This window comes from Podarcis raffonei, chromosome 5 (assembly GCF_027172205.1).
Source record: "Podarcis raffonei isolate rPodRaf1 chromosome 5, rPodRaf1.pri, whole genome shotgun sequence".
Taxonomy (NCBI): domain Eukaryota; kingdom Metazoa; phylum Chordata; class Lepidosauria; order Squamata; family Lacertidae; genus Podarcis; species Podarcis raffonei.
In genome coordinates this window covers 14,678,905-14,749,743 of record NC_070606.1, presented here as the reverse complement: position 1 = coordinate 14,749,743, position 70,839 = coordinate 14,678,905, and the positions used below count along the sequence as shown (strand labels likewise).

Below are 70,839 nucleotides of genomic sequence, written 5' to 3'. Positions count from 1 at the left end.
TTGTCCTCCCAGCTTGGCTGATTCCAGCCCAATCTCCCCATTGGCCATATTCAACCGCCACGCTAACCAGCAAAAAAAACCCCAAAATATAAACACTTTTGCGAAGAGTAAGGACATCCCTGCCAGTCAATGCCTCTTGATGTGAACCCAAACAGAAACAAGTTGAACCCATGCTGATGTGAGCAGCTGGGGAGAGAGAGAGAACACTTGGAGGGAGCAACTTCTCTGCACTCTGAAGTAGTCATGTTAGCACACCTTTCAATGGGAGCACATGGACGTGGCAATTGTGCTGGTCATCTTTCACCACTAAACTTTTTGTTGCTGCTGCTGCTGCTTTTTTATGTTCTGCCATCTCGGACTCAGGTACATTAATAAAAAACAAAAACAAAAAACAGCTATTTGAATGCACTATAAACATACGACAAGGGTGGTGCTGTGGGTTAAACCACAGAGCCTAGGGCTTGCCGATCAGAAGGTCGGCGGTTCAAATCCCCACAATGGGGTAAGCTCCCGTTGCTCGGTCCCTGCTCCTGCCAACCTAGCAGTTCAAAAGCACATCCAAGTGCAAGTAGATAAATAGGTACCACTCTGGCAGGAAGGTAAACGGCATTTCCGTGCACTGCTCTTATTCGCCAGAAGTGGCTTGGTCATGCTGGTCTGCGGACAAACGCCAGCTCCCTCGGCCAGTAAAGCGAGATGAACGCGCAACCCCAGAGTCGTCCACGACTGGACCTAATGGTCAGGGGTACCTTTACCTTTACCTTTTACTGAGTTCAATAGGATTTAGTCTCTGGTATTTTCCTGATCATTCTCACAGTTTACATGAATATGATTATTATACCCCACCTTTTTCCCTAACAGGCGTTAACGGAGAAATCCGAGGGCTCCCTTGGACAAAAAGCAAAGACACCAACCAGGAATATTAGAGCAAAACAGCAGCCAGCAGGCTTGGTCTTTATTGAGATTGTCGCGACAGGACTCCAACTCACAACAAGACGAAGCAAGATGGCAGCCTTGAACAAAAGAGCCCCCAAATTTTTATTAGCTGCTAATCCCCATGTTACACCCCCCCGAACTACATCACTAATACATTATGGTTACATCATGAAAGGGGAGGTCTGGTGGCAGTAATCTGAGCATCCTGGACCCTGCCCCATGGTTCTCCTTGCCCTCCACCAAACACCCATCAAGTGTAACAAAAGAGATATTTACATTTCCCTGTTTCCCAGCCAAGTTAATCACACCCTTTTGTCTTCATCTGGGTTTGTTATTTCTGGAATGGCTACCTGTCTGGCACTCAGGTATCAGGATGCCAGGAATTATCACTCAGGCAGAGGGGCTGCTGAGTAGCTGAACTCACATGTCTATGTGAATTTCTGAAGTTTTCCCAGTGAGCCAGTACAGAGATACATTTATCAGTGAATTGTTACATTTGGTAAGGTAAAGGTAAAGGTACCCCTGCCCGTACGGGCCAGTCTTGACAGACTCTGGGGTTGTGCGCCCATCTCACTCAAGAGGCCGGGGGCCAGCGCTGTCCGGAGACACTTCTGGGTCACGTGGCCAGCGTGACGAAGCTGCTCTGGCGAGCCAGAGCCGCACACGGAAACGCCGTTTACCTTCCCGCTAGTAAGCGGTCCCTATTTATCTACTTGCACCCGGGAGTGCTTTCGAACTGCTAGGTTGGCAGGCGCTGGGACCGAGCAACGGGAGCGCACCCCGCCGCAGGGATTCGAACCGCCGACCTTTCGATCGGCAAGCCCTAGGCGCTGAGGCTTTTACCCACAGCACCACCCACGTCCCGTTACATTTGGTATCATGCAGCAAAGGCCGTTTGAATAGATAGGAAGAAACTGTGATTAAGTGTTTTGTGGGGACAAATCACAAAAGTCACAACAACGATTGTGCTGATTTTGGTAGTGGGCTGCATATGCATGATATCTGCTGGAGGGGAACCCCCCCCAAACCTATACATAAATTCCTGCAACACAGGGACTTAAGGCAGCTCACAGTTCACATTTTATTTCATTCCATTTATCTGTTGGAACATTATCCCTTCCCTCACACATTTTTTTCTTTATAACCACCTTGAGAGGTAGGCTAGGCAGAGAGGTTGTAATTGGCTCCATATGACATGTATGTGCACAGGACATCTATGTTTGCAGCGAGATCAAACGGGGAAGAAGCTTCCTGACGTAGAATAGAATATCTGAAAAATGTTGGAGGGTATGCTCCTTTATAGGACCGGCGCTGTGGGTTAAACCACAGAGCCTAGGACTTGCCGATCAGAAAGTCGGCGGTTCGAATCCCCACAACGGGGTGAGCTCCCGTTGCTCTGTCCCTGCTCCTGCCAACCTAGCAGTTTGAAAGCACGTCAAAGTGCAAGTAGATAAATAGGTACCGCTCCGGCGGGAAGGTAAATGGCGTTTCCGTGCGCTGCTCTGGTTTGCCAGAAGCAGCTTAGTCATTCTGGCCACATGACCCAGAAGCTGTACGCCGGCTCCCTCGGCCAAAAAAGCGAGATGAGCGCCACAACCCCAGAGTCGGTCACAACTGGACCTAATGGCCAGGGGTCCCTTTACCTTTACCTATACTGTACACAGTTCATTATTGTTATATATATTTTCCATTTCTTATCACGAACATTCTATTATATATTTTCTTTGTATTTCAAGATTCATTCTAAGTCTGCCAGGAGTTTACCATTGTCACAATAGTTTTTAAGATATTCTTGAAACATTATCAAATCTTTATTAACTTTCTGTACTGAATTTCCTCTTAATCTCCCTGTCATCCTTGCGAGTTGTAAATATTCTATCATTTTTGCTTGCCAGCCGGTTTTTGTGGGGATGTTATCACTTTTCCAATTCTTTCCTGTTGAAATCCTAGCCGCTGTGGTTGCGTACATGAAAAGAGGTCCAAGATTTTTCTTGATTTCCATGGACCTAATTCCTAATAGGAAGGCTTCAGGTTTTGGGGGCAAAGGAGAATTTAAATATCTTTTTAATTTCATTATATATGCTGTCCCAAAATGTAAAACAGTACAATGAGAAGAATCGGAAGTTAGTGTCCAAGGTGTGTTGGTGCTGTAATAATAATAATAATAATAATAATAATAATAATAATAATAATAATAATTTATTATTTATACCCCGCCCATCTGGCTGAGTTTCCCCAGCCACTCTGGGCGGCTCCCAATCAGTGTTAAAAACAGTACAGCGTTACATATTAAAAACTTCCCTGAACAGGGCTGCCTTAAGATGTCTTCTGAATGACAGGTAATTATTTATCTCTTTGACATCTGATGGGAGGGCGTTCCACAGGGCGGGCGCCACTACCGAGAAGGCCCTCTGTCTGGTTCCCTGTAGCCTCACTTCTCGCAATGAGGGAACCGCCAGAAGGCCCTCAGCGCTGGATCTCAGTGTCCAGGCTGAACGATGGGGGTGGAGACGCTCCTTCAGGTATACAGGACCGAGGCCGTTTAGGGCTTTAAAGGTCAGCACCAACACTTTGAATTGTGCTCGGAAACGTACTGGGAGCCAATGCAGATCTCTCAGAACCGGTGTTATGTGGTCCCGGCGGCCACTCCCAGTCACCAGTCTAGCTGCCGCATTCTGGATTAATTGCAGTTTCCAGGTCACCTTCAAAGGTAGCCCCACGTAGAGAGCATTGCAGTAGTCCAAGCGTGAGATAACTAGAGCATGCACCACTCTGGCGAGACAGTTCGCGGGCAGGTAGGGTCTTAGCCTGCGTACCAGGTGGAGCTGGTAGACAGCTGCCCTGGACACAGAGTTAACCTGCGCCTCCATGGACAGCTGTGAGTCCAAAATGATGTGGGTAATGTGGGTAGTGCGTATTGTCTGTATTATAAGCATATTGCCAAGTTAAAATTATGAGTTATGTGTAAACTGTTGTTGATTGATGTTTAATAAAGATTAAAAAATTTAAACAAAACAAAAAAATATAGGGCCAAACTATACAAAATGCTAAATGTGCTCTGAAAATACATTTTTCTCAGTAGCATTGCTGTGTGCGCCCCCAAATTCATCAGGCACTACATTGTGTGTGGAGGCTTAACCCTTTTCTTCCCAGCTGCAATCACTGTGACCCCCACTACTGCTCTTGGCTATGAACCTAAGTTGGGCTTACCTTACATTGGCACAATAGTTGCCAATAGTTGCAAGCTATTTAAGGAAGCTATAAGGTAGTGAAGCCTAACGTTTGCTGTTGTGATAGGAATTTTGAGGTCTTAGATATATGGCAATGTTCATAACCGCATGTACATAGATCAGCACAGGAAGACCGACCTGAAGCCATTTTGATTCCTAAACTGAGCAAATGTTTTCTCTGCATGGTCAAAGTGGAAAAGCCTCCCCATTGTCTTTTCCTTCACAAATCCTGTCTTAAGGGTATGTCTGTGTTTGAATAGGATGTGAGCCTGTGACCTGGCCCAGGAACTAAGTATTTATCACTACAGAAGACTGGCCAGGCTCCCCAGTTAGGGATTTTCAGTTAGGTTTTGGTGAGCACTTACTGGGTCCCTACTCAGGCTGTTTACAGGGCACTTGTGCTGCTCCCAGTGGCGTAGCCTGGTGGGGGCACAGTGGTGGTTGCCCTGGGGCACAAAATTGTTAAGGGCACAAAATTTCAGCACCCGGTACTGCCTCAATACTGCCTCCATCACTGGGCTCTATTGAAAACAGCTTCTCTGTGCAAACCAGGAAATGACCACTCCAGACACTCTTATCTCTGTGCCTGCGATTTCCTAGGTGACACATATGCTGTTAGGTAGTTGAATGTGCATGTGTACTGCATCTGTTTCCCTCCCTCCCATCTGCTCCTTGTTGCCCCGGGTGCTAGCAACCCACGCTATGTCACTGGTGCTGCAGATGCAATTTAGCGCAGTGCAAGAGCAGGCAGCTCGGTTCAGGGGTGGCTCGCGGGCCGGAAAAAAAGAAAAAGAATATGTAAGGAAATCAGTGGGACGCTTCTGGCCCATGGGCCTGAGGTTGCTGACCCCTGTCCTAGAGGCTGCATTGGCACACATTTCCCTTACTACCCCAATTCAAGGAAACTTCAGGATGATCCAGGCTCCAGGGACCTACAAACTCAGGGCGCTTCAGCTCTCCACTCCCAGGGACCCTCAACAGTCTGGTGCTAAGGGCTCAGACCTCTTTTCATCAGGCCCAGGAGAAATAAAGTTGGTGCTGCTGTCTTCTAATTCATCTCTTCTCTCCCCCCCCCCCAGACTTTCTGAATTTAGCCACTCTACTGCTAGCTCCTTTCCTTTTACCAGTCATAGCTGTCAACTTACAGATTTGAAAATAAGGGACCAGCAGCCTTGAAAATAAGGGATCAGCAGCCAAAATAAGAGATTTTCCAAGCACAGGTATGTTCAACTTCTGAGCCCCTCCGAGCCAAAGGCAGAAAGCCCAGCCAACAGCCAAACAAAGCCTCAAGCGGTGGTTCCCACAGCACAGCAACCCGCCAAAGGGGATGCAGCAAGGAAAACCACCGTCACCTCTCCGCTGGGAAGCGCTGAGCAAAGGCGAGTCCCCAGGCAAGGCGGCCGATTTGATTGGCACAAGGCATGCAAGCTCCAGCCCCCAGTCGTTCTTAGACTCCTTATTGGGTGAGCAACGCAGCCAAGCAACACAGTTGGAGCCTCCCTCCTCCCTGGCTAGCAGGGAGGGAGGGAGAGGAGCTGCTTCCTTTGAAACCCGGGAAATTTAAGGGACATCATCAATAAGGGACAGCAGCGGGACACGGTGCTGGGATAAGGGAGTTTCCCGCCAAATAAGGGACGGTTGACAGCTATGCTACCAGTGGGGCTCTGTTTGTATGGCCTGGCACCTTTGGCCATCCCATTTTCTCCAGGTTTGGCAGGTGGTTCTTGTACCCAAACTGTCCCAGCCGTAGCCTAGTTGGTGGCCTGATCTGAATGTTGTTTGCTTAACCAATAATCTTTTCTTCTTCTGTAAACAAGCTGTCCTACTCATCAGATGTACTGTGTCCTAATAAAAGAGCACATTCTCTGCAATAAAGCCCTACGTTATTTGATTCTTAGTGCTGAGGAAGCGGATCAGGGCTAATTCCCTCATGCTAGTGTCAACAGTAATCTGGCGTATTGTGACACTAAACGAAAGATCTTGTTCCAAGTACGGGTGCAATGCAAGAAGGACACGTGAAGCCAAGAAGGCAGGTTCAAATGCCACCCTGGGAACTATGTCTGTGCGAGAAGAATATGTTTTTGTTAGGCAAAGGGAAAGATAGGGCTGGAAGCTACAACTGGATTCCTTCCATCCTCATGTGTGCCTGGAAGTTGTCCCTGGCAAAAGGCCTGCTACTATGAAGCCCTTCTTAGGCTTCAAGGTTTTGAGAAACTATTATCTGCGGGTGTGGATGAATTTTCCCTTAACCTGTTGAGCTGTACCATTTTTTGTCCGGGCATATATTTTGGCACCTGAGGCAAACCACAAAACAGAGCTCTCCCTGCCAGGGAAGAAGTGAGGGGAGTGAAGATGTGCATTGGAAACTGGAGTTGGTGGGTAAAGATCTACATGCAACACATTCCTTATGAGGCTGGATCTTCTGCCCCTATAGATCCTGCCACCTGAGGAGGTCACCTCACTTTGCCTCACGGATGGCCAGGCCCTGGGTGAACTATTTTTGGACAACAGAGTTAATGTGAAATGGGTTGAGCGATGGTTATCAGGGTAGTGATAAAGCGGGATATCAAATCCAAACTCCTCCTCCTCCTCCTCCTCCTCCTCCTCCTCTTCTTCTTCTTCTTCTTCAATCTGCCATCAGCACCTGCCAACAGTGGGTGCTTTTCCATGCATGACCTTTGCATGTCCTCCAATATTTCCCCGATGAAAACAGGGACAAGTTATTTTCTTGGAACACAGTGGGTCCAAGTGGTTGTCAAAGAAGCTCTCCTCCCAATGGCAAACGCAAAATGTGACAACTTTGCTTTGATTGGTGGAATTGGCACTGCTACAGGTGCCAGAATGCAGGTGGTGCTGTGGTCTAAACCACTGAGCCTCTTGGGCTTACCAATCGGAAGGTCGGCGGTTCGAATCCCCGCATCGGAGTGAGCTCCCATTGATTTGTCCCAGCTCCTGCCAAACTAGCAGTTCGAAAGCACACCAGTGCAAGTAGATAAATAGGTACCGCTGTGGTGGGAAGGTAAATGGCATTTCCGTGTGCTCTGGTTTCCGTCACAGTGTCCTGTTGCACCAGAAGTGGTCTAGTCATGCTGGCCACATGACCTGGAAAAGCTATCTGTGGACAAACGAGGGCTCCCTTAGCGTGAAAGCGAGATGAGCGCCGCAACCTCATAGTCACCTTTGACTGGACTTAACTGTCCAGGGGTCCTTTACCTTTACCTACTACAGGTGCCACACAATTTCCGTTCTGCATTTATTTATTCAATTGTTTAGTGTGGCAGCACCTGCACTTGGGAACTCCTAGCCTATTGAGGTGTCTTCACTGCACTCTTTTTGGTAAACATTATTGTTTAGGCAAGTCTAGCCAGATGCTTAGAAAGTTGATGAGATTTTAATGTTTTCGTATTTTACCTTTTGCACGTTTTAAAGTACGATTGTGAATTTTCCTTGACTTTTATCTTTCATAAGCTGCTTTGAGGGTTGTTGGTTTTTTTTTAACAATCAAGCGATATATAGATTTTATGAAATAAATGACAAAATAAGAAAGGAAGGGGACAAACTCCGGCTGCTTGGATATCTGAACCAGCCATTCATGTAGCAAGGTTTGAGTACAATTCTTTGTGTTTTCCATAACTGAGGTTTCAGATACCAAGTGTTCCGACAGCGAGATCTGCATGTAGTTTGACTTGTGTGGATAACATTGTTGTATCATTAAATAACCACAGCAAAACGAACACATTGCTTGCTTTTTAACAATTGAAATCTTGAGTCTGTCCAAGCTTGAGCATCTGAACATGATTGCTATGGATCTTGAATTTCTGAAATACCATGATTTTTACAATGAACTGCAAACCTAAGATCAGCTGATGAAAGACCTCCAGCGATGCAACAGGTTTACAACTCAAAGCTAGAGTTCTTTGCATGGGGAAACATTTTCTAGTATACAACTGCAATCAAAGGGAAAGCTTCACCTGTTGACATTCTGCCTGCCAAGCATCTTATTACCTGTGTGTGGCCGATTTATTTTGGGGCCTCCATGCCACCTGTAAGAGGAAACAAATTTGCCCATGACACAAAGGGCATTCAATTGTTATGCAACTTCTTATTGCCTTTTGCAGGTTGAGCACAGGGTCCAATCCACATAGAGAGTACCGGGCCCAGAAAATCCCTGATGCAAAGATTGACAGGGTTGCAAAATGGTTTTTACTGCTTGCACATTTTTAATGAAACACCTATCCAAGTTTTATTGGCCTGGAAGTAGTTTGGCAACCCTATGGGGATTTTGTTTGCTTTCCCCTCAAAAAACACACCATCCTACATGGCAGATTACTTGAGAAACTGAATTTCTCAGGAGCAGTTTATGATCTGGAGCAGTCAGCAGTCCGCGGCAGTGTAGCAGGACCCCCCCCCCCAAATCATTCAGTTTGTACAAACTTCACACACACTCACACACCACATACACTACGCTTCTGTTATAAATTCATAGAAAATCAACCATACATCGGATTTGCACTGTTCCACTTTTATTTTACTCCATGAAGGAAGGACTACAAAATGGGGAAAGTTTGATACAGGCCAGCCATAATCCCTTGAGCATCCCAGCACATCCACAGGAGCCCTGCCCAGCTGCTATGCCAACCCTGATGGTCCTAGACAGAAGACCATCAAGATCACAAAGAACTTGCATATGGGAGTGGATTCAGCACGGACTGGAACAAAGGACAATAATCAGCTCTTCCCTCTGGGGGCAGGAAACTGCAAACTCCCCTCTGTCACCTGGAAAGTGCTCATGGGAAGGGGGAAGGGGGAACCAGCCAGGTGACAGGACACTCAGGTTACCACCACAACTCCTCCCTCAACCCCTCCTTTCTGTAATGTATGCGTGATGTTTCTGGGGGTGGGCTTGATCTACAGGATGGGAATTTCAAAGTCTTTATAAGACCTTGCAAACCATTTTTTCTGTGTCCTTCCTCTCTCCTGCAAGTGAGGGGAGCACCCTGTTGCAACAGTTCAATAAAGGCCAAGCCTACAGGCTGCTGTTTTGCTCCAAGTTATCCTGGTTGGTGTCTTTGTTTTTGTCCAAGGGAGCCCTCGGATATTTCTGTTAACAGCAGGAAGGGGGCTTTTTACTGGGTTAACACGAGCCAAAATAGTCCTTAAGATTTTAGCGCTTTGCTTTGCTTTTAGGATGGAGAAGAGCAAGACATTTCCCTTGGGTTTTTCAGATGCTGACAAATAACTCCCGGACATTATCTCCTTGCAGAATTCTTCTGAACAGGCCGTCATACATTGGAGAACGAGTTTCTGCGCCCCCATCTATGGGTACAAATGTCTGCCACCGCGGAACACAAGCGAGGTTGTTCCCTATTGTCTGTGGGATATTCTTTTCCCTTCTCCTAACCAAGTTTCTGATTAATGATCATTCATTCCTAATTGTCAAATTTCTTTTCTTTCATCCTCTGTCTAATCAGCAGTGACAGAAGCCATTACGCAAATGAGAGCAGACGACTTCCCACAACTGTTGGCATCAGTAAAAGCCTTGTAATTTAAAGCTCTGATTTGTAGGAGAAAGCTGTGCTTCCCCAAGGCATTCAGGCATCTGTTCCTGTTATTCTGCGAGAGCCTCCACTGTCTCTCCCTTCCCCTGGCAATTAATCCTCTGCTTGCAACAAATATTTGACTTTGCGAGGCAGTAATTAGAGCTTACGTTTCATTGTCGTGGCGAGATGAGAGCTTCTCCGCCTCTCGCACAAGGGCCGTCCACCAAGTTGGAGCAATAAATTACGCAGAGGAGACCTACCAGCTTCTCAGCAGTTAACTCTAAACTAAACCCCAAAGACTAGGTGGACGAGGCACTGGAAAAAGACCAAAGCTTTTGGGTAGCGGGTGCGAATCCTTCAGTCCTTCCAAGATGGGACCAGCCAGTCACACTTCTCTGAAGTCTCTCAGCCCCACTCACCTCACAGAGTGTTTGTTGTGGGGGAGGAAGGGAAAGGAGAATGTTAGCCCCTTTGAGACTCCTTAAAGGGAGTGAAAGGCGGGATATCAAATCCAAACTTTTCTTCTTCTTCTGCAGACTTGGACCTTGCTTCTAAGATGGAAGCGGTGCAATTGTTGCTTCTTACATGATCCCTTCCTAAGCCCCACCACCCACGGTGGAGACATAACCTTTAAAAAAGTGCTTACTAGAACAAGGCTTGGTATAGACCAGGGGTCAGCAAACATTTTCAGTAGGGGGCCGGTCCACTGTCCCTCAGACCTTGTAGGGGGCCGGACTATTTTTTTTGGGGGGGGGGGAGAACGAATTCTTATGCCCCACAAATAACCCAGAGATGCATTTTAAATAAAAGCATACATTCTACTCATGTAAAAACACCAGGCAAGCCCCACAAATAACCCAGAGATGCATTTAAATAAAAGGACACATTCTACTCATGTAAAAACACACAGATTCCCGGACTGCGCACGGGCCAGATTTAGAAGGCGATTGGGCCGGATCAGGCCCCCAGGCCTTAGTTTGCCTACCCATGGTATACAGACGCAACGTGTGGCACTGTGGTGTAAACCACTGAGCCTCGGGCTTGCTGATTGGAAGGTCGGTGGTTTGAATCCCCGCGATGGGGTGAGCTCCCGTTGCTCGATCCCAGCTCCTGCCAACCCAGCAATTTGAAAGCACGTCAAAGTGCAAGTAGATAAATAGGTACTGTGCCGGTGGGAAGGTAAACGGCGTTTCCATGCGCTGCTCTGGTTTTGCCAGAAGAGGCTTAGTCACATGACCCAGAAAAACTGTCTGCGGACAAATGTCAGCTCCCTCGGCCAGTAAAGCGAGATGAGCGCAGCAACCCCAGAATCATTCGCAAGTGGACTTAACTGTCAGGGGTCCTTTACCTTTTTATGTGCACGTCGGGTTGTTATTTAGCTACATAAGTCAGCCTGGGGAAACCTGTAGTCTCTACAGCATTTACTGGCTTGAACTGGTGTGGCGGCAGGGAATGTTCAGTCGCCCAGGGGATCAGAGTTTGCAGCCGAGCTGCAAAGCCAGCGAGGGGAGAGCGAGTTGTCAGCTGAGTTGCGATTGAAAATCTCACACAGGGGCGAGGCTGAAGGGAAGAGTGCAAGGGACTGAGAAACAGGAAACAGAAGGGTAGGTGGAAGAGAAGTGAAATGGCAAAGAGGAGGAGGCTAGATGCAACTTCACAGTGCTTAAATTCCCATGGGAGGAAGAGAGGAAGATTAGAAAGGTTGGCCAAGGAACAGGGTGGCAAAACGCTGGAATTCTGCCAGCTGTGGCTTCTGTTGTGAAAGCAACACTGAGACCTGGCAATCACAAGAGGGGTCAACAAGGGCCAAAAAACCAGATTAGGATACGTATATTGATTTGAACATAGGACGTGGGTGGCGCTGTGGGTTAAACCGCAGAGCCTAGGACTTTCTGATCAGAAGGTCGGCGGTTTGAATTCCCGCTACGGGGTGAGCTCCCGTTGCTCGGTCCCTGCTCCTGCCAACCTAGCAGTTCGAAAGCACGTCAAAGTGCAAGTAAATAAATAGGTACCGCTCCAGCGGGAAGGTAAACGGTGTTTCCGTGCACTGCTCTGGTTCGCCAGAAGCGGCTTAGTCATGCTCGCCACATGACCTGGAAGCTGTACGCCGGCTCCCTTGGCCAATAAAGCGAGATGAGCGCTGCAACCCCAGAGTCGGCCACGACTGGACCTAATGGTCAGGGGTCCCTTTACCTTTACTGATTTGAACTAAAGCAGCCCATTCTTTGGCTGCAAGCTACTAATTCACATAGTCTCTTGCATGCCCAACCCAAAAAAAGCACCCTCTTGAATTGTAGCCCAATCAACCCTTTTATTATTTATTTCATATTAAAGTTTTGCAAGTTATAATACTTGCTGGAGGGTCAGCCATGTTACTGACAGAGATGATGAACAGTATCTTCTTGGGTGTCAGGGTAGGAAAGTCGGACCCCTGTGCGACAAGCTCCCTCCCAACCACAACCGAATAAAGGCCCTCGCATTGCAGAGGTGGGCCAACAAGCGAGATATGAAGGAAGCACCAAGGCAAACATACCCACCATGTGGCAAGACCTGCTGTAAAAGGGATACTGCTCCCTCCCTATAAACTGTTGCTCTAGAGCCAATGCACTATTGAGCTGGGCTGATAACTGTGACGTTAACATATATGAAAGAGTGCTGGAGGGGAAATAATTAAATAGGTTGCACAGACAGGACCCGGGGGGTGGAGTCAGTGGGTCTATAAAACCAGGTCTGGCAGGAGTTCTGGGTGGGTAGTTGGCTGGATTTCATGGGTTGGCTGGTTGGGAAAGGCAGTTGGTAATAGAGAGACAGTTAGAGCCATGGGTTCTTGAGAGTGAGGAGGCAGAAGAGATAGAGAGGAAAATAAGACTATGAAAGTAAAGAGCAACAACGTTTGGAATGCTGTAAAAGTTTTGTTTGTGTCTGAAATAAAATACACTCTTCTTTATTAATTGAAAAGCTGACTGAGACTGAAGTGATTTTACCAGGGAGGACCTGGTTGGTGGCAGCGGATTAGTGGTGTACGGGTCAATAGTCCGTGAGACGACCGGGGGCTCCGTACAAACGCCACAATAACCAGCAAAGATTTCTCAATGTCTAGATTGGGGTTTCCCAAACTTGGGTCTCCTGCTGTTTTTGGACTGCAACGCCCATCATCCCTGACCACTGGTCCTGCTAGCTGGGGATGATGGGAGTTGTAGTCAGATCACTTCCTGGTGCAACTGGACTTCTCTGCGACCCATCCCCTCTGCAGGGAGGTGGGACCGATTCGGATGGTCCCCCCCCGCCACTTAATGGATCCAAATGGTTTCCAGAGAGTGGTAGGGGATGCTTTATCCCATGTTGATGGACTTTCAGCCGATTCCCTGGTGGCCCGCTGGAATGTGGAGTTAACCTGGGCTATTGACTGTTTGGCTCCGAAGCGCCCTCTCCGATTGCATGGAGCCCGGACATCCCCGTGGTTTTCCACGGATCTGAGGGCAATGAAACAATCGTTGAGACGGTTAGAGCGCTGGTGGCGGATAAAACATTCCGAATCTGACCGGACACAGGTTAGAGCTCAACGTCGAGCCTACCAAGTGGCGATAGCGACGGCGAAGAAGGCATTCTTCGCCGCCTCTATTGCATCTGCAGAAAACAGCAGCAGGAGACTTTTTCAGGTGGTTCACAATTTAGCGGAACCACCTGCGACATCGGGGCCCAGTACGGGCCACATGATCTCCTGCAATGATTTTGCAAAGTTTTTTGCAGATAAAATCGCTCAGATTCGGGAAGAAGTAGACTCCACCGTGGGAGCAGGGCCAGGGCGGGAGAGTGCTAGAGTCCTGTCTAGTCAAGTTGTGTGGGATCAATTCCAATCTGTTACCTCCGAGGATGTGGACAGGCTGCTTGGACGAGTGAAGCCAACCACCTGTCTCCTGGATCCTTGCCCATCCTGGCTTATAAAAGCTAGCCGGGAAGGACTGGGCGATGGGCTTCGTGGGGTGGTGAATGCTTCCCTCCATGAGGGAGCCTTCCCAGACCCGCTGAAAGAGGCAGTTATTAAACCGCTTCTTAAAAAACCATCTTTAGATGCGGCCACGATGGCCAATTATCGCCCAGTCTCAAATCTTCCATTCTTGGGCAAGGTGATTGAGCGAGTGGTTGCTGAACAACTCCAGGCACGCCTGGAAGAAGCGGACCATTTGGATCCCTTCCAGTCGGGATTCAGGCCTCATCATGGGACTGAAACTGCCTTGGTCGCACTGGTTGATGATCTCCAGCGGGCTAGGGACAAAGGTGAGAGCTGTTTCCTAGTTCTGCTGGATCTCTCAGCGGCGTTTGATACCATCGACCATAACATCCTTCTGGACCGTCTTGAGGGGCTGGGAGCTGGGGGCACTGTCATACAGTGGTTCCGCTCCTTCCTCCTGGGCCGTGTTCAGAAAGTGGTGGTGGGGGATGAGTGCTCAGACCCCTGGGCTCTCACTTGTGGGGTGCCTCAGGGTTCTGTCCTCTCCCCCATGCTTTTCAACATTTACATGCAGCCACTGGGAGAGATCATCAGGAGGTTTGGGCTGGGTGTTCATCAGTATGCGGATGATACCCAGCTCTACCTCTCTTTTAAATCAGAACCAGTGAAGGCGGTGAAGGTCCTGTGTGTCTGGAGGCGCGAGGATGGATGGCGGCTAACAGATTGAGGTTGAATCCTGACAAGACAGAAGTACTGTTTTGGGGGGACAGGAGGCAGGCAGGTGTGGAGGATTCCCTGGTCCTGAATGGGGTAACTGTCCCCCTGAAGGACCAGGTGCGCAGCCTGGGAGTCATTTTGGACTCACAGCTGTCCATGGAGGCACAGGTCAAATCTGTATCCAGGGCAGCTGTTTACCAGCTCCATCTGGTACGTAGGCTGAGACCCTATCTGCCTGCGGACTGTCTCGCCAGTGGTGCATGCTCTGGTTATCTCCCGCTTGGACTACTGCAATGCGCTCTACGTGGGGCTACCTTTGAAGGTGACCCGGAAACTACAACTAATCCAGAATGCGGCAGCTAGACTGGTGACTGGGAGCGGCTGCCGAGACCATATAACACCGGTCTTGAAAGACCTACATTGGCGTCCAGTACGTTTCCGAGCACAATTCAAAGTGTTGGTGCTGACCTTTAAAGCCCTAAACGGCCTCGGTCCAGTATATCTGAAGGAGCGCCTCCTCCCCCATCGTTCTGCCCGGACACTGAGGTCCAGTTCCGAGGGCCTTCTGGTGGTTCCCTCACTGCGAGAGGCCAAGTTACAGGGAACCAGGCAGAGGGCCTTCTCGGTAGTGGCGCCCGCCCTGTGGAACGCCCTCCCATCAGATGTCAAAGCGATAAACAACTACCTGACATTCAGAAGACATCTGAAGTTTTTAGATGTCAGGGAAGTTTTTAATATGTGACATTTTGGTTTATTTTTCATCTTCGTTGGAAGCCGCCCAGAGTGGCTGGGGAAACCCAGCCAGATGGGCGGGGTACAAATAATAAATTATTATTATTATTATTATCCCAAAACAGCTGGAGACCCAAGTTTCAGAAACCATGGTCTAGATACATTGCCAAGACGGGTGGGTGGGTTTGTACGTACACTCCAGGAGGCCACAGGCTATGAACCTCCTTTGGAAGGGCTATGTAGGCTAAAATTGTAGTTCCAGAGATCTACAAACACAAGGTTCTAGCAACAGCATCAAGAGTCTGAGCACTACACAGCGAGCCTATGCCACAGCCCTCAAAGTGATAGCCATTCCCACAGTCCTGATCGAGTTCTCTGATAGAGAGGGCCATTTGTTGGGTAGAACAAAGGAAACGCCATACTTCTCTTTTTGGACAGTTTTATTTTAAGAACTACGCTTCAAGATGCATTACGCCTTTCCCACATGTCCTCACACATCATCACAGAAAACGCACACACACACACACAGCTTTCCCCAATACCACAGCAGGGCATCAAAAGCATAGGATTAAAAAAACACAAAAAAACACAAGAGAAGACAGTAACTTAATCAGTCCATCAGTGCATTGTAAACTGAGTTCTTGCACCGGTCAGGCGCAATGATTTTTTTTTCTTCTTTATTAAAAAAACCAACCGTTAAAAAACTTTCAAAAGTTACCTTTGGCAAAAAGAAATGAGAGATCCGAAGGTTGTGTTCAAGTCCCATCCTCTCCATTCCAAGCGAGGCGTGTGGCCCCTTTCCGCATGGGCTCTATGCAACAGCAAAATTCCACAAATTGCTCCAGTCTCTGATGGCACCCTGGCCAATACTGCTGGCACATCCAGGGCACTTTCCGTGAAGCACAAGAATTGCTTTTGCCCTCAGGCAAAGGCAGAATGCTTTTATTAGTACTACCGTTTGCCAAGTCCAATCTTGCTCTTCAGAAGCCATTCCATCCCAATCTATTATCTATGGCAAGAACTCTGGCATTCCACTGCTTCTATGTGGCTGGCAGAGCTAAATCAAACAGTAGGTTTGGCTTATGACAAAGCGCCATTGCTCCCTCATTAAAGAGTCTGACCTGCCCAGTGGAATCTGAACCACTACCCAGCTTTCTCCAGAATGTCTTCAGCTACTGCATTCTGAATTCACAGTAAAAGATTAGGAGTGTGATCCGTACAATAAAAGGATAAGAGTGTGATCTGTCCCAGAAAAAGTGAAGTCATGCTCAGGTCATGACCTCTCTCCTGCTGGGACAAGCAAAGCTTTTGCAGCGAGGTCTTTTCAAAACTCTCCATTTCACAGAAAAGCACCTCTGTGCCAAAGGAAGAAAGCTGCCAGGCAGGGAAAAGTGGAACAGAATGGAAAATAGAGGCTTCCACCCTTCATAGAAGTCTGTTGAAAAAGTCACTGCGATAAAGTGTTACTGTAACTTTGCTGTTCCCCTTCTCCACCTATTTATCCATTATAATCCAGTATGCAGACGGCTGAGGATGGAGTGAAATTAACATTTCCATGTATGGAAAGAGAAACACAACACAAAGGTGTTTTTTTACTGACAAAGGGCACTGGTGCTCATTGTGGAAAAGCCGTCCCGAGTGTAGCAAAGGGAATCTGTGTGTATGGGGATTTCAGCCCGGACTCCCAACAGAATTAAGAGGTCAGGCCCTCCAAAACGCTGTTTTCGATGTTAATTTGGCACAGCGGACTTGGAAGACTTTATTGTCTCCATCCCTACCTGCTCCCTCTGTGTACTTGTAACCATAATTTTGCTTTACATTAGAAAATTGTGCCATCAGAGAGAAGGCGACCTTTGACAAACACGGAAGCTAAACCTCAGAGAAGGGGTGGCGGGGAGATTTCTAATGCCAAGGTACAGAGGGAAGATCTAAATGGCTTGTCTAGTTGCTTCTCACACACAGGCAGCTATGCAGATGCCAGCATGCAATTGCTTTCACTTCCCAGGCAAAATAAGCAGACAGTGGAGTCTTACATGGCCAAAGGTTCTCTCCCTCTTCGGGAGACTCTCAAGACTTTGAGACTTACTGCGTCCACCCCTCATGCAACATCATACAATTCAGCTGGTGGGATGAACGCAAAAGACTGGCAGGGCCAGTCTAAACTCTGCTCCCTCCCCCAAAAAAGTATTTTGCAATGTGACAGGTGGCAGGCAAGTACCAGGCGCCAATCTCTGTATACTGGCAGGTCGCAGACACATGAGTCCTTGGCAGCTAGGTTCCTACTTCGTAAAGCACGGGTTCTTCTGGAAGGTTAAGTGAAGTTGAAAGAGGGATGGACAGGAGTGTTTGATGGTACCAGTCACTCCCTACGTTGGTGCAGAATAGGGCAGAGTTGTGCCGGGAGCACCTCAGTCTTTCAATTTCTGCGTGCGATACTAGCGCCTAGTATCTTCCACTTGTCTGCGAAGCAGCTCGCAACATCCACCACTGCAGAGGCCGAGGATTAGTCATACCGCCCCTTAATCATCATATTCAACAAGGGGCCCACCTGTTGAGAGAGACAACAACAAATGAGAAAAACCACAAAAACTGTTGGCTACAGACATATGCCGAATGGAATAATGTTTGCACAGCCAAAAATCTTCCCAAGATGCAAAACTGTAAGCACAGCATTGTAGCACCGTTGAAGTCAACACTAGAGGTTAATTCTGTGTCCCGGGCGGCTGTCTACCAGCTCCACCTGGTACGCAGGCTGAGACCCTACCTGCCTGTGGACTGTCCCACCAGAGTGGTGCATGCTCTAGTTATCTCCCGCTTGGACTACTGCAATGCGCTCCACATGGGGCTACCTTTGAAGGTGACCTGGAAACTGCAATTAATCCAGAATGCGGCAGCTAGACTGGTGACTGGGAATGGCCACTGGGACCACATAACACTGGTCCTGAGAGATCTGCATTGGCTCCCAGTACGTTTCCAAGCACAATTCAAAGTGTTGGTGCTGACCTTTAAAGCCCTAAATGGCCTCGGTCCAGTATACCCGAAGGAGCGTCTCCACCCCCATCTTTCAGCCTGGACACTGAGTCCAGTGCCGAGGGCCTTCTGGCGGTTCCCTCATTGCGAGAAGTGAGGTTACAGGGAACCAGACAGAGGGCCTTCTCAGTAGTGGTGCCCGCCCTGTGGATCGCCCTCCCTTCAGATGTGAAGGAAATAAGCAGCTATCTTCTCTTTAAAAGAAATCTTTAGAAGGCAGCCCTGTTTAGGGAAGTTTTTAATAGTTAATGCTGTATTGTTTTTAACACTTGATTGGAAGCCACCCAGAGTGGCTGGGGAAACTCAGCCAGATGGGCGGGGTATAAATAATAAAATTATTATTATTATTATTATTATTATTATTGTTGTTGTTGTTGTTGTTGTTGTGCATCTTCCAACCCATTCTCTCTTTTTTTAAAAAAATAATTTTTATTAAGTTTTACAATTTTATAATCACTACAATCAACACTGTCTCAAAAGCAAAAAGGAATATAAATCCCCAGGCCCCCCCCGACTTCCCTCAACTTCCTCTTATGGTTCTTTGGCTATTTACTTCCCCTGCCTGTTTTATTCTACTTTAATATTGCAGTCTTTAACTTAAAAGTTGTTATATTCTTCACTTTTTTATACCATACTTATTTTCACACTTCCACTTTCTCCAGTTTTTACATCTTAACTTCTATATTTATTTTGTTAATTGTAAATGTTTGCTCAAACCCTGCTAGGGAGTCCACTTCTTTACAATATTTCTGTAAATACAACATAAATGGTTCCCAGTCTTTCTTAAAGTCTCTATTGTCCTTGTCTATCTTCCAACCCATTCTCAGTAAAGGATAATAGGCTTGGAACTCAACATTAATGTTTGGAGCCCTCACCCCAGTAGAACAAGCAGCCTTGGAAGAGACCACAAGGGCCATCGAGTCCAACCCCCTGCCAAGCAGGAAACACCATCAGAGCACTCCTGACATATGGTTGTCAAGCCTCTGCTTAAAGACCTCCAAAGAAGGAGACTCCACCACACTCCTTGGCAGCAAATTCCACTGTCAAACAGCTCTTACTGTCAGGAAGTTCTTCCTAATGTTTAGGTGGAATCTTCTTTCTTGTAGTTTGGATCCATTGCTCCGTGTCCGCTTCTCTGGAGCAGCAGAAAACAACCTTTCTCCCTCCTCTATGTGACATCCTTTTATATATTTGAACATGGCTATCATATCACCCCTTAACCTCCTCTTCTCCAGGCTAAACATGCCCAGCTCCCTTAGCCGTTCCTCATAAGGCATCGTTTCCAGGCCTTTGACCATTTTGGTTGCCCTCCTCTGGACACGTTCCAGTTTGTCAGTGTCCTTCTTGAACTGTGGTGCCCAGAACTGGACACAGTACTCCAGGTGAGGTCTGACCAGAGCAGAATACAGTGGCACTATTACTTCCCTTGATCTAGATGCTATACTCCTATTGATGCAGCCCAGAATTGCATTTGCTTTTTTAGCTGCCGCGTCACACTGTTGGCTCATGTCAAGTTTGTGGTCAACCAGGACTCCTAGATCCTTTTCACATGTAGTGCTCTCAAGCCAGGTGTCACCCATCTTGTATTTGTGCCTCTCATTTTTTTTGCCCAAGTGCAATACTTAACATTTCTCCCTGTTAAAATTCATCTTGCCTTAAAATCACTGTCAATTGTCACTTGTTTGCAACACCAGTGTGCAATTGTTTACAGAGGTTTTCCTTAACAGTAACATCTATTGAACTCCGAGGACCTTTGAAACCCTGCCCCTTGGGCGAATCAGCCTACTTTTGAAATCCGCCACGTTTCCTGATGTATATAGAAGATCTTATTGTATCTTAAGTTTTGAGAGATGTCAATTTGCCAACGACACAGTGTTGAACCTCAAAAGTTAAACCGGGATGTCACTTGGCTTTGGGCAAATAGTACCAGAGATACCTCAAATTTGTATGACTCTATTAAAACCCACATTTTGTAGTGGATTTGCTTGTATTCCTTTTCATTTTAATACCACCCCGGCATCTTCGTAGATGATGTCTGGAGGTATTTTATAATAAATACCATATTTTTTGCTCTATAAGACTCACTTTTTCCCTCCTAAAAAGTAAGGGGAAATGTGTGTGCATCTTATGGAGCAAATGCAGGCTGTGCAGCTATCACAGAAGCCAGAACAGCAAGAGGGATCGCTGCTTTCGCTGTGCAGTGATCCCTCTTGTTGTTCTGGCTTCTGAGATTCAGAATATTTTTTTTCTTGTTTTCCTCCTCCAAAAACTAGGTGTGTCTTGTGGTCTGGTGCGTCTTATAGAGCGAAAAAATACGGTACATAAATATATGGCATAATTTATAGCCTTTCTTTTCTCCCAGGGTTAACCCTTCATGCATATCTAAGGAACTGCAAACGACTGACAGAATTAGGCTGTTTGGTGCTCTCAGGGCCCAATTAGAACTCGGGGGTTTCTGTGCAACTTAGCCCCCTTGGCCCCCAATAACAGTTTCCAGGTTTGTCCTGTACCTCTTGTGGGTTTCCAAGCGCCTCGCCCAGCATTTTCTCTATGTTCCTCATTATTGCCACCTTCTGATGAGCCTTTAGGGGATATTCAATCCTTTTGGGAGTTGGGGCACCCTGGGAAAAACACAAACACATATTTACATTACAGGTAGGTAGCCGTGTTGGTCTGCCGTAGTTGACACAAAATTAAAAAAATTCCTTCCAGTAGCACCTTAGAGACCAACTAAGTTAGTTATTGGTATGAGCTTTCGTGTGCATTCAGTGTATCTGAAGAAGTGTGCATGCACAGAAAGCTCATACCAATAACTAACTTAGTTGGTCTCTAAGGTGCTACTTGGGACGCGGGTGGTGCTGTGGGTTAAACCACAGAGCCTAGGACTTGCCGATCTGAAGGTCGGTGGTTCGAATCCCCGCAACGGGGTGAGCTCCCGTTGCTCAGTCCCTGCTCCTGCCAACCTAGCAGTTTGAAAGCACGTCAAAGTGCAAGTAGATAAATAGGTTCCGCTCCGGCGGGAAGGTAAACAGCGTTTCCGTGCGCTGCTCTGGTTCACCAGAAGCGGCTTAGTCATGCTGACCACATGACCCGGAAGCTGTACGCCGGCTCCCTTGGTCAATAAAGCGAGATGAGCACAGCAACCCCAGAGCCGGTCACGACTGGAGCTAATGGTCAGGGGTCCCTTTACCTTAAGGTGCTACTGGAAGGAATTTTTTAAATTTTGTGTCGACATATTTACATGTGCTCATACTCTCAAAGAGGATTCCCCCCCCCACACACACTTAGGAAGCTTCCAAATCAAAACAAACCCAGCCAGATGGGCGGGGTATAAATAATAAATTATTATTATTATAATAATATAGACAAAGAGACTAGCATCAAACTTGCAGCGTTCACTCTGGTTTCTGGTTTGGGAGGTAGCAGAAAAACCAAAAGGAAACAGCAGGATCATAAGTTTGTAGCAGTTCATGTTACTTGAAAAAACTAACACACACACACCCATCACACACATGCAAGCACAATAAAACAGTGGCCAATAAAACAGTGGGGGACAGGAGAATGGTTGGTATTCCATTAGCAGCCAAATGGCACAGAGTCATACTAGAGATCATTGCACAAATGCTGGTCTAGGAAAGGGTCCCCTAAAAGAACCATCACCATTAAACAATTAGGCATTATTTTAACCCAGGGAACTACATGCTTCACAGAGGGAATATCTATGGACCGCGTCTCCCAATGTGAACCAACTCTGACCCAGTGATCATGATCGCAGGGGCCCTTCTTTGTATGCCTCCTCCACGGTAGCTCCAGACGGTGACAACATGAGAAGGGGGTCTTTTCTGCAGCGGCTCCCTTTTGTAGAATGGGCTCCCCAGGAGTCTTCATTACGTATCTCTAGGTGTCAGGTGAAAAAGTTTCTCTTTAACTAGACCTTCGGCTGATTAGCCTTCTATGTCCTTTTAAATATGTTTGCGGGGAGGGGGGGTATTGGTTTTGTTTTGCTTTTGTTCTGTTATGTACTTTGTGTTCTCATTTTGTATTTTTATGCTGTGAACCGCCCTGTGACCTTTGGATGAAGGGTGGTATGCAAATTTACTGAACAACACCAGTGCGGCCATACAAATCCTTAAAGAGATGGAATTAAGAACACAGGCCAGGTTTGGCAGAGTTAATGTAACTCTAGGAAACCTTAAGCAGCCCTTAGAGGTGTGTAGGATGAAGAGGACAGATTTTATAATGTAGCAACATCAATACAGTGGTACCACGGGTTACATACGCTTCAGGTTACATTCGCTTCAGGTTACAGACTCCGCTAACCCAGAAATAGTACCTCGGGTTAAGAACTTTGCTTCAGGATGAGAACAGAAATCGTGCTCCGGCAGCACGGCAGCAGCAGGAGGCCCCATTAGCTAAAGTGGTGCTTCAGGTTAAGAACAGTTTCAGGTTAAGTACGGACCTCCGGAATGAATTAAGTACTTAACCTGAGGTACCACTGTACTGCATTACACCACACAACAGATATTTCAAGTAGCAGCTCTATGTTTCTGTTCTATCCATGCGCAAAGTTCTCTTCTGCCAGCAACAAAAGCTAGTGACATGTTTACCTTGTACCAAAAGTTTACAGTGATGGTAATTCCTCCGTTCAGCAGAGACTCGATGTGATGCCACCTGAATAGAATAATACAAAGGCAAGGGAAATTGTATGCGTTTCCAATTCTAGCCACAGAGAATTTAAGAATTAACAACATCAGTGCTACAGTATCAATGCAGACAGCTCAGCTTGAGCCTTTGTTATTCTTTTATCCCCCTGGCTTCTATCCTATTTGCACTTTGTGTCAGGGAACTATGCTATGACTATCCGTGACCTCTTGCTGTTTGTATCTGTTGTGCTCAATAGATCACACTCCCATGAATGTGTCTCTCTTGCATGTGCATACTTTATCTCAGAATACAAACAAAGCATGCTTCCCGCCTTCAGTACCAACCTGACAAAGGTAGGTTCACTTTCATTCTAAGTTGAAAGGGCTACGGGAACTGAAGGCAGGCACTTTCTCCCCCTTTCCCCTATACTTTTACTTCCTGTGGGATGTGCGCCATTTCCCATTTAAGTCCCATAGAGATTGGTACATGGACAGATCCACACCCGACTTGGGTCAGACTTACTCTACCCTTACAGTAAAGGAGAACTCACCCCATGAGATTAGCCTCAGCTACTTGGGTTTTTCTTTTTTTAGAAACCCAATGGAGACAGACTAAAATATTACACAGTTGTGTATGAAATTTTTAGTGGTTGGAACAGTTCAATCCTGTATTGAACTGCCATGGTGAGAGTGCAAAAGGGTAAGCCTCACCTTACCTAAACCCACCCACCCAAATCCAAGCTACTAGCAAATGTCAAGGATGTTTTTATTTTTCCTCTCTCTTCTGGGATGAGAACACCTTAAAACACAAAAGCCTATTTATCCTCCGTATCTTGAGGATAAAGGAAGCACTCTCTCCCTTTTGAATACACAGAGAAGGTAAAAACTGTAGGCCTTACAGTACATCCGAGTCAAAAGAGAAAGACCCACAGGCCTCTTGTGAGCCCAAGGTTCCCATTCCTTAATCTGGGGCCCTGGGTTCTGCTGCAGTTGCCCCAGTTCCCACACCACCCTGTCCAATCCTCCGTCTATGTTCATTACCAATACATGGGGATATAAAGCACATCGCCTGGGCCCACCACTGTCTCATAGCCAACTACGTTCTGGAAATTGGGAAAGCGCTCATAGTCAGGATTGTCGAAGTCAACCTAGCAAAACAGGAGAAAAAAACATGTCACTGAAGAGGCTGAAGTCACAAAGGTCGTCTAGAGAGTTCCCCAGAGTATGGTCCCTCCCATGCCCCAATTCCCCTCAGGTAAACCTGCACGAGCTCAGGTAGAGGCAACAACCTGTTGCATACTAGTCACAAAAGTTAACCTGTAAAGTCAAGTGCTAGACTAAATTCTAGATTTAACCCAATTTGTTTTCTTCAAAGCAAAATCAGTTAACACAGTATTAAGTAAGACAGTAATAGACTGTGTTTGTCTCCTAAGTGCACATCAGTAAATGGTAGAAAAGAGGTCTGTGTTGCATGTCTGTACTATAGGTAGACAGTAAGCAAATGAAATGGGGAAGGTTGGGTTCAGGCTGAAGTCCAATCATGAGCTAGAATCTTGCTTTTACATTTTTTTTTATAAAAAAGATAGGCTACCTAGAAATTTGGTAGGTTGTTTAGATACCTTGGTGGAAGGCGAATTCCATCCCATTAATTTGTTGTCCCTGGACAAGACTACACATACGGTTGTAAAAACTGGTTATTCATGCCAATGTGGAGTGTACACGTTCAGAGGACAATGCACTACTCAGATTGCATCCAACAGTATAGTGTTTTCTTAGTATAGTGTATAGTATGGATGCTGCATACTGGAGAGCCAGTGTGATATACGGATTGGTGTGTTGGGAGTAGGATTTGGGTCAAAGCTCCGATCAGCCACAGAGTTCTGTGTGTGACCTTGGGCCAACCACTCTCTCTCTCGGAAAAACCTGCCTCAGAGAGTTGTTGAGAGAGTAAAATGGGGAAGAACCATCTTGAGTTCCTCAGAGAAGAGGCAGGATGCAAACGCAATAATGTGAGACGTTGCTGCGTTTAATCTGGAGCACAGCCACACTTTTCACCATGGCACTGAATCGCATGCAATCGTTTGAAAAGCAAGCAGGGCGTGTTTGTGTGCAGAAACCCCACATATAAGCACCTGCTTGCACACTGGGGTTTCTTAGCAGCACAGTTGTTGCTTTTCATGTCTCTTTCCTTCATCATCAAGGGGTTAGGCTAAATTATCAGACTAAACACCAGCAAGTAAGGCCTGAACAGGACAAAGAGACGTTGACCACAAATAACAGGAGGAAAATACAGATCACGTTTTGCTTGTGACCTCTTTCAGGCTGGTCATTGTTAGACAGGACATAGAAGCCTGTGTGAATCTTCCATCTGATCAGAACAAAGGATAGTATTCAACTCAGTTTTACTCAGACCCACTGAAATTAAAGAATGTGAATAAGTTAGGTCCATTCATTTCCATCAGTCTACTCTGTGTAAAACTAAGTTGAATGCCACCCAAATATTTAATATCACATACTCCTACAAAGTAGGGGCCATTTGGCACAGATGTCGCCTTACCTGGCTCTGCCGATCACATGGGTGGTGCACAGGATAAGGATAGAGGCACTCAAACTGGTCAGGGGAAAACAGGATGCAACGCTTGTATCCCTTAATCTGAGCAAAGAAGTTCTGCTGCTCGTCATAGTGTGCTGGAGTCACATTCCCTTCATAAAAAGAAACAGAGACACTGTAAACCTGACAGCCCTCTAAACACAAGTATTAATAATGAGGATGTGCCTACATTACAAGTAAACCGTTAGAAAATAAAGTTTTAAGAGCATCTTGTGCAATTTAACAACACTCTCAGGACCCACTGAAGGCAACGGCTCCCATCATTGCGTAAGGAAAGCCACTGACAAACCAATTCAAAACCAGTTTAACGGCTGTGGTTTAGAGGTTTTCTGAATAATAGTTATCCATACAGAGAGCGATCCAAAGCAAGGGAGGTAGTTTAATGGTTTTACTGTAGGCTGTCTTGTGAGAGAGTGCCCTCAAAGGCAGGATAGAATCATTACCTTACAATGGGTGATCTGCATCGGTCATGCACCAAAATAAATCAAGTTCTACGTAGGGGGGGATCTAAACAGTGTATTCAGTTATACAGAGGACACTTATGAATGTATGTCATCGGTTTATAGCACTTGCATCATCTGGGTCCTTGCAACAAGACAGTAGTACACGTTACAGGACAAGGAAGAATTAGTTATGTGAAGAAAGTCCTTCTCAATAGAGCAGCCAGATGACTGCCATGCTGCCTATTTGTGTAGCCAGAGGGAATGGATGCATGTGAAAGAAGAAAGAACCAAATAAGAAAAGTGTGGTTCATCTTTTCAGATGTAACTTGTGAACAAGAGGCCCTGTTCTCAAAGATTATGTATGTCTCGGGTAGCCAAAGTTAAGCCCTCGAGACGTTTGGACTGCAACTCCCATCATCCCTGCTCGCTGGCCATGCTGCCTGGAGCCCAACAAGATCTGGGAGGCATAATGTTGGCTATTCTGGCATCTATGGACTACATCCCTGACACCGCTTCTTTGAATCAGGCCTCTGAATCACCTACGTCAGATTTTCGTATATGAGATAACAGGGGCTAGATGTTGGATGTTTGTGTGCAAAAGGAATCCCTAAGAAGTTGTCTATGCTAAAAGCAAAATGCAATGAGTTGTCCAAAGACCTTTAGGCACATTTACCGTATTTTTCGCTCTATAACACGCACCAGACCATAACACGCACGTAGTTTTTAGAAGAGGAAAACAAGAAAAAAAATATTCTAAATGAAATAGTGGATATATGATTTTTGTGGTTCATGCTGTGGCCACAGACATGTGATCTGACAGTGAGTTTGGAGTAGCCCAATGCAAAAATCCTGAGGATCCATGTGGATCCATGCTTTGTAACCACGGAGGAGGGAAGGAAGGGGAACAATGGATCCTCTGCTCATGACTGCAGCAGATCCCCCCCCCCGCCACCCGCAGGCATTCGCGCCATAACACGCACAGACATTTCCCCTTACTTTCTAGGAGGAAAAAAGTGAGTGTTATGGTGCAAAAAATACGGTAAGTCTAAGGCAGATCTGCTACCTTCCATGCCGATCAGTAGCAAGTTGGATGTCAGCTGACCCCAGCCTCGCTTTGCCTGTTGCCTGTTAATCCAATTCCAATTGAAGCCCAGGAAATCCACCACGATTTTCCTCCCAACTGTGTCGTTCAGAGTCTGCTGCAGATAAAGCCTGCACATGGCAGAAAACAAGGGGAAAAGGAGGATTTTACATGTAAGTCTGCAAAAAGGAAGATCTTGCTTGCTTGCTATCTTTCATTCATTTTTAGCCAATGCCTCAAAAATACGTTCACTTATATAGAAACCTGATAAGCAAAGGCTATCTTTGCACAGAGGACTGCAGATTTAAGGAAAGGATTCACTTGAGCACTACCAAGTCAATAGAAATTGGGCAGGTACACAAATGCAGGATGACCCATCCGTTCCCTGATGCACAAAACACATGGTTTCAGGTACTCTCATTCTCAGAGATCAGTCTAGAAGCTGTCCTGTCTTTGTATCCTTTCAGAAAGGATGCAAAACCTATCTTCCAAAAGACCTACAGCAGTGGATTAGGGACTGTGACCTAGTGTTAATACTGCTGTTGATTATACTGATTATGATAATAGGTTCCTAGCCTGCCTTTTAGGGTGTATGTCCTCCAGATGGGTTGCAACAAAGTAAGATACACCATTAAAATAGCAGTAAAAATAGCTAGCATTAAAATAGCAGTAGCAGAGCAAACAGTTCTCATATATAACCAACCATAAAACAACCCATAAAAAGCCCTTGTTTATGATGCTCTTATTTTCAAAACTGCATCTTTTTACTATTTTTATTCTATTATTTTTATAGGAAGCTGCTCTGAGCATTGGGAAGGATGGACAAAAATGCTAAACAGTTTTTCAAAAAGAAAAAACCACACACATCCAGTTGTACAACTGGCGAATGAGCGACTCCTCGATTCCGCTCACTGCAATCAACAAAGGAAGCACAGGGTGTCTTCCCCCAAGCTGTGAAGCACTTTCTTCGTTGTAGCCTTTTTCTCGGCTTTAATTACACAGCCACTTTCCAATTAATTTAATAGGAGAGGGAGCACAAGAACCAGTCCCCCACTAAGTCCAGAATCCTATTTCTTTTCCCCATCACCTTGAGTGCTGCCCAAAGGAACACACACTTATTGGATGCCTTCAGCAGCAATACTAGCACAATAACTACTAGATATGATCCTGTTGCTTCAGGAAGACGCTTGTGCATGGTAAAAGGGGGATGAACAGGAAAGGGGAAATTCCCTACAAGGTAGGAAGTACAGGATTTGACCGTGTGAAGAGAGAAATATATTCTGTTTTGGATCAGTCTGCACTGTGACAGAATTTCTGTATGATGTAGAATGTCTCACCGTTTCCTTCAGTTTAAAACCCTGCAAGCAGCTAGCCAGGGATGATATCTCAGACTAGCCACTTAGAACAGAAGTAGAGAACCGCAGGCCTGGGGGTCAAATGAAGCCCTCCAACCCTCTCTATCTGGCCCCCAGGACTCTTCCTGCCCTCAGAACTCAAGGAGCTGCCCTTGAGACTGACCCAGAAACTCCAGAGGGTGCAGAATGCCGCAGCGAGACTCCTTACGGGGTCCTCGCTGCGAGATCACATTCACCCAGTGCTATACCAGCTGCGCTGGCTCCCGGTGGAGTACAGGATCATGTTTAAGGTGCTGGTTTTAACTTTTAAAGCCCTATACGGCCTAGGACCCTCGTGCCTAAGGGGACCGCCTCTCCTGGTATGTCCCACAGAGGAACTTACGGTCTTCAAACAAAAACATCTTGAAGGTCCCAGGCCACAGAGAGGTTAGGCTGGCCTCAACTAGAGCCAGGGCTTTTTCGGCTGTGGCTCCGATCTGGTGGAACGCTTTGTCACAAGAGACTAGGGCCCTGGGGGACTTGACATCTTTCCGCAGGGCCTGCAAGAAAGAGCAGTTCCACCAGGCCTTTGGCCAGGGCACAGCCTGACTCCCTCCTTTGGCAATCTTCGCAGAGCTCTGGCCCAATGGTTGCCATCGGTTTGATTTGAATTGAATTTATAATGAATGATTTTAGAGTGCTGTGTTGTGTTGTACTGTTTTATTGTTGTTAGCCACCCTGAGCCCGGCTTCGGCTGGGGAGGGCGGAATATAAATAAAATTTATTATTATTATATTATTATTCCTATGTCACACCCTTCACCAGTCCTGCTTCACAATTTACTTGAGATAAAACTTACACCAGTTGCTCCACCCACTCTGGCTCTGGCCCCATCCGCCACTGAAATGTGTCCCCTAAATGAGAATGCAGCCTTTAGACTGAAAAAGGTTCCCACTCCTGCCTTAGAAGATACACCAGTCCATGTCTCACGACAGAGCCAAACCGCCAAGTCACCAACCGATGTTACCTTTCTCCACTATCCTGCTGTTCTATTTCTTGGAGCTGCTCAACGAAGTCGCTGAATTTCATCTCTTCCCTGCTTGACTTAGGCTTGAAGTTCTTAACGTTTGCCATTTTCTTCTCATCGTAATACAGGAACTTGTGTGTGCTTGCTCTATATACCGAAAAGTCCCCACTCCCAATGTTCTCCTGCAGATAGTCCAGATCCCATTTTAGAGCAGGAAACACCAGGTTTGTATCTGTCAACACCACTGGCTCCTAGGAAAGACAGGAAAAAAGCACAAAGCATAGCAATGCAAAATCCCAAGGTAAGGTGGGAGGTATCTAACTCTCAGCCACAAATATTCAGGCTGATTTTGCAACTAGGAATAAGCAATGGAAGGAAAGTAGCTGCAACTATTCACTGCCGTCACTCATAAAGCACAGCCTTACACACTGACGACAGCCCGATACAGCGGAACACTAGAAGTCAAAAAGAAGAATGGTGATGGGTTTACCTTTCTGATTAATGCTCAAGCCATGAAACAAAATGCTTAACTCTTCAATAAGGATACTCAAATAGTGTTCAAAACTGAGATATATAAGCAAGGCACCAAATGGCAGCTTAAACCTAGGTTATGGTCACAACACAATGCTTATTTGCCAGGGGTTGGACTAAATGACCCTCAGTATCCCTTCCAACGCCACAATTCTATGATCTCAACTACATTGCTTGACTGTAGCTTGCCCTTACAATTCATTTGCCCCAGTATGCAAGAGGGAGAAGCACACACAGTGGAAATGGAAATGGTATTAACTATGGTCTAAGGCAGAGGTTTTTTCACTGGCTTGATGGAGATGCTGGCTGCCAACCTGGTGCCCAGAACTCTCCATATAGTCGCAACTGGGCCCGAGCCAGAAACAAAATATGCCTGGCACCCAGGAAATTTCTAATACTGTACTCAAATATTAGAAGCAAACACAGATTTGCCTCCAAATACCTCTATTGAGAGGTCTTTGAAGAACTTAAAGAGTTGTTTGAAAGGCCTATCTCATCCATCATTCTATTCTCACCGTGGCTAACCAAGGACCTAAAGCAGGCTTCCTCAACCTCGGCCCTCCAGATGTTTTGAGACTACAATTCCCATCATCCCTGATGAGTGGCCCTGCTAGCTAGGGATCATGGGAGTTGTAGGCCAAAAACATCTGGAGGGCCGATATTGGGGAAGCCTGGCCTAAAGGGACACCTATAATGGCACTCTCCCTTGTGAACCCCAGCAGCTGATGTTCAGAGGCACACTGCCAATTACTAGTAGCCTTATTCTCCAATAATGTGTCTAATCCCCTCTTAAAGTCACCCAAGTTAGTGGCTATCACTCCAATGATGAGAATACATCAGCCTTGGAAATAAATAATTGGGGAGCAGAAGGGCCTACTTTTTCTGCCTATCCTAAAGCTGCTCACCTTCCATAACGCAATCAAACCACTATGGTGCTGCTTCTAGTCTTGCAGACACCCAAAACCATGCCTTCAGCCCAATGCCCCAGTTTACCACAGCAGCGTCACTTGCTATTTCAAAGCCCCTTTTTAGTTGTAAATGCACAGGAACTGTAATGCTGAAACAGGAACAATATCAGCAGGTTTTTCATATAGCAACTGCAGAATAAAGTATAATGAGTAAAAGGGGGATCCAGGTGACTAAGAAATATTTTGGAAACAAAAATAATATAAAAACCACCCTCTTCTTTCCTATGTGCCACAAATCACTAACCTGTGCATGCGTGGGCCAGCTTGCCTTTATTTGAAGGTTGCTTGTCAAAAGTGAATATTCCTACCATGGGGGTGTTTAAAAGAGGAGGTGGGAAAACTTCCCTCTATGCCCCCCTTTCCCTCCTATTTTTCAAGGTTGAAGCCTCCTGATCCAGCAACCCTACTCCATCATGTGAACCTTCCCAGGATCTGAGATCTTTGAGGAAGGCCCTCTTCTTGGACCCACCACCCTCACAGATACAGAGAGGGCCTTCTCTGTGGTGGTTGCTCCCAGTCAACTCTGGAACACCCTCTCTGGAGAAGCCACACTGGCTCCCTCCTTCCTATCCTTCTGCCGGCCAACAGGCTTCTGGGAACTGACCGCTTTTAATTAAAGGGCTGGTGCCATGCTGTTTTGATAATAATTCTGTGTGTGGTTTTAAACATACGTGTAATTAGTTTTAATTCTATCAATGTTTAATGGTTTTTATAATGCAAGTTTCTTTCTCTGTTTTTAGCTGATTTGTTTTTAGCTGTAAGATGCCTTGAGTCTCTGTCTGGGGAAAAGGCAAGGTGTATATTTAAGTACAGTGGTGCCTCGCAAGACGAAAATAATTCGTTCCGTGAGTCTTTTCGTCTTGTGAAGCACGGTCCGTCGCAACTGCGCCTCTTCAAGCGGCTTTAGGAAAAAAGCAAACAAACTCGCAAGACGTTTTCGTCTTGCAAAGCAAGCCCATAGGGAAATTCGTCTTGCGAAGCGACGCAAAAACCGAAAAACCCTTTCGTCTTGCGGGTTTTTTGTTTTGCGAGGCATTCATCTTGCGGGGCACCACTGTATGTATATGTATAATAATACTGGAAGCACACTAACAAAGGCTGGTGGCAAAGCGGGGGGAAGCAGATGAGTGGGCATGGATGGGTTGCTCTCAGCAGAGGGGATGCTCCACTTCCTCCAGGAAGGAAACTCAGTCCTCCATCCCTCTCACTGTAAGCTTCCTTAAGTCATTGTCAAGGAAAAGGGCAGGGTATAGAGTATCACAGAATTGTAGAGTTGGAAGGGAGCCTGACGATCATCTAGTTAGTATAAGCCATGGATAGGCAACCTAAGGCACGGGGGCCAGATCCAGCCCAATCACCTTCTAAATCCAGCCCGTGGACTGTTTGGGTATCAGCGTGTTTTTACATGAGTAGAATGTGTGCTTTTATTTAAAATGCATCTCTGCATTATTTGTGGGGCATAGGAATTCGTTAATTCCCCCCAAAAAAATAGTCCACCCCCCCCAAGTAGAATGGCCCCCTGCTGAAAAGGTTTGCTGACCCCTGGTATAGAGTATCACAGAATTGTAGAGTTGGAAGGGAACCAGAGGATTATCTAGTTAGTATAACCCCTGCAATGCATGCATGTGTGTGTGTGTGTGTACACCCCCACCCCACCACATTTGGTGGTGTGGATAGACAGATAGGAATGAATGTATAATTGTATATACATATTTGTGTTTGTGTGTATAGTTAAAGCTATGGTTTTCCCAGTAGTGATGTATGGAAGTGAGAGCTGGACCATAAAGAAGGCTGATCACCAAAGAATTTATGCTTTTGAATTCTGGCGCTGGAGGAGACTCTTGAGAGTCCCATGGACTGCAAGAAGAACAAACCTCTCCATTCTGAAGGAAATCAGCCCTGAGTGCTCACTGGAAGGATAGATCCTGAAGCTGAGGTTCCATGACTTTGGCTACCTCATGAGAAGAGAAGACTCCCTGGAAAAGAAGCTGATGTTGGGGAAGATGGAGGGCACAAGGAGAAGGGGACGACAGAGGACGAGATGGTTGGACGGTGTTCTCAATGCTACCAGCATGAGTTTGACCAAACTGCGGGAGGAAGCGGAAGACAGGAGTGCCTGGAGTGCTCTGGTCCATGGGGTCATGAAGAGTCAGACATAACTAAACGACTAAACAACAACAACATATGTGTGTGTGTGTGTCTGTCTGTCTGTCTGTACACCCCCCCCTCCCATTTGGGGGTATAGATAGACAGATAGGAATGAATGTATAAATGCATATAAATATTTGTGTGCGTGTGTGTGTGTAATAATAATTATAGTGCTGGAGGCACCCTAACCAAGGGTGGCGGCAAATCGTAGGAGGGGGTCAGGGCGTTTGCAAAACCCCCACACCCTACCCCTCTCAACCACCACCACCCCGGATCTCAGCACAGGGGACCCCTCCCCCCTTCCGCCGTGTGTGTGTGTGTGTGTGTATATATATGCACCCCCACCCCCACACATTTGGGGGTATGGATAGACAGACAAGAATGTATAAATGCATATACGTATTTGTGTGCGTGTAATAATAATGCTGGAGGCCCCCTAACCAAGGCTGGCGGCAAACCGTAGGAGAGGGGGCCAAACCCCACACCCTAACCCCCCACTCTCCCCCCCCCCGGGTCTCAGCACAGGGGACCCCTCCCCCCTTCCTCCCGTCCGCCGTGTGTGTATATATATATGCACCCCCACCCCCACACATTTGGGGGTATGGATAGAATGTATAAATGCATATACGTATTTTTGTGTGTGTAATAATAATCCTGGAGGCCCCCTAACCAAGGCTGGCGGCAAACCGTAGGAGAGGGGGCCAAACCCCACACCCTACCCCTCCCACTCTCCCCCCCCCGGGTCTCAGCACAGGGGACCCCTCCCCCCTCCCTCCGAGGGGGGGCGCGTGTCTTTTGTGTTTGGGAAGGAGCCCAACCCGCTCACCTCGTTCTCGATGAGCTCCTCGGCCCGGGGGTCCCCGTGGCGGAGCCTGGGGATGGGCCGCGTGGCGAAGCCGTAGCGCCGGAACTGGGCTTCGCTCCAGCCTCGGTGGGGGCGGCCCCCGACCTCCCGCTCCTCCTCCTCTTCCTCGCCGCCGCCGCCGCCTTCGGGGCCCCTGGGAGGAAGGGGGGGCGGGGAAGGGCCCCCGTTCTCCTCAGCAGCAGGCGGGGAGGGGGAGGAGCAGGACGCGGAGGCCTCCGCCATCGCCCACCTCGCGACGCTGGGCAGCCCGGGGACTCTCGGCGGCGACGGCAGCGGCGCCTCGCTCGCTCCCTCAGGCGGAAACGGCGGGCGAGGAACATCCGGGTACGCCAGGACGTGCCTGTTGTTGTTGTTGTTGTTGTTGCCGGCGTCGTCGTCCGCGAGGAGAGGGGAAGACTTCCGGTCGGCCCGAACGCAGCGGCGACCCCTGGCGGGCGGTGGAGGAAACGCGCCCTGAGCCATCAGCATCTCAACTTGGAGCACCTTTGGTAAGCAGCAGGGCCGGCGCAGGCAGTTTTTGGGTGCCTGAGGCAAGAGGGCACATGCACGCAACCTGCCAGATGGTGTGAGTGAATATCTTCCTCGGGAGCAAGAGGGCAGGGAGGCAGCTAAAGATTTGGCTTTTCGACCTGGCTTGATTTGCATCCCAAAGCGGATACCAACAATGTCATGAAATGGAACGTCACAAATGCAGTGTAAATCAAGTAAAATAATTAAGGTGGGGTATAAGAGACGCGGGTGGCGCTGTGGGTTAAACCACAGAGCCTAGGACTTGCCGATCAGAAGGTCGGCGGTTCGAATCCCCACGACGGGGTGAGCTCCCGTTGCTTGGTCCCTGCTCCTGCCAACCAGCAGTTTGAAAACACGTCGAAGTGCAAGTAGATAAATAGGTACCACTCCAGCAGGAAGGTAAACGGCGTTTCCGTGCGCTGCTCTGGTTCGCCAGAAGCGGCTTAGTCATGCTGGCCACATGACCCAGAAGCTGTACTCTGGCTCCCTCAGCCAATAAAGCGAGATGAGCGCCGCAACCCCAGAGACGGCCACAACCGGACCTAATGGTCAGGGGTCTTTACCTTTACCTTTACCTTTATAAGAGAGAGAAAGAGAGAGAGAGAAATCTGCCCTTGGCATGCATAGGAAATTATTTGCAACTAAAATGGCTGTCTATTCTATTTTTCTTTATTTTCTTTATTTCATAAAAAAAGATACACCACTTGGTTGTTGTTTTTAAAAGAAAACCTTTAAAAAGAGAATAAAACCATAATGTTAACTAGCAATCCTACGCTGTACACTCGTGAGTTTTAGTCAATTAAGTTCTACTCAAAATAAACACATTGAAATTAACTAACCTAAGTTAGCCAGGTCTGTTAACTTCAGAGGGTCTGCTCAGAGTAGGACTGGCATTGTGTAAACGTGTGTTGATAATGATATATTTTTTTGGCGTTCCCCTCTCAAAAACTTTCTGGCTGCTTTCAGGCTTGTGGAGGTGGCTGGGAATCACTTTGTAATTTGGTTGGTTGGGGAATGTGATATACAGTGGTACCTCGGGTTACATGCGCTTCAGGTTACATACACTTCAGGTTACAGACTCCGTTAACCCAGAAATAGTACCTCGGGTTAAGAACTTTGCTTCAGGATGAGAACAGAAATCGTGCTCCGGCGGCGCGGCGGCCGAAGGAGGCCCCATTAGCTAAAGTAGGGCTTCAGGTTAAGAACAGTTTCAGGTTAAGAACGGACCTCCGGAACGAATTAAGTACTTAACCCAAGGTACCACTGTACTGTACAGAGCACGCCAGGCACCCCTGTGTTCCACTGCCTCCCGCAGTTTGCCAAACATGCTGGTAGCTTTGAGAACACTATCCAACCATCTCTGTCGCCCCCTTCTCCTTGTGCCCTCCATCTTTCCCAACATCAGGGTCTTTTCCAGGGAGTCTTCTCTTCTCATGAGGTGGCCAAAGTATTGGAGTCTCAGCTTCAGCATCTGTCCTTCCAGTGAGCACTCAGGGCTTTTCCTTCAGAATGGAGAGGTTTCATCTTCTTGCAGTCCATGGGACTCTCAGGAGTCTCCTCCAGCACCATAATTCAAAAACATCAATTCTTTGGCAATCAGCCTTCTTTATGGTCCAGCTCTCACTTCCATGCATCACTACTGGGAAAACCATAGCTTTAATTATACGGGCTTTTGTTGGCAAGGTGATGTCTCTGCTTTTTAAGATGCTGTCTAGGTCTGTCATTGCTTTTCTCCCAAGAAGCAGGCGTCTTTTAATTTCGTGGCTGCTGTCACCATCTGCAGTGAAAGTAAAATCTCTCACTGCCTCCATTTCTTCCCCTTCTATTTGCCAGGAGGTGATGGGACCATTTTTTTGATGTTGAGCTTCAAACCATATTTTGCGCTCTCCTCTTTCACCCTCATTAAAAGGTTCTTTAATTCCTCCTCACTTTGTGCCATCAAGGTTGTGTCATCTGCATATCTGAGGTTGTTGATATTTCTTCCGGCAATCTTAATTCCGGCTAGGGATTCATCCAGCCCAGCCTTTCGCATGATGAATTCTTCATATAACTTCAATAAGTAGGGAGACAATATACAGCCTTGTCGTACTCCTTTCCCAATTTTGAACCAATCAGATGTTCCATATCCAATTCTAACTGTAGCTTCTTGTCCCACATAGAGATTTCTCAAGAGACAGATGAGGTGATCAGGCACTCCCATTTCTTTAAGAACTTGCTATAGTTTGTTGTGGTCGACACAGTCAAAGGCTTTTGCATAGTCAATGAAGCAGAAGTAGATGTCTTTCTGGAACTCTCTAGCTTTCTCCATAATCCAGCGCATGTTTGCAATTTGGTCTCTGGTTCCTCTGCTTCTAACATACGCTCCACAGTATTCCGCTCTTAAGGTTACCAGAGGACACTTTACTGCATCCAAGGTGTAACTCCATCCACTAGTCTTAAGGTCATCGTTGAGACACCAGCCTAAGCTTAATTCTTCCTGTGGTCTGCACACTCAGAACCACCTAAGCTGCTTTTCTCTCACACCTTATTTAGTTTGGCCAAAGGTGAGTCTCTCCACAGCAGGAAGATTGCCAGGTTGGTGCAGTGGCTACATCTTCTCCTCCCACTGGGTTTCAAAGTAGATGGTGCAATACTTTGAAACATTCCCTGAGGCAGTTCCATGGAGCCTGATCCCAGGTCAGCAGACATGAGATTGCAGCTTTGAAAAAGTGGAGAAACTTGCATCTGAGTGGGGATTCATCAGGGATTATGGTGTTACGGAAATTACGGGGGAGGGCATCTTTAAAGTTAAATATTACAAATATTATGCCTGAATGTATCCTTTCAATATAAAATCATCTCCTTTGCCAGTTCACTCCATTCCAAAGCTATTTTCCCCTTGAAAAAGGACCCCAGGAAGTGACAATTGCTGGGCTCATTGTTAGCCAAAGGAAGCCAAATCTCATCACCTGACTCGCCTCAGGCTCCAGACATGCAAAGGAACTTCTATTGTACTTTTGGGTGGTGGGTACTTAAGACATATTTGTCTATGCTAATCTAATACCTGAGTCTTGCCCTGCCATGTCTGCCTATGCTAATCTTGTACCAAGGACTTGTCTGGACATGTTTGCCAAGGTTAACCCCTCCCCTTTTGTGACATGCCAGTGATGTAGCAATGATGCTGTACAAACTGTATTCTGGGATATGGTGGGAAAGTTTTAAAAGTCTTTGTCACCTATTGCGCAATAAACTTTGGTCTACAGCTATTTGCTCCGGTGGGCTGGACTCCTTCCTTTATTCCGCAGGGACCCAAGGGCTCTGCCTGACGAGCTGGGTGACTGAGCAGCCTCACACCTTGATTTTTCCATAACAATGGTCTGCAAATGGCTGGCATAGTCCACCACAGCTCACAGAGCTCCACAGTCTGGCTTGGCTGGAGAGTGAGTCTTTCTCTCTGAAGAGGGAACTTCCTCTCCCAAAAAGGTTCCATGCAATACCTGGAGAGACCTTTCTTCTGCATTAAGCTATGCCAAGCCTGTCAACTTGAGGCAGCAAAGTATACTGAAAGCCCTTCTTGCAGTGGGTTGGTCCACATTTCAACAAACATTGGCTGCACCTCGTGGTTCGTGAAGAGAGCTCTTAGCCACAAGTCCCTGTTTAGACGACACCTTGAGTTAAACCAGGGGTCAGCAACCAAAGCGGCCCCTGAGCCACCCACTCGGTGAGTCCCCGCGCGCTGCACTAAATCGGCACAGCATAGCATGAGGACTCTCTTCCACTGCTCCAGAAATCGCTTATGCGCATGCCCAGATGCCGAAAATCGCGTCTGTGCATGTCCACAGCGCCGGAAATTGCTTCTGCGCATGCCCAGATGCCGGAAATCACTTCCGCGCAGGCGCAATTTTCGGCGTCTGGGCATGCGCAGAAGCAGTTTCTGGCACCGCGGACATGCGCAGACACGATTTCCTGCATCGCGCTTCACCGGTCTGGCCCATGGAGGATCTCCGCGGGAGTGATCCGGCCCATGCCGACCCCTGAGCTTTGGTTTTTTTAAAAAAATGAGAATTTATTTGCTTTGGATATCCAGCAGCAGCAGCAGCTCTTAACGGTTGGACTTGGCCACACGCTCCAACTCGTCCTTCTTCTTGATGGCATAATAATAATAATAATAATAATAATAATAATAATAATTTTTTATTTATACCCCATCCTCCCCAGCCAAGACCGGGCTCAGGGCGGCTAACAACCAATAATAAAAACAAGTTGATTAAAATACAATTTAAAAGAATTAAGATACAACATTAAAACAATGAGGGAGCAATCTCTTCATAGGAGGGGAAAGGAAAAAGAAAGAGGGGGAGGGAATCAAATTGGCTCCAAGCCAAAGGCCAGGCGGAACAACTCTGTCTTACAGGCCCTGCGGAAAGAGATCAGATCCCGCAGGGCCCTGGTCTCAAGAGACAGAGCATTCCACCAGGCTGGAGCCAGTGTTGAGAAGGCCCTGGCACTGGTTGAGGTTAATCAAACTTCCTTAGGGCCTGGGACCTCTTGAGAGTTGGAGGAACTCTGACACGACGCAAAGGTCACAGACACATCAACAGCTTGTCTCCTCACTGTGCCAGCTCGACCAATACGGGTAGAGTCTTCACGAGGGCCACTGATGATGATGGCATTCACCAGGACTTGAAGGGGGTTCTCTCCTGTGAGCAGATGGGTGATCTCAAAGGCATGCTTGATGATGTGCACAGTCATGAGCTTCTTGCCATTGTTGCGTCCATGCATCATCATCGAGTTAGTGAGGTGCTCAACGATAGGACACTGGGCTTTCCGGAAGCGTTTGGCAGCATAGCACCCAGCACTGTGTGGCAAATACTTGGCATATTTCTCCTTCACTGCAATGTACCGTATTTTTCGCCCTATAGGGCGCACTGGCCCATAGGGCACACCTCGTTTTTTTTTGGGGGGGGGAATTATTTCCCCCCCAGCCCCCAGAACAGGCTGCTATCCGCAAGCCTTGCGAGCCTGGCGGCAACTCCCGCCGGACTCGCAAGGCTTGCGGACATCTGCATGAATCACGGGGCGCCCTTCAGAGCGCGCCCCGTGCTTCGGGCTGCAGGCTGCTGCCCGCAAGCCTTGCGAGCCTGCGGGAACTCCCGCCGGGCTCCCAAGGCTTGTGGATAGCTTCCTGAAGCCTGGAGAGCGAGAGGGGTCAGTGCGCACCGACGCCTCTCGCTCTCCAGTCTTCAGCGAAAGCCTGCATTCGCCCCATAGGACGTGCACACATTTTCCCTTCATTTTTGGAGGGGAAAAGGTGCGTCCTATAGGGCGAAAAATCCTGCAAGGAGATGTCACTGATCTATACTCCATTTCCCAAACAGCTCGATATCAGGGGTCTCTGCCACAGCAGGGGCTGTCTCCCAGTGAGTCATTATGGAGGCGCTTCGCTCTCCTCCCCGCGTCCCGCTCGCTCACAGAGGCAGAAAAGGACCACGCACGGGGTTACCCAGAGTCTTATGCCGACCCCTGAGTTACTCCTTGGCAGGGCAGTAAGAAGGACCAGGGGGGAGCAAGGTGGCTGTGAAGTCCATTCTGGGAGCTCCCGCAGTCACACACCCTTGTCAAGCCAGGTCAAGGTATCTTATGAGAACATGAAGCTCAATATTTGTGTTGCGTATTTTATGTGCTTGCCCTACTTGCGGCAAGCAACAGGCCTCCCTTTCTGGCTTCTGCCATCTCTTTATTTCTGCCCACCCCTTGCTAAAATATATTTCATTTACTCAGCCATGGTTAGAATAATATTGACTTTAAAAGTTGAAATGGCCATTGATGTAATCTTTCTCTCCATGTGGCAAATTCTAGCAAAAGTTAATGAGAATTTACAGGGCAGAGTTTTATGGGATGGAGGGATCAATTCCAAATAAGATCAATTTTGCATCTCACCTCATTATGCAAATTGCCTTTTTTGGAATGGTATCAATATTATTAAAGTTAATATCCAAATCTAATTGTCTTGTCCTGGCAGAGCTGGGAAAATATAAACAGCTGAAACAGCATGCTTACTTTCAGATATATATATATTAGCATGACTGATGCATTATCTTGCGTAAGATCAATATTAACATTAATGAAGCCTACATTTTACTTCATTACATAAACTCTGGCGTACTAGTTCTCATTTTTTCTCCCGTTATTCACATCAGACATAATGGGGAATGTCTCTGTAACGATCTCTATTATAAACCTCTGCAGATCAAAACCCATTCCAGATTATTTATCATTAAACCCATTTGCTCTAATGACAACATTAGTTATAAACATACTAATTTAATGAAGACAGTGATAAACCAGGTATACCTACATCTGACTGCTGTTTATTCTCAACACGAATGTTTTGCTTGCTTGCTCTTTCTGTTTCTTCTGCCTTTTTTCTTATTTACAGAACCCTCCCCTGTGCAAGCAGACCAGGAAGACATGCTGCTGCTGGGAACTTTACATTGGTACATTACAGTATCAGGAGGAATATTATGGCTTAACTTTGCATCAGTTTAACCCCACTACCAGAGCAACCTCAACCGTGTGTAGTGAAAGGTGTAATCAGAGATGTGTCATGGGAGGAGTACAACCTAGTCAGCAAAACAGTGTAATTTTACCCCGGGCAGAAGAGGTGGTGTATATGTTAACTGTTATGTACTGAAGTTCTCACCCTGGGCCAGCAGGGGGATACTGTAGATAGTTCAGGTCCACATATGCAAATAAGGGATCGAAAGTGACGTTCAGTGATTGGATAGTTACAGAAAATGGTTACTGTTGCGTTCTAGTGGAGCTCTATATAAGCAGGCTGGCTGAACCCTTCAGTTCTGTTCTGTTCTGGCCTGTGAATAAACAAGAGCTGTTTGAAGAATCGCTGTGTCGTCTGATATGTTCACCCACAACTTAACACTAACAATATATCTTTAACAATTTTTCATATTTCCACATTCCTCCCCTGGACTTCCCTCATACTCCCGTTTTGTTTTATTTCCATATTGTTCACCCTGCGTATTGTTTCCCCCCAAATTTCCCAATACATATAGTCTTATTTTTGTTGTTTTCACTCAGGTCCACATATGCAAATAAGGGATTGAAAGTGACGTTCAGTGATTGGATAGTTACAGAAAATGGTTACTGTTGCATTCTAGTGGAGCTCTATATAAGCAGGCTGGCTGAACCCTTCAGTTCTGTTCTGTTCTGGCCTGTGAATAAACAAGAGCTGTTTGAAGAATCGCTGTGTCGTCTGATATGTTCACCCACAACTTAACATTAACACTCATATTGAACTCAGCAGACCACCATAAAATACTTCCCCCATCTCCTTCCACCCTGCCTGCGCAACCCCCGTGGATTCTGACTATGTAGCCAGTTATTGCATATCATCATCATCATCAAGGGGACGCGGGTGGCGCTGTGGGTTAAACCACAGAGCCTAGGGCTTGCTGATAAGAAGGTTGGCGGTTCGAATCCCCATGGCAGGGTGAGCTCCCGTTGTTCAGTCCCAGCTCCTGCCAACCTAGCAGTTCGAAAGCACGTCAAAGTGCAAGTAGATAAATAGGTACCACTCTGGAGAGAAGGTAAACGGTGTTTCCGTGTGCTGCTCTGGTTCGCTAGAAGCGGCTTAGTCATAGAATCATAGAATCATAGAGTTGGAAGAGACCACAAGGGCCATCGAGTACAACCCCCTGCCAAGCAGGAAACACCATCAGAGCACTCCTGACATATGGTTGTCAAGCCTCTGCTTAAAGACCTCCAAAGAAGGAGACTCCACCACACTCCTTGGCAGCAAATTCCACTGTCAAACAGCTCTTACTGTCAGGAAGTTCTTCCTAATGTTTAGGTGGAATCTTCTTTCCATTGCTCCGTGTCCGCTTCTCTGGAGCAGCAGAAAACAACCTTTCTCCCTCCTCTATGTGACATCCTTTTATATATTTGAACATGGCTATCATATCACCCCTTAACCTCCTCTTCTCCAGGCTAAACATGCCCAGCTCCCTTAGCCGTTCCTCATAAGGCATCGTTTCCAGGCCTTTGACCATTTTGGTTGCTCTCCTCTGGACACGTTCCAGTTTCTCAGTGTCCTTCTTGAACTGTGGTGCCCAGAACTGGACACAGTACTCCAGGTGAGGTCTGACCAGAGCAGAATACAGTGGCACTATTACTTTCCTTGATCTAGATGTTATACTCCTATTGATGCAGCCCACATGACCTGGAAAAACTGCGGACAAATGCCGGCTCCCTCGGCCTATAGAGTGAGATGAGCGCCGCAACCCCAGAGTCGTCCACAACTGGACTTAACGGTCAGGGGTCCCTTTACCTATCATCATCATCATTATTTCAATTTGTATACCCACCCTTTATCAAAAGGGGCCGCGAGCTTACCTGGGAGTAAGCCGTGTGGAATTCAATAGGACTTACTCTTGAGTAGATAAGCTCAGGCTCCGCAGGAGCCATGCTATAAAATAAATAGCAACGAAACAGCCATGAGGTTTGTTTAAACAAGAAAATAACAGGTGTGGAATTGGAATAACAGGTTTGGAATTGCCCAAGAAAGATGTTAAATTATTTTTGTATGCCACAACTGCTGCTCGTATTTTGTTAGCTAAAAAGTGGCAAACCCAAGAATTACCAACAATTGAAGAATGGCAGATGAAGATGATGGATTTTTCAGAGCTAGCCGACCTAACCGGAAGAGTCTGCGACCAGAAGGAGGAGGAGTATCAGGAAGATTGGATTAAATTTAATGATTACTTAGTTAAATATGTTAAGTTAAATTAACTGAAAACAGCTTGCAGATACTCAATTGGCTTAGGATTTTATTTAAGTTAAGTGATGAATTAATATGTTTAATTTCATAATGTGAAGATCTAAGGATGTTAATGTTTAAGTTAAATTTTATAAGAACTGTGATTTGGAAAACCGTTAAAAGGACATGCAACCAAGGGGAAGTGAGGAAGTCACTTAACAATGTTAATAAGTGTGATTTTTAATAAGGCTATGATTTACGTTTGTTTGTTTTATGCGTTTGTTTGTTTATAATGTTGTGAAAACCAATAATTTTTTTTGGAAAAAAATAAAATAAAACGCGACAATTAAATTAAACGTTTCACTTTCAATTGAGGGAGAGCACGAAGGCCCCGTCGCCCTGTCTCTTGCTTGGGGGGGCAAGAGAAGCAACCAGCCCTTAGCCGCGCGTGCGCTGTAAATAGATCCACTGTTCCCCGTGAGGGAAGAGGCCGCTTCCGCCCGGCTGAGAGGCGGCGACAGCGCGTGCTTGCGCGCGTGCGCACGCGGAGGCATGGCGTCAAAAGCACGCGCGGGGCTTAGGTCCTGCGACGCAAAGGCTGGGGATGATGGGAGCTGTAGTCCAGACGACATCCGGGGAACCAAGGCCGGCATTTCATGCGCCTATGATGTGCGTGACGGAGCGCGCCGCGCGCCTCCCCCCGCCCCTTTCCGCCGTCAAAGGTCAGAGTTCCCTTCGGCGCTTGAAGGGCCGCCATGGCGTTCGGCGGCGCCGCTGCTGTCCGGCTGCGGCCTCTCCAGCTGCTGCGGCCGCTGGCGTGGAAGGCGGCGGCTCCGAGCGGCGCCCGTGCCGGTCCGTGAGTTGCTGCTGCCGCCGCTTCCCATGGGGTGGTGCAGAGGGGGGAGGCGGGGGAGGTCACCTTCCCCTCAGGCGGGCGGGTTGTGGGGGTCAACATCCCTTGGGGGGGTCACTGCCCCACAGGTGGGGGGTCACCTTCCCCTCAGGTTTGGGGGCCACTTTCTCAAATGCAGGGGTCACCTTCCTTCAAGATTCAATGACTGTCAGATAGGGGGGGTCGCTTCTCCACAGGTGAGGGAGGTCACTACCTCAAGTGGGGGGATTACATTCCCCTGAAGTAGGGGGAGTCACCTTCCCCTCAGGTGGGGGTCACCTTCCTCTCAGGTGCGGGGGCCACTTTCTCAAATGGAGGGGTCACCTTCCTTCAAGGTTCAATGACTGTTCAATGGGGGGGTCGCTTCTCCACAGGTAAGGGGGGGTCACTACCTCAGGTGGGGGGATTACATTCCCCTGAAGTAGGGGGAGTCACCTTCCCCTCAGGTGGGGGTCACCTTCCCCTCAGGTGCGGGGGCCACTTTCTCAAATGGAGGGGTCACCTTCCTTCAAGGTTCAGTGACTATCAGATTGGGGGGGTCAGCATCCCTTCAGTTGGGGGGGCTCGCTTCTCCACAGGTGAGGGAGGTCACTAGTTCAGGTGGGGGGATTACATGCCCCTGAAGTAGGGGGAGTCACCTTCCCCTCAGGTGCGGGGGCCACTTTCTCAAATGGAGGGGTCACCTTCCTTCAAGATTCAATGACTGTCAGATGGGGGGGCTCACCTTAGGTGGAGAGTCACCTTCCCCTCAGGTAGGGGGAGTCACCTTCCTCTCAGGTGGGGGTTACCATGCTCTAAGGTGGGCAGGTCAATGACTACCAGGTGGGGGGTGAGCATCCCCTCAAACAGGGGGTTCACTTCTCCACAGGTGGGGGGGATCACATTCCCCTGAAGTAGGGGGAGTCACCTTCCCCTCAGGTGGAGGTCACCATGCTCTAAGGTGGGAGGTCAACATCCCCTCACTTCTCTACAGGTGAGGGCCACCTCAAGTTGGGGGGGTCACTTTTCCCTCAGGTGTGGAGGTCCCCTTCCTCTTCACCTGGGGGTCCATTGAGAGGGAAGGAAGTTGAGGCTGCGATGGACCTACGGGTGCCACCAAACACCTGTTTTCTGTGTTTGTAAGAACTTGGTTGCTTAGTGAGGTAGCGCCTGCCGCTTTGGAACTCCCTGCCTATTGATCCCAAGCAGACATCTTCACTGCACTCTTTTGGCACCTGCTTAAAAAGACATTCCTGTTTAGGGGAAGCCTACCTAGGTGCTTTGAGGATTGAGATGGTTTCTAACCTGTTTGTGTTTTAATTTTTTGTACATTTCAAAGGTTCTCGGTTTTAGCGCCTCTCTTTCCTGTATACTGCTTTGTTGTTGTTGTTTTACCATCAAGTGGTGTATGAAATAGAAGAAATGGTCAGAGCAGCCTGCTGGATCAGGCCATTGGTCCTCCTTGTCCGGCATCCTGTTCTCCCAGGGGCTGACCAGGTACCTGTGGGGAACCAGCAAGCAGGAACTGAGCACCAGAGCAAAATCCCACACTCATGGTTTCCAGCAACTAGAATTTGGAAACATTCACTGCCTCCATGTGCTGAGGGCAAAGCCATTAATAGCCCTCTCCTCCATTAATTTGTCTAATCCATTCTGGTTGATGTCCACCTCTTGCCTCCTGTGGGGGCGAGTTCCACAGCTTGACTATATGCTGCATGAAGAAGAGCTTCATTTTACCTGTCACTCCATAGCTCAGTTGATATGGGACAGCTGCATGGTGCTGATTACACCAAGATTGCAGGTTCGATCCCCATATGGGATAACTGCATATTCCTGCCATTACAGGGGGTTGAACTTGATAATCCTCAGGATTCCTCCCAACTCTACAATTCTATGAATCTTCCAACGGTGGCTGCAGCCCTTTTGCATGCTGGCTTTGGGAGACAGCTCCATGAACACACAGTGCCTTTATCACTGAGTAAAAGAGAGTGGGATAGGGCTGTGGCTTGGTTTTTCATTGTTCTCTAGTTTTCTTTTTGTGCTGTGAATTTAGTGGGGCTTCATTCCTGAATGCCTGTGACCAGAGGGTCCCGGGTTAGAATTCCCTGTTCAGTAGCACCAAGGATGATGGTGGCTTTAAAAAGAGAGAGAGAAAAAACCAAAGCCAGCTCCTGCCAGCACAATATCTGGGCTATTCGCGTCTTCTCAATTTTCTCTGTGGCTTCTGTCATCTTCATCACCATCGTCACTTTTAATTTGCATACCGCCGTTCTGTGTTGCTATACACAAGGCAGCTTACAAGCTGAAGAGGCAACAAAATATGCAAGAAAGGTCACACACCTTACAACGATCCAATGCAAATAAGTCATAATTTAAAAATGACTTAAAATAAACATGTAAAATAAAGAATATTCAGTAATCCATCAGCCTGTAATACACAATAAAATTAAACTCTCAAAATATCAGCCAATAATGATTAAGGAGAAATTTACTCTCAACAGTTACAATAAACCATTACTAAATTATAATCAATAAAAATAACAAGTCATAAAATACCACGATACATTAAACTATGTAAAAAAGATTGACTTGAACAACAAGGTCACATAACTTTTGAAATTATTAAATGAACCCCCCCCTCCTTCCTTCCTTCCCTTCTTTCCTTCCTCTCTCTCTCTCTCTCTCTCTCTCACACACACACACACACAGAGAGAGAGAGAGAGAGAGAGAGAGAGAGAGAGAGAGAGCCTTCGCAGTCACTTCTGCTATTCTTAAAGCTGTGGCCTGGGAGAGGCTTTTCTAGGGTACCTTCATGCCAAACCTCCACATCCCCACCCTTAATGATTAGACTCTTCTGGTCATTCTACCCCTCGCCCCCTAGCTGCCGCTGCGCTTTATGCAGAATGTTGTGCTCTTTCTGCATAAAGGGCAGGGATTTGTGCTTCTGGATCTCTTTGCTTTAGCTCTCATTTTGAATGGCAGGTGGTGACTGAGGATGGAACCGCCTGTGATTCTAGACTACATGCAGGGCTGCTGGAAACACACCCAGGTTGGGGTTGTTTCTGCAGATTTTCCTGTGTTACCGTATTTTTCGCTCTATAACACGCACCCGACCATAACACGCACATAGTTTTTAGAGGAGGAAAACAAGAAAAAAAATATTCTAAATGAAACAGTGGATGTATGATTTTTGTGGTTCATTCTGTGGCCACAGACATGTGATCTGAGAGTGAGTTTGGTGTAGCCCAATGCAAAAATCCTGAGGAGCCATGTGGATCCATGTTTGTAACCACGTTTTTGCACCACTGCGGCCCCAGGCAACAGTGGGTGCGTGATTTTTTTGGTGCAAGATGTAGCCATGGACATGCTATGTGGTCTGATGGTGAATTTGGGATCCATGTGGATCCATGCTTTGTAACCACGTTTTAAGTGAGGAGGGAAGGAAAAGCACTCAAGGGACAAGGAGCACGCGTGGGGTGGGTGGAGAAGGATGCTGCTAATAATGAAGAAGAGGGGTATAAGGGGAGGAACCAATCAGACAGGACTTGTGTAAGCGGCTCCTCTCCTCTCCCGCTTTGCTCCTTTAAAGAAGCAGGCTCTCTGTCCCTCTCTCTTCCCCACTCAGCGGCTCTTCTCCCGCTTTGCTGTTTCAAAGCAAGCCACGGAGGAGGGAAGGAAGGGGAACCATGGATCCTCTGCTCACGACTGCAGCAGATTCCCCCCGCCACCCGTAGGCATTCCCTCCATAACACGCACAGACATTTCCCCTTACTTTCTAGGAGGAAAAAAGTGAGTGTTATGGTGCAAAAAATACGGTATGTGAGCTCGCTGTGTGTTCCCCTATGCTTGCTCCACATCATTGATTGTCACAGAAGTAAGAAAAAATGCAGGGAAGTAACACTACTAGATCTGGCAAAAGTATTAGATTGTGAAGGGGGAGAACATTGTCATTTTCAGTGGCAACCCCACTTGTTTTGCCGTGAGGTGAGTGTGTTGCCGAACACAGCTGTACACTTATTTCCTTAGCTGTGAATTCAAAGCTTCCTTTAATGCAGGCCTAAATGAATTCAGCTTTTTGTTCTACAGCACTGTACTGTTCCTGCTCTGAACAATCTATTCTTTGTAAGCTGCTATTTCCCCCTGTAGCCTTGGGCTTAACTTGCATTTCTTCCTCCAGCTTCGGACACGCCAAAAGACTTGCTGCCTGGGCCTTACCCCAAAACTCCGGAGGAACGGGCAGCTGCGGCAAAAAAGTACAACATGAGACTGGAGGACTATGAACCTTATCCAGATGATGGCATGGGGTGAGGTATACTTGACTCAAAAGATTGGGTGATGTGGGGAGCTGGGATTGTGAAAAGCATATGCCAATCCTAGTGTTGTTTGCAGACACTTGGGTAAAATAAACATAATATTCATGCTTCTTGACTCTTCTCTGCCTACCCCACCCCCAGCAATAATAGATGGTTTTCATGATGTTCAGTCAGTGGGGATCCAACCACACCATCTTGGGAACCCCTTGGACTTTGCAAGGCCAGCCAAAAAGGAAGGGACAATTTTAAGCACATATTCAGGTCAATACTGTCTCTCTCAGCATGGATATTTGTTCATCTTCACATCAACTCAGTGACGTGGGTTATTAGTCCAGTTTTTACCAAGGAGTAATGAAAACTAGGGAAATGAACCTGCATTAGCAACATGAGGTCAGGGCAGTGCCTCAGGATTTTAAAATAGAGAAAATTCCTACCCTATCCAAACCCACTTGAGAATGTTAAAAGGTAAAGGGACCCCTGACAATTAAGTCCAGTTGCAAACAACTCTGGGGTTGTGGCGCTCATCTCACTTTAAAGGCCAAAGGAGCCGGCGTTTGTCCGCTTCCTCAGACAGTTTTTCCAGGTCATGTGGCCAGCATGACTAAGCCGCTTCTGGCGAAACCAGAGCAGCGCACAGAAACACCGTTTATCTTCCCACCGGAGAGGTACCTATTTATCTACTTGCACTGTGTGCTTTCGAACTGCTAGGTTGGCAGGAGCTGGGACTGAGCAACGGGAGCTCACCCTGTCGCAGGGTTTCGAACCACCAACCTTTTGATCGGCAAGCGCAAGCGGCACAGTGGTTTACCCCACAGCGCCACCCACGTCCCTGTGTTGAAAATGTTAGTAGTATCCAAAATATTGGTCTGTAAACTTCTACTTTAAGGGATGTGGGTGGCGCTGTGGGTTAAACCACAGAGCCTAGGACTTGCCTATCAGTAGAGCAGTTCTTTGCATGCCTTCTGTGTTCAGAACAGAAGGGAGAGTTGATGTCCAATCATGGCATCCAATGAAATGTGGGCGTGTTTAAGGGGACCTGTTCAGTGTAAGAGATGCTGAGCCAATACTCACAAGCACTGAGCCGGAAGAGCAAATAGGCTCTCGTGCATTGCTGATTTGGAGGGCAATATTTACAGAAACCTTTTTAACAGACTCCATAGATACCCAGGGAATCTGGTTGGTGACTGCTGAAATACAACAACGTTAAGACTAAAGTTTTTAAATGTAAGCAAACAATTCCATGTTAATGGCGTCCTTCTGTAGTATGAAGCTCTTCAAGACTCGTAATTGGAGAAACATTGGCCTAATTCATGGAGGATCCTCTCTCTTAGCTCACATTTGTAATAATATTAAAGTGGCAGTAGCTGCCACTGTGACATAAACTTCAGTCTACCTCCCTCTCTCTCCCCTCCTTCCTGATTGGAATTTGGATCTTTTCTAACCCTGTGATATATATTTTTAATTAAATACACAACTCCGAATGGGTTTTGTTTCCATGACTTAGTGGTATATCACACTATATCCCGCAGAACCTGCAAACTAGGATAACTGGGAAATGGTAAAACACAGGCAAATTGCTTTTTACAGAATGAAATGGCTGAGTATTTTTTAATACATAAACATAATACTCAGATCTTCATAGGATGCTTTACCTGCTTTCTCTTCTGCTCTTGTATTATTGTCTAGTGCAATGGATTTATGGTGACTTCCTTATATACTTTTCATAGTTACGGTGACTATCCCAAGCTTCCTGACCGATCCCAGCATGAGAGAGATCCTTATTATCAGTGGGACCATCCTGAGTTAAGGCGTAACTACGGCGAGACAGTAAGGATGACAGTTTTTTGTGTTCCATTTCTGTGATTTCAGTTTGCAGTCCATATTTATCTGGGTTAGGGAGAGTATCACAGACTTTTTACTGAATCACATTCTGATGCTTCCAAGCTCAAAAAATCGTCCTGTTCTTGAATTTACTTAGTGTACACACACTGACGCTTTAGAATCCAAGTTTTGAGTATGAAAATGATAATTGTATGTGTTTTAAAAATAGATTCTGACCTTGCAGATATTTTGCTTTCTGATTGCAGTGTATGAAGTCACACAGTGTCATCAATACCTGTGGTGCTTTGCAATGTAACACAAACTAAGCAGGTCCTTTTCCTAAGAACTTAGTCTAAACATGGATAGGGAGGGGACAGAAAGATGCTGGTAATAAGGGCTAAGCAGGAGCAACTGAAGTTATAGGCACATAGGATGTGTTTTCTCCTGGAAACACAGATTTAACAAAGGAGGGCAAATATTAGAGAGAGATCTATATCAGTGGCTTGAAGACTAATAAGAGAAGGTGCATGCACTCAGGGGGATGATGTCACCTAGACATCATCCAGACTTCCTGCATTGCAGGGGGTTGGACTAGATGATCCTTGGGTCCCTTCCAGCTCTATGATTCTATGACGTAAACAGAATCAAGGATGAATGGATGGCTCTGTTTCAAGGAGCAGGAGGTCTCTAAGCAAATCAGGGTAACAGAGTTGGAGGAGTGAAGATCACAGGCGAGAGTATATTAAGATACAAAACAGAAAAAGTCATCATGGGATGATGTCTCATCACAGCAGAGTCCCTTATTTGCAGAAAAATTCAGTTGGTTTTTTTTGTTTTTTGTGGGGGAAGTAAAACAAGTCTGGAGGGGGAGCATGTGAGGAAACCGGGTGTGTCCCCCTCCTGTTTTTTTTACTGGGTCTTCACAACTAACTTTGTTTGCTTGTCATATCAGTTCAAGGGGGAAGATTTATTCCTGCGATGTGAACTAGTTCACGTCTAAGCTTCCCCATAGACAACCACTGGTTCATAGTATTAGCAGTAAACGTGTGTGAAGCCCTCTCTCATCTCCATCATAACCCCAAGATAACTCGCAGGTGGTGTTGGCCATATATAACCCCGCCTCCCCTTTGTCTTGACCAGCTGCACTGGCATTTTGATATGTTCATCCGGAACCGGGTTGACACATCTCCCACTCTCGTGCCCCGGAACACAATGTTTAAGTACCTCTTCGGCTTCGTTGGCTTCATGGTCTCCATGTTTGTTCTTGGCGAGATATTTCCGTCCTACCAGCCTGTGGTGAGTTACAAGTCAGCCTTTAAGAGAGGGTCTTGAATATCTGGCTGTGAGAGCCCTCTAAAGCTCATACCTAGACTCCAGTGCCCCATATCATCCGGGGGGGAAACCACTTTCTGTCTTTTGTTAAAATACTTGGGGGACCTCAGTCTAGGGAGTCATCTGTGCTCCTCAGGACACTCCCTAGGCCATGCCCCTGTCTCCAAGCCACACTGTAGTAATGCTCCAGCCGCTCGCCCCTCCCTCACCTGTCCTACAATCCAGCAGGGTCAGGCTTAGAGGAACGATGGCTGGCAACATATACTTTTTTGCAGGACAAAACACATCAGAGGGTACTTGCTGCCACCACTCCCTTGTACCAGGGGCACCAGAAGACTTAACCCAAGGGAGAAGGTTATTCTTCCTAGTTACCGGCTGCCCCACCCTGTTCCCACAAAATGCAGGCAGAAATTCAACAGATACAGTATGCAGCTAATTAGTCAGGCTCTGGATTCAGACCTCCCTCAGAATGGCACGCAGGACAACAAGAAAGTTCTCTTTTTAAAATTTATTGGATCAAAAGGATCCTCCCAACTTCTCAGAGACACAGCAGATACACATTCCCGGAGTGATTAGGGTTGATAACTCATTCACACCCAGACAGCCTTTTTAGGTACCAGGTGCTAAAATCCCACTAATCAACTTGGAGAGTTTCCTTCCTTCAGATGCCTGAGATAAGCAAATCACACTTTCAGAGACGATGAGTCTCCTCTTAAAACAACAAGGACACATTCCCCATAAATCCTTTGGTCTTCCCATAATACTTTGCTTCTACTTGACCAAAGTTTGTCTACTAGAATTTCCTAACTTCACTACACACACTTTCTGTTGCCCAGCTGGAGTGTGTCATTGAACGTGCCTCTGGTTTGCCTCCATAGAAGAGGGGTGGGGTGTAAACCTTGTGAGTTATTATTATTTATTAAATTTGTATATCGCCCTATACCAACAGGTGTATTCCAGCACGTGGCTGGAATGTAATCTGCTGTAGCAAAGTCAGAGTTGCAGCCCTGGATGGATCCCCATAAAGAAATGGTGGCCCTGAAAAAAAACTATCCTTGAACCCTGAACTTGGTCTACAAGGATGGGGTTCTTACGGCTCACAATAGATTGTTTGGCAGGTGATAATCTGTCTTAAGTGAGAAATGCCACATGCAGGTGGCCTTGTGAGCAAACGGAAAGTGGGGGGCATGTTCAGATTCAACATGTGGGTTGGCAGGTATTTTGTTACTTTGAAAGGGCTCACTTGATGTGAAGTTCTGTACTCCATAAACATGTAGTGTGATGAGTTAATTCTCGCTGTCTCCTATTCTCTGCAGGGCCCAAAGCAATTTCCCTATGGCGACCTGCATGTGGCACGAGGTGGGGATCCCAGCGAAACACCCGTGGTGAAGCACTATGAGATATAAGGATGGCTGGAACTGCAACTCCTCTTTAATCCTCTCTGATCAGGATTATCTATAAAACAAACTGTACACCACTCTTCTCAAGATCCTGGTGTGGTTTTTTTTTTTTTGAGGAGGGGTGGACAGGATGGGAGGGCACAACCATGAAAGCCTCTATTTAGTTATTTCTGATTTGTATGAGTATGTTGTACAGTGGGCCATGTGGACTTAGCATGCATGGCTCTAAAACCTAAAGAGAGTTCTTTTATGTGTAACCTTGTTTCCTTCAGAACCTTTTGCATCGTGTGAGAATCGGCACACAAAGTATGATCAATACAGCATGACTCAGAAATGTTGTAAAGTAAAAGCAAAAGAGCTGCAATATTCTGACAAACATCCAGGTTATTCAGTTAAGTAGCACTGGACCAGCTTATTTTTGAATGAGGGGCAAACAGTTAGCAAAAGACAACAAGCCAATCTCAGCTACTGTGTGGTTGGCTTGTCAGGCTAAGGCCTGGGTTCAAGTGCTCATTCTGACATAAAATTAACTCTCGCCAGTCACAGCCTGAGCTATGTGTCTGGGCTTTTGTGAAAGATGAGGAGGAGGACAGTTATATATGCAGCTTTGAGCAGTGAGATATAAATGTGATAATAGATAAAATAATCTTTCTTCTATTTAAAAATCCATTGATCCACAGTAAAGACACATTTATCATTATTATTATTTATTAAATTTGTATATTGCCCTATAACTTTGGGCCTCAGGGCGGTTCACAAGATCAAATCAGAATATAAAACCACTAAATACATAATCAAAAACAACCCAGTAACCTCCCATCCACCACCACTTGTACAGCGCCAGCAAACAGTACCAAACTGCAATGACGGAAAATCAGAAAAGGTGACTTCAAAAAGAAAGCATTTCCTTGCCTTCCATCAAAACCTAGCTATCAACTCGCAAGGAATTGTCACAGAAATCTATAGATCACAAGTTACTACCAAAAAAATCCCCTCAGGCCTGAAACAAACAGAACCAAATGAGAATTCTCACCACGTGTAAGAAATAAAATAAAAAGTGAGCAACAGTAATAAAAACAAACAGGGTATTGAAGAAAAAAATGAAGAAGTAGAGGAGGTACAGACAAGCCTTCAGCAAAGTTAACAGTGGATAAACCCTTGGAATGAGTGTGAGAATAGGGGCGTTGCATAAATAAAATACCTCTATTTTTTTTTTTATCACGGAGGCTATACAATGCAATACAATTGGGTGAAGGGAAATTCTAATTTTCTTTCTCTGGGTTACTTGGCACCAAGCCAAAGAAAATGTGATCCTTCGCATAGTGATATGTGTTCAGTCCGAGTGCATTTTAAAGATCACTTTATAAAGATGTCTTGCCCCAGCTGCAGTGCTGCTTAACAACAACCTGGCGATGTAGTCCGATCCTTGATGCGAGTGAGCACTTGGACTAAATTTAGCCCCCGGCACATGCGGGGGGGAGGGGGAGCAGCTGCAATGCCATGTGAGGGTCAGAGAGAATGCTCCCACTTCCCCCCTCCCCGTGTAATTATAAGGGGGAAGGGAGTGGAGAAAAGGCAGTGACTGTTAAGACTGCAGAGGATCAGGCTGCTCAGATACAGATAGCACTGGGATCTTAACGCCTTCCTGAGAGTAAACACCAGTGGATACAATGGGACATACAAAGCATTTGTAGGCTGAGATGTACCGTGAGAGGTGCAGAGGGAATCCGGGTGCAAGAAAGTGACAGAACGAGCAGAGTGGGAAGGTTGATGGGTCCAATTGATGGGTGCAACTCTCCTTTGCTTCCCAGCCAAATCAAGCAGTCGGTTACGAAGCCTCGTGCTCCATTGGCTTGCATGCAGACTGGTTGCACTTTTAAAAGTTCACAAACACAAAACCCGGTGTATTGATGCCAATTTGTTTATCAACCTGGGAATTGCCACGCAGGAGCACCCTGCAACATTTAGCGGCTGGCCCTGCTTGCCTTGTGCTCTGTTTCTGCTCTTCAGAGACAAGAACAGCTTCTTACGTTGCCAAGGCTGCAACAGTCGGAGGTAAGAGAGAGGTAACCAGGGTAACCCCGATGTTTCCAGAAGTGCAAAAAATGGGAGGTGGGAGGGAAAACTGTAAGAAGCACCCAGAACAGCCTGATGAATATGCAGGGGGTATGAAAGCCAGTTGGTAGGAATGGAATACAGTAGCTTCGGAAGAAAAACAAATGAAGAGACGCATAGATATAAAGTTGTTGCTTAGTCGTGTCCGATTCTTCGTGACCCCATGGGACCAGAGCACGCCAGGCACTCCTGTCTTCCACTGCCTCCTGCAGTTTGGTCAAACTCATGCTGGTAGCTTCGAGAACACTGTCCAACCATCTTGTCCTCTGTCATCCCCTTCTCCTTGTGCCCTCCATCTTTCCCAATATCAGGGTCTTTTCCAGGGAGTCTTCTCTTCTCATGAGGTGGCCAAAGTATTGGAGCCTCAGCTTCAGGATCTGTCCTTTCAGTGAGCACTCAGGGCTGCTTTCCTTCAGAATGGATAGGTGTGATCTTGCAGTCCATGGGACTCTCAAGAGTCTTCAGATATAAAGTAAGGTAAAGGTAAAGGGACCCCTGACCATTAGGTCCAGTCGTGGCCGACTCTGGGGTTGCGGCGCTTATCTCGCTTTATTGGCCAAGGGAGCTGGCGTACAGCTTCCAGGTCATGTGGCCAGCATGACTAAGCCGCTTCTGGCGAACCAGAGCAGCGCACAGAAACACTGTTTACCTTCCCGCCGGAGTGGTACCTATTTATCTACTTGCACTTTGACGTGCTTTTGAACTGCTAGGTTGGCAGGAGCAGGGACTGAGCAATGGGAGCTCACCCCATTGCGGGGATTCGAACCGCCGACCTTCTGATCGGCAAGCCCTAGGCTCTGTGGTTTAACCCACAGTGCCACCCGCGTCCCAGATATAAAGTACAGGCAACCTATTCGTCACCACCTGGCAGGGCAGTAGGAAAAAATATTGCAGTTCCTGCACTGCTAATAGCAATCCGAGGACAGCTGTCTTTGGGATATTGGGAGTGTATGCTTTTCACATACACCCACCCAAGCCTCTCCCTCCTCCTGTTAGGTGTCTCTCCCTGGAAATACGCTCTTTTGAGCTGGGATTCACTCTTCTGCCAAGGGGCAGGGCAGCTTCCGTCAAACTCTGCCCTTGTGCACTGTGGCTAACCCACCAGGAGCTGCGCTACTGTTAGGAAAAGAAGCAGCAGCGAAGCTCTGACGCCCCAACTTTCTCCAGCTCGGTAGTGCTGGAAACTGGAGAAACAACACAGCTACACCTTCCCAGTCTTGGTGGTGCTGCCTGTTCCTGGAAAAGAAAATGGGCGTGGGAAATGCAACCACAAAGCTGTTTAGGACCAGCAAAGCTGCTGAGAACTTAAAACCGAGGGCTGCTGTGATGTGAGTGAAACAACAATGGCAATATCTCAATTTAGGTGAGCGCCGCAGCCACTGTGATAGTTTTATCCTGCTCCCAGACCCTCCAAGTGTCCCTGTTTTCCAGGGACAGTCCCAGATTTACTGAAGCCATCCAGGTTTCCGATCTGATCCCGGAATGTCCTGTTTTTCCTTAAAGGTAAAGGGACCCCTGACCATTAGGTCCAGTCATGATCGACTCTGGGGTTGTGGCGCTCATCTTGCTTTTCTGGCAGAGGGAGCCGGCGTACAGCTTCCGGGTCATGTGGCCAGCATGACTAAGCTGCTTCTGGCGAACCAAAGCAGCGCACGGAAACACCGTTTACCTTCCCGCTGGAGTGGTACCTATTTATCTACTTGTACTTGATGTGCTTTCAAACTGCTAGGTGGGCAGAGCAGGGACTGAGCAACGGGAGCTCACCCCATCACGGGGATTCGAACCGCCGACCTTCTGATCAGCAAGCCCTAGGCTCTGTGGTTTAACCCCGTGTCCCGTGTCCCTATTTTCACCAGAGAAATGTTGGAGGGCATGGAGTTATGTGACCCCACCGAGCCAAGGAGATAAGTAGCTATACAATCTTTAGAAGACATCTGAAGGTAACCCTGTATAGGGAAGTTTTAAAACGTTTAATGGTGTATTATGTTTTTATAGATGTCAGGAGCTGCCCAGAGTAGCTGCAACAATCCAATCAGATGAGTGGGGAATAATAATAATAAGAATGGAATAGAATTTCTCTATTTTCATTGGCGAAATGTTGGAAGTTATCATAGAATCGTAGAGTTGGAAGGGACCACAAGGGTCATCGAGTCCAACCCCAGCAGTGCAGGAATCTTTCACCCAACAGTGGGTTTCAAACCCACAACCCTGAGATTAAGAGTCTCATGCTCTACGAACTGAGCTATTGCAGCTTATGACAAGAGAAGGTGCCAACTAACACGAGGGGTTGACTCTGCGCCAGCTACTTTGGGTCGTCCCAGCATGCCTTGCTTGCAAAGCCCTCTCTCCTAAGAGCACTCAGCCTTGCTCCTATATCCAAGTGGTGGCAACTTTGAGCGTGCCCTGTTTGCTGCGCTGTGCCATTCCCATGCAGCCAAACACACACACACACACATCCCCATCTTCACACAGAGCCAGCTGTGTGTGAGAGCATGTCACTTCCCTTCTAGAGGGCAAAATGCCTCGAGGAGAACATGGCGCCCGAAGCCTCGATTGCTGTGGGTACATTTGATGGAGGCAGAGGGGGCTCGATTGTTTAGCGGGATGGGGTTTGTAAAGGCACTTGCTTTGAGTATAATACTTGCACTAACTTCTATTGAGGGAACAGTGTGAGTCCCCACAAAGTCCTTTCTCCAAGTGTCTTTGAAGCCAAGAACCCATTGAAAGGAAGAAAGCCCTGAAGAGGGGATTAGTTTGTTCAGCAGCTGTGAATTTCAGTGGGAGGTTGATGAACTCCAAAGTCTTTGTTTAATTTCTTCCCTCTTGTAAATGGCCCTGCTGGAGGGGAGAGACCCACAGGACTAAAACAAGGAAGAATCCGAGCAGCGGGGCGCTGTGTACCCGTCACAAGGACTTTTCCCAAACACTTTCGGGAAAAGGTGTTGTTGAAGAGACCAAGTGGGGATTAGCATGTGAAATGGACTTTCCATTGACTCCGCCGTGGGGAGGGAGAAAGGCAGTTGGGTGTCTTGGTTATTGGACTTTTGTTCCCTCGCGTCACCCTCCTCTCGAGGCCCGCTAAAGAGGTTTTGATTGGGAGGCAGCTGGGTCTGTGTTGTCTCGCTCGAGATGTGGCCACCTGGGAAGCCCAATGTAAATATTTCTCCTCTCAGGAATGCACCTTCATTAAGGAGAAATGAATATGGGGAAGCATCCAATATGCGGGGACAATGGCCCGCTGCCTCGGCCGCTGGGAAGCCTGTTGCTCCGGCTGACCCCGGGCTGGCCCTGCACTGCTGTGAGGGGTCAACGCGCTCTGCAGCTGTGTTGCACCGGCATATGTGGCGCAGAAAGGAGCCTTCGGCCGAGTTCCCAGAGCCCCGTCTGCTTGGGCACCCGCCTGGAGGGAAACCATCCTGCGCTTCGCCAACAGGTGTCACTCTGCTGAATGGCACGGCTTGGAAGGCCGCAGCCCCCAAGCGCCAATTGTGTGGGGAAGAATGCCGGCCGTGAAAGAGGGGGCCCCCGTGGACCAGACTGGGCTGGGCCTTTCTGCTTCCCAACACGGGTGGAACGGCAGCGTCAGAGAGCTGCTCTCTCAGGTCCCCCCCCCCATCCTTGTGCCACCCCCTCCCCACATTTGCCTGTCGACTAATTGGCACCGAGACAAGGAAAGGGGAAGAAAACGAGCTTTTCAAGAAGGGGAGGGCGGTGCAGAAAAGTGATCTTTATTTCTCTGGCTCCGCACTCAACGTGCAGCCGCTCTGAGCTTCTCAGGCGTGCTCTTTCTGAGGTGCAAAACGGGGTGGAGAAGGCCATGCTTGGAGAGGAAGCGCGCAAGTCTACAAAAAAAAAACAAAAAAACTGGCCAAGCCTTGCGATGCTGCAATGCTTCCTCAGATAATTTGGGAACATTCTCCACAAAAATGAAAGGGCCTGTGTGCTTCAAGTTCACCTGTCCTCTCCCTGGAGTTGCGGCTTTACTCCCGCTGCAGTAAAAATTACAGGGGCAAGGGGTGATTCATGGCTTATCTGGGTCTCTCGACTCTCCCGGGCTGAACTCTTCAGTGGCCACAGGTAAAGGTAAAGGACCCCTGGCCATTAGGTCTAGTCATGACCGACTCTGGGGTTGCAGCGCTCATCTCGCTTTATTGGCCGAGGGAGCCGGCGTACAGCTTCCGGGTCATGTGGCCAAGCCACTTCTGGCGAACCAGAGCAGCGCACGGAAACGCCATTCACCTTCCCGCCGGAGCGATACCTATTTATCTACTTGCACTTTGACGTGCTTTCGAACTGCTAGGTTGGCAGGAGCAGGGACCGAGCAACGGGAGCTCACCCCGTCGCGGGGATTCGAACCGCCGACCTTCTGATTGGCAAGTCCTAGGCTCTGTGGTTTAACCCACAGCGCCACCCGCGTCCCTCAGTGGCCACAAGCCACTCCTAAACCTGGTTTGGTGTTTTTTAAATAGCAGAACTCACAATGCTAATTGCGTAGGACATCACTCTTAAAATATTGCAGGACAGGCTCACCCGCAGGAGTAGTTCTTGCCTGTTTGCAATTTCCCAGCAGTTCTTTTCTGCTGACCTGCACCTAGCAGATGGATATCTCAGTCTGCAGCAAACACTTAAAATAAAATAAAATAAAAATCTTTGTTTAAAAAGGGGCCTCCTTTGTGGCCAAATGCGAAAGCTGGTTTGCATGGTTCTTGCACTCTGGTTTGCCTGAGGTTTGCATGCCCTTTGTTTCTCCGATGAAAATAGGAGCATGAAAATAGGGACAGAACTATATAAATGGTATAGAAACGTATGCTACTACAGCAGCAAGAATGTTGCTTGCCCCAAAGTGGAAAGAAGCAGAAGTCCCAGTAAAGGGAAGAATGGATACAAAATGGATATGCAGAAATGGCGAAACTTACCGGAAGACTAAGAAAAAAAGATGACAAACTTTTTATATAAAAGTGGAAATGGTTTATTGAATATTTGCAGATAAATTGTAAACAGATAAAAACATTGGCAGGATTAGTGGAACAACCTTCAGTTTTATAAGAGTATATATTTCCAGTAGATAAATAAACGAGCAAGTTAAATGAACCTGGATATGCAGGAGGTATGAAAAAATTAAGGAACCGCAGAAAGAGGGGGAAGGGAGTCAAAGTTTTAAATGTTAAATTGATTGCAAAACTAATGAAATGTATAAAATCGAAAAGTATAAATAAAAACTAAAAAAGAAAAGAAAACAGGAGCATCCTCTGCTACGTCAGGAAGCTTCTCCTGTTTGTGATCTTGCTGCATACATATTCGCATCTACATTGGTCACCGTGTGCCAATTGCAACCTCTCCGCCTAACCTAGCCCCAGAGCCAAAATGAAGGCATTTGGCACTTGGCTTCAAAGGAGGACACAGCTCAGTTGGTTAGAGTGTGGTGCTGATAATGCCAAGGTTGTGGCCACTTGCATATTCCTGCATTGCAGGGGGTAGAACCCTCATGGTCTCTTCCAACTCTTCAATTCTATGATTCTGTGATAGAGCTGCTGGTCAGGTTTGATGAGGCCTTAAGCCAGGGGTCAGCAACCTTTTTCAGCTGTGGGCCAGTCCACTGTCCCTCAGACCATGTGGTGGGCTGGACTATTTATTTTTAATTTTTTAAATATTTTATGAACGAATTCCTATGCCCCACAAATAACCCAGAGATGCATTTTAAATAAAAGGACACATTCTACTCATGTGAAAACACCAGGCAGGCCTCAGAAATAACCCAAAGATGCATTTTAAATAAAAGGACACATTCTACACATGTTCAAACACGCTGATTTCCGGACCATCCGCGGGCTGGATTGAGAAGGTGATTGGGCCGCATCCGGCCCACGGGCCTTAGGTTGCCTATCCCTGCCTTAAGCTACTAAAGGTAATGGGGCCTTTTGTATGTCGCTGTTTTTTTTTGTGTGTGTGATGAATATATGCTATATGGTAAATTATGGACCTCCGGTAATAGGTATCTGAAGCCATTTGCACATGTTGCCATGAAACCAGTCCATGCAGAATGTAGGCACCCTATACAGTGGTACCTCAGGTTACATGCACTTCAGGTTACGTACGCTTCAGGTTACAGACTCCGCTAACCCAGAAATAGTGCTTCAGGTTAAGAACTTTGCTTCAGGATGAGAACAGAAATCGTGCTCTGGCGGCGCGGCGGCAGCAGGAGGCCCCATTAGCTAAAATGGTGCTTCAGGTTAAGAACAGTTTCAGGTTAAGAACGGACCTCCGGAACGAATTAAGTACTTAACCCGAGGTACCACTGTATATGGAAATGAGCAAACCAGTGATATTTTAGGGAGTAGGCTAGCAGGCGGCGCTCATTACTTACATCAGGCACGTCCAACAGGTAGATCCTGATCTACCGATAGATCACTGGATGTCAGTGGTAGATTACTGGTAGATCACTGGCTCACCCCAAGGAAGCTCAACTAACAAAAGCTCAACAACTACTTTGACCTGAACCCCGGAGTTGGCCACCCTGACTTACATCATAGGAGCCTACTCAGCACAAAACACTGTTGCTGTTTGTAGGTTTTATTTTATTTGTTTTCTATCTTATATTTTGGAAATGTACATCCAGGGTTTTTTTCCTTTAATTTTTTTGGGGCCCCCAAGAGAGTGGGGCCCTAAGCTATAGCTTGTTTAGCTTATACGTAAATCCGGCACTGGTGGTCCTAAAGGAAACCAGGTACTATGGAGAGAAGGGACGCGGGTGGCGCTGTGGGTAAAACCTCAGCGCCTAGGACTTGCCGATCGCATGGTCAGCGGTTCGAATCCCCGCGGCGGGGTGCGCTCCCGTCGTTCGGTCCCAGCGCCTGCCAACCTAGCAGTTCGAAAGCACCCCCGGGTGCAAGTAGATAAATAGGGACTGCTTACCAGCGGGAAGGTAAACGGCGTTCTGTGTACTGCGCTGGTGCCAGTTCGCCGGAGCAGCTTCATCAGGCTGGCCACGTGACCCGGAAGTGCCTGCAGACAGCGCTGGCTCCCGGCCTATAGAGTGAGATGAGCGCACAACCCTAGAGTCTGTCAAGACTGGCCCGTACGGGCAGGGGTACCTTTAGCTTACTATGGAGAGAACCAGTAAGATATGGTTACAGAATGGGAAAGAACGAGAAAACGTTCAGACACTTGTCTTTGTTAAATGCTGGCGTACCAGCCTGTCTGTATGCAGAACAGTGGGTTCGTGCACTCAGTTCCACCCAGGGAGAGAAATTCCAGACCGCTTGAAATATTAGGTTGCGGGAGATGCAAAGAGGTTGAGGGAACGTTTTTTCATATGTGGTGGACGTGTAAAAGAGTATTGGGGAATGATACATAATGAATTGGGGGGGGGGAATGTTCAAAAGTACTTTCCCAAAAAAAACCCAGAGTCCTTTCTGTTGGGGACAATTCAGACTGAATTTCCCAAGTGTCAGAAAAGGTTATTTATGTATGCCACTACTGCGGCACAAAAATGGAAAACGAGTGAGGTCCCAACCAAAGAAGAATGGCAACTTCAGTTGACAGAATATGCGCAGCTTGCAGACTTAGCATATAGAATAAGAGAACGAGAAGATCATACGTTTAGAGAAGGTTGGAAAACGTTTATTGAATATATGGGAAATATACAGCTGGAAACGCTGGCAGCATTAAGAGAAATTCAACAGTGTAAATAAGCTTTGATGGATGCAATAATGGACTACTGAATGGTATAGTTTTTGTAAAATATGCAGGGATTTATGATATGCAAAACGAACCATGGAAAGAGAAGAAGGGAAGTCATTGACATTTTAAGGTTGTTTAAATGAATATTCTAAATTGTAAAACAGAAAAAATTATGTGTGTGTGTGAGAGAGAGAGGTTGCGGGATCAATCACGAGGAGAAATTTTGACTTCCTGCGTGACCTCCTCCCTCAGTACTTATGAAAGACTTTACAGTGGTGCCTCGCAAGACGAAATTAATTCGTTCCGCAAGTTTTTTCTTCTTGCGAGTTTTTCGTCTTGCGAAGCACGGTTTCCCATAGGAATGCATTGAAAATCAATTAATGCGTTCCTATGGAGACCGCTTGCCAGGCTGGCGGTGCGGAGAAGGGCTTTTCTCCCCACCGCAAGCCTTCGGAGGAGCCTTCCGAAGGCTGGCGGCGGGAGGAGGTCTCTCCGCCCCACCGCCAGCCTTCGGAGCAGCCTTCCGAAGGCTGGCGGCGGGAGGAGGTCTCTCCGCCCCACCGTCAGCCTTCGGAGGAGCCTTCCGAAGGCTGGCGGCGGGAGGAGGTCTCTCCGCCCCACCGCCAGCCTTCGGAGCAGCCTTCCGAAGGCTGGCGGAGGGAGGAGGTCTCTCCGCCCCACCGCCAGCCTTCGGAGGAGGTCCGAGGACAGTGGGGAAGACGTGCTGCGCTTCCCCGCTGTCCCGGAGATTTCCCTATGGGCTTTCGTCTTGCGAAGGAAGCCCATAGGGAAATTCGTTTTGCGAAGCGCCTCCAAAACGGAAAACCCTTTCGTCTAGCGGGTTTTCGTCTTGCGAGGCGTTCGTCTTGCGGGGCACCACTGTAGTTTTCTTGTAATTCACAGCCAGCTGTTCTCTTTGTCAGTATCCTGAGAATGCCCTCATCAATCTTTTTAGGACCATGTTTGTTTGAGATAGAAGTACCTCTCTACTATTGTCCATGTCGGATTGCTCAACCATTCCTACTGTGTCCTTTCTTTTAGCAGATCAAGACGATCAGGTGATAGCAAAAACTGCAAGATTTTTCACGGGGGGCGATTAGAATAAGATCTATTATTTGATTATTGATGTAAACCTCCAAAATGTATTTTGTATAGTTAAGTTTTCACCTCTATCTTCAGTACATTTTTATTTTCATTGCTATGGTCAGTGGCTGATGCAAATAAATATTCTTCTTGTACTACTTATGAAAGATTTGTGCTAGCCAACTGCCACCGCCAGAGGGAGCCTAGGAGAGTTCCTGCGAAACCTTCTCTTTCTGAGGATGATTCCAGATGTTGGCTTAATCGTACAAAGACTGCTGCAGAAACTTGTGAGATTTTCTGCAGAAAGGATAAATTCAGATTACGTGGGGAGGGAATACCAGGCTTGTTTATCCCAGAACAAAATGAGGATTTATACCTGCTTGTCTTCCCATTAGTGGCATCCACATCACTTCCTCTCCTTCCCTGTGTCATTTCTGGATGTTCCCCCTATTTTAAGGGAGGGGTTTTCCCTCCAATCCTGGCCATCTTGGACTTTCCAAGGATTGCAAAACACCACTATACAGTGTTCCCTCGGGTTACATACGCTTCAGGTCACATACACTTCAGGTTACAGACTCCGCTAACCCAGAAATAGTGCTTCAGGTTAAGAACTTTGCTTCAGGATGAGAACAGAAATCGGGCTCCGGCGGCACGGCAGCAGCACGAGGCCCCATTAGCTGCTAGTGTTTCAGGTTAAGAACAGTTTCAGGTTAAGAACGGACCTCCGGAACGAATTAAGTACTTAACCTGAGGTACCCGAGGTAATGTGGAGTCAGGCCGGTGCAAATCCGCATTTTGCCCCACTACGGCAATCCTGCCGGCGGGCATTTTGATACCCACAAAATGTGTTGATGCTGCGAAAAACTCGCACGTGTGAGGAGCACCCGGACTGCAATGAGCACCCATCTGAAAGCACCCTAAGACTACAGAGTCTTCCACTGGATCTTCCAGTGTTTCTTCCCCGTTTTATTGCAGGCAAAGATCTGGTTCCTGGGAGTCCCGTGGCACTAACAACAGTAAGAACATGGGGAAAAACAAAGAGCTCCTTTTCCATCTTTTCCTCTTTCTCTTGTAATCATGAAATCCCAAGTGGGGAGTGCGCAGGTTGGAATTTTATTTCAAAAGGATGACTAAAAGGGACCCCTGACCATTAGGTCCAGTCGTGTCCAACTCTAGGGTTGTGGTGCTCATCTCGCTTTATTGGCTGAGGGAGCCGGCGTACAGCTTCTGGGTCATGTGGCCAGCATGACTAAGCCGCTTCTGGCGAACCAGAGGAGCACACGGAAACGCCGTTTACCTTCCTGCTGGAGTAGTACCTATTTATCTACTTGCACTGTGTGCTTTCGAACTGCTAGGTTGGCAGGAGCAGGGACCAGGCAACGGGAGCTCACCCCATCGCGGGGATTCGAACCTCCAACCTTCTGATCGGCAAGTCCTAGGTTCTGTGATCAAAAAGATCATTGAGAACATCATTGAGCAAAGGGCAATTCCAGACTGTCGCTATTTTGCAAGTGGGAATTCTAGCTCATAGCAACCAGGCCAGGCTGCACAATTATCGTGGATTTGGCACTCAACAAATCCTCTTATTTGGGGAATTTTTGCAGTTAGGTAAGTGTTGGGTAAAATGGTTTGCTGAAAAGTGTGAAATAACAATTGTGATATCATGTAACACCCACCAGAAACAAATAAGAATGAATGCTTAATAAACCTACAACATTGTGCAACGGGCTGAAAAAATAGAAATAAATAAATACCACACGGACATCTCAGTGTTTAGCAAGCACTTAGCTTTCAATTTATTTATTATAACCTAGACAGAGGTCTATTGACCAGTAATAGGTAGCTAGACTGGCTTTAATACTGAAAATTAACAGCAAAAGCTGAAACGACATAGATAAATTAATGCCTCGGGGATTAATCTCAGCAAGTCATATCCCAAAGTCCCATGAAAAAAAGTTGTGTTGTGTAACCCATGCACAGCAAGGAGGGGAAAAACAAGCAAACCAGTTTTCTATCCAAAGTTACAAAGCTTCACTAGGCCTAATGGAGATACACAATCTAGACGGATAAACAGTTATGCATACGTATATCACAGTTAACTGTGCAATAAATAAAACTTCAAAGTGCTTAACTCTCCTATTTACAACATAATTAAATACCTTACTGGTGTTATCCATGCCGTCTACTAAGGGGAAGGGTTTTGTAAGTCGTAGCATTATGAATAATAGGAAAGAGGGTTTTAATAATTTCATCTTGCCCTGGAGTGACTGGGTAGGACATAGGAAAGCACTTTCACTCCCTCCCCCCAAATATAATGTCTAATGTGAGGCTGGGGGCTGAGAAAGCTGCTGTGCCGGTGGACTACAAGCTGGTTTTCGGCACAGCACCCTGCCTGTGAACATGAACTCAAAGTGTAGGCTGCTCAAATTTGGGTGATTGTATTTTTTCAACCCAAGAAGCAGTCATAGAATCATAGAATCATAGAGTTGGAAGAGACCACAAGGGCCATCGAGTCCAACCCCCTGCCAAGCAGGAAACACCATCAGAGCACTCCTGACATATGGTTGTCAAGCCTTTGCTTAAAGACCTCCAAAGAAGGAGACTCCACCACACTCCTTGGCAGCAAATTCCACTGTCGAACAGCTCTTACTGTCAGGAAGTTCTTCCTAATGTTTAGGTGGAATCTTCTTTCTTGTAGTTTGGATCCATTGCTCCGTGTCCGCTTCTCTGGAGCAGCAGAAAACAACCTTTCTCCCTCCCCTATGTGACATCCTTTTATATATTTGAACATGGCTATCATAGTCTCCCTGTGCCAGCAGCAGTTAGCGCTCAGATCAGGCCCATGTTTGCTCTCTTTTAATGCTTGGCATAGTAACGTATGGAAGTGAGAGCTGGACCATAAAGAAGGCTGATCGCCAAAGAATTGATGCTTTTGAACTATGGTGCTGGAGGAGACTCTTGAGAGTCCCATGGACTGCAAGAAGATCCAACCTATCCATTCTGAAGGAAATCAGCCCTGAGTGCTCACTGGAAGGACAGATCCTAAAGCTGAGGCTCCAATACTTTGGCCACCTCATGAGAAGAGAAGACTCCCTGGAAAAGACCCTGATGTTGGGAAAGATGGAGGGCACAAGGAGAAGGGGACGACAGAGGACGAGACGGTTGGACAGTGTTTTCGAAGCTATGAACAAACTGCGGGAGGCAGTGGAATACAGGAGTGCCTGGCGTGCTCTGGTCCAGGGGGTCACGAAGAGTCGGACACGACTAAGCGACTAAACAACAAAAATGCTTGGCAGTACAGACTTCTGGGGAACAACTCTCCTGCGATCAGTTCCTGGGAAGCAGCAGAGGGCTTTCTCCGCAGCATCGCTGGGAGAGATAAAGGGAGGAGAGAGTTGACGAGGATCTTAACGGGGACAAAGAGAAGGCGCCAAAGAAAGCAAGAATGGATACTCCAGATGGACTGCCGAAAACATGAGAGAAGGAGTCATGGGATCTCGAAATCAGGACGTTTGAGACAGCAGCTGATTAAGAAGGTCAAATGGCACCCTGAAATTTTCCACCCAGAGCCTCTAAAACGCTTATTCACACTGCACTGCACCGTTGAGGGCTGCAGAGATTATTAAAGAGGCAGAGGATTCTCCCCGTGGCACACAAGGTACGCCAGCCCAGAAGTGGTCAAAGAAAAATCCTTCTAATTCTCTGGATAATAAAACTCCAGATATTAAGTAAGCATTGAAAATAACACTCCCGTGTATTGAGATTTAGTTTACATATCTGGATCAAAATTTCCTTCTTGCAATATTACATGTTTTCCATGGTGAAGATGTGCAATGATCTCCATCGTTCATTTTTTGCTGAGGGCTTTCCAGAGGAGCAAAGGGTTGTTGTTTTTTAATTCAGAGCTACACTTTTGCTACCTTCAGTCTAGCACCAGTCGTAAAATAAACACTGATAACTGGGAAACACTGGCCTGCGAGTGCTCCAATTGGAGAACAGCCTTTACCAAAGGTGTCATGGAGTTTGAAGACACTCGAACTCAGGATGATAGGAAGAAACATGCTAAGAGGAAGGCACGCTTGGCAAACCCTCACCATGATCAACTCCCGCCCAGAAACCTGTGTCCCAACTGTGGAAGGACGTGTGGATCCTGAATTGGCCTCCACAGTCACATACGGACTCACTGTTAAAACTGTGTTCATGGAAGACAATCTTACTTGGCTATGAGTGATCACCAAAGAAGAAGAAGAGGTCGTGAAATATCTTATCCCCACATTGTAATGGATAGGTTTGAGGGAAGCCTTGGAGGGAGGGAGCTGTCAGGTCTTTTTGTAAATGGGGCTGGGCGAGTCTAGCTGTGGTCTAGCCCCATACAATTTGGCACCATACATCAACACTGGGCTCTGCTTTCCCTGTGGATCCTGCCGCCTGAGGCAGTCTCCCCATCTTGTCCTATGGGTGGGCCGGCCCTGGCTGAGGAGCCTGGAGGCAGCAAGCAAAGGAATTTTTAGAATAGCCTTTCCTAAGCTAGTGCTCTCCAGATGTTTTGGAGTACAACTCCCATCATTCATGACCATGGGCTATGCTGACTGGGTATGATGGGAGTTGTAGTGCAGAATATATGGAGGGCACTAGTTTGGGGAAAGTTGGGCGCTCATGGAATAGCTTTAATGCTTTTCAGTAGATATTTTTTTTATGCACTAGACAAACAATGCAGCATGCACAGGGAGCATGTGTGAATAGGATATAAGAACATAAAAGTTCGCAAAAAGGCATGTTCTCTTTGTCTGTTTTGGTGTCATTTGTCATAAATGAAGCCACTATCCAAAGTGGAATTTGCCTCCCACTACAGCTGCAAAAAGTTACAATGCACTATTGAGAGAAGAACGACATTTTCCAAGTACAAAAGTAAAATTATTGTGCCAAAAAACATAACAAACTCTCATCACCTGGTAAGGCCATGAGATTATGATTATTTTGTCTGATTCTAAGGAACAGTGTGTCCATATTTTTCTTTTCTTTTCGGCACATTATAGCAAATTTATGAGTGATGGAAATGTATTTCCATTAGGGAGCACCCAAAACAGAAGCTGTATCCTTCCTTTTTCACCCATGTTTGTCTCTCACCTTCCACTTCAGAACTGCATTCTTTTCCAACTGCGGCTAGTTCCTGGTTCCTGTTCCCTCCTTGAATGTGCAACGTAGCCTGCTACTCGTATTTCCTGTTCCTCCTGGCCCTTCAAGGTTCGTTTCAGCGTTCAGGGATCCCTAACAGTGCCCTTTTCCCGAGGAGCCTCTCAAAACAATTGGCTTCCCTGAAATAAAACTCTTTTTAACTCACTTCACTCCTCCCTGGTTCAGCTCTCACAATAAAAGGGCTAATCAGGTTCTGCAACAGAGGTCAGAGAGAGAGAAAGACCCTACTTTTTTTAAAAAAAGTGGGTGGGTAGGTAGCTGTGCTTTTCTCACACCTGTAGCCAGAAGCACGGTCCTGATCCCAGGCATGTACTGGAATGTGGAGTTCAAAGCTAATAGCAAAGGACACAGAGGGAAGCTATTCTTGAAGACAGCAGATAGAGCAACGTGGCTCAAACACACTTGGAATTCCCTGCCTATGTAAGCAAGCTCTGCAGATGTGGAGTTGCTACCTTGGAATCTTGGGTAAAAAAAAGTCCTAGATTGGGTGGATGTTTTCTAGCTTCTGTTAAGGGTAGGGTGGCCTCTGAGGTCGCAGCAAAGGACCATGTGTTTCCTTACTTGGAAAAGAAACCCAATTCTTGGGTCTAACAACAAATCCGCTTCTGTGGTATGCGGTCGGTGGACCAAGCTAGTCCCCTAAATGTTCCCGGTAAATCAGAGTATTATAGTATTAAAGCCTGCTGCCTCCTTCCCAAAGACCAGGAAGCCTTTGCTTGGCTCTGTGAGGGATATCTGATGCTCTGACGGGTCCAAGAGACATCCCCACACCTTCCCAAAGCCCACCCAGCTTTGGCAAGGAGGCAGCAGGTTTCAGCATCCTGGCAGAGGCCTAACACCTCCTTCACAAGCCCAGGAAGCTTCTGCCCAGCTTAGGGAGGGAGACATCGAAATAATGTATGTGTCACCTACCCCGCCCCGCCCCATCACCCTCACAAACTGGTCCCTCTGGCCCTAACTGCTCCCCTATGAAAAATTTCACTGCACACGACAACATTCTGTGAAACTTCATCTTTGCCGGAATGCCTGTGAGACTTCCCCAGCTACAGTGGTACCTTGGTTCTCAGACTTAATCCATTCTGGGAGTCCATTCGACTCCCGTAACCATTCGAAAACCAAGGCACAGCTTCCGATTGGTTGCAGGAGCTTCCCGCACCCAAGGGGAAGCCGCGCCGGACGTTCAGTTTCCGGAAAACGTTCGCAAACCGGAACACTTCCTTCCGGGTTTGCGGCGTTCGGGAGCCGATTCATTCGACGACTAAGCCTTTCGGCAACCAAGGTACCACTGTACGGGGTCGTTGGTTCTACCTTAAATACTATCCAGAAGTGAAGAAAAACCAGAGGGGGAGGAGGTTGGCAGGGGGCTGGTATTAGGGCTGCTTCCTCTTGAGTTTGCGGGAGGCCGCGCTGCCCCCACCACGTTCCCGCTTCTCCTTGCGCACGCAGTAATATTTGGTGACGCGCTTGCGGCACTGCTCGCACCGGACGGCGCAGCACCAGTGGAACTTGCAGTTGCAGCTGGACACCATCTCGGCTCGCCGCTCCTCCACGGCCAGCCCACAGTCCCCGCACAGACGCTGACAGCTGCGCTTCTCCCACTTGCTCAAAGCCTTGCCCCTCTTCAGGCACTCCCGGCCCTCCGTCCCCAGCAAGCCCAGAGTCTTGTTCTCCAGGCAGTAGTCAGGGGAGTCCTCCAGGTGGACCAGCTCCTTCTTGGAGATGGAGCTGAAGGTTTCGGCAATCGCCCCCCGGCTGGCGGCACTATTGCCTGCCCCTTGGAGCAAGTCGACCTTCAGGCCTTTGTGGTATTTCTCCTTCAGGTAGGTCCCTACTTCTCGAAACTCGGGCAGCTGCAGCCAGCAGGTCTGCGTGGTGCAGCTGCCGGATACTCCGTGGCATTTGCAGGTCCTCTTCATGGTGCCTTTCACTGCCTAGAGAGGAAGGAAAAGACAAGAGGGAATGCCATGCAAGAAGG

The 70,839-nt window shown here is 47.2% G+C and overlaps 3 protein-coding genes and 1 long non-coding RNA gene across 4 annotated transcripts in view; 2 read left to right on the top strand and 2 right to left on the bottom strand.

Moving 5' to 3' along the window:
• Positions 1-16,487: 16,487 nt before the first annotated feature.
• HIF1AN (hypoxia inducible factor 1 subunit alpha inhibitor) lies at positions 16,488-34,271 on the bottom strand. The gene is made up of 8 exons (XM_053387935.1): positions 33,750-34,271; positions 29,277-29,527; positions 26,898-27,046; positions 25,338-25,483; positions 23,822-23,928; positions 22,745-22,808; positions 20,648-20,758; positions 16,488-17,655 (listed from the first exon to the last, which is right to left on the bottom strand). The coding sequence occupies exons 1-8, from the start codon at positions 34,254-34,256 to the stop codon at positions 17,611-17,613; spliced, it is 1,380 nt and encodes a 459-aa protein (XP_053243910.1). The 5' UTR covers positions 34,257-34,271; the 3' UTR covers positions 16,488-17,610.
• On the top strand, positions 34,128-41,178 carry LOC128413671 (uncharacterized). Its single transcript, XR_008330396.1, has 2 exons — positions 34,128-34,276; positions 40,717-41,178. It is a non-coding gene; the product is annotated as an uncharacterized LOC128413671 (long non-coding RNA).
• Positions 41,179-43,759: 2,581 nt separating this feature from the next.
• On the top strand, positions 43,760-52,877 carry NDUFB8 (NADH:ubiquinone oxidoreductase subunit B8). The gene is made up of 5 exons (XM_053387936.1): positions 43,760-43,905; positions 48,102-48,228; positions 49,965-50,064; positions 51,199-51,354; positions 52,707-52,877. The coding sequence occupies exons 1-5, from the start codon at positions 43,809-43,811 to the stop codon at positions 52,794-52,796; spliced, it is 570 nt and encodes a 189-aa protein (XP_053243911.1). The 5' UTR covers positions 43,760-43,808; the 3' UTR covers positions 52,797-52,877.
• A 17,025-nt stretch (positions 52,878-69,902) lies between these two features.
• WNT8B (Wnt family member 8B) overlaps positions 69,903-70,839 on the bottom strand; it is a 20,962-nt gene continuing 20,025 nt past the window's right edge. Inside the window, exon 6 of the mRNA XM_053387934.1 lies at positions 69,903-70,795. Within this exon, the coding sequence (XP_053243909.1) occupies positions 70,235-70,795 (561 nt within the window). The 3' untranslated portion in view covers positions 69,903-70,234. The remainder of the gene's footprint in view (positions 70,796-70,839) is intronic.

Coding starts and splice junctions, on each gene's coding strand:
- HIF1AN (XM_053387935.1), bottom strand. CDS start 34,256: ATGCTGATGGCTCAGGGCGCGTTTCCTCCACCGCCCGCCAGGGGTCGC. Junction 23,929..25,337: donor CATGTGATCGGCAGAGCCAG/GTAAGGCGACAT, acceptor CTGTTTTGCTAG/GTTGACTTCGACAATCCTGA. Junction 17,656..20,647: donor CGCTTGGAAACCCACAAGAG/GTACAGGACAAA, acceptor CTCTCTCAACAG/GTGGGCCCCTTGTTGAATAT.
- NDUFB8 (XM_053387936.1), top strand. CDS start 43,809: ATGGCGTTCGGCGGCGCCGCTGCTGTCCGGCTGCGGCCTCTCCAGCTG. Junction 48,229..49,964: donor TATCCAGATGATGGCATGGG/GTGAGGTATACT, acceptor TACTTTTCATAG/TTACGGTGACTATCCCAAGC. Junction 50,065..51,198: donor GGCGTAACTACGGCGAGACA/GTAAGGATGACA, acceptor TGTCTTGACCAG/CTGCACTGGCATTTTGATAT.